The following is a 57,809-nucleotide window of genomic DNA, read 5'->3' as shown; positions in this document are numbered from 1 at the left end:
AAGTACCTCAACAGTCTAGAGCGTGCTTATACGTATTGGCATTTTGGCTTTTGTTTTTTTTTTTTCTAAATGATAAAATCAGATTTATAAATCTAGCAAAAATACGTCTATATGAATCAGAAAATACAATATATAAAAAAAGTTATAAAAATTTCCAGAAAGCCCCAAAATTTATTCCAATATGATTAGCAACATATATCACCATTTAATCAATGGCACAATTTGCCTCTCTGTAGACATATTTCCTCATAAAATTGTAGAAAAGTAGCTATTTTCCAACAATCACGTAGTAATGGGTAGGAATTAGTTTCAGATACTAATGGTTTAGAAAGACAGCGACTCATCTGGCTTTAGATTTCATGCGATAAGCCCATCCCAATTAGCTGGGCGTCGTCCACTTGAATGGCCCAGTAGCTTTGTTCAGGCCCAAAATGAAAAAAAAAAAAAAGGGAAAAGCAATGGGAAGACTCCTGTTGGGTGGATGTCTGGCCAGGACACCACCTCCCAAGATCCTTTCAGTACCACGCGATGCAGCAGGAAGAAAGAAGAAACAAAACAAAAGGAAAAAACAATCAAAATACGTGGATCAGCCACAAAAGGGCTCGCCTCCATGGGGCATGCAAACTTCACTATGAAAGAAAATTTTACAAGAGGAGACCTCACCCTCAACCCTTGTACACCCAATTCTCTCTCACATGAAGTTCCCCTCACAAAAGCTCTCTCTCTCTTGGAGACCCCCTGAACCCCTAAAGAGCCTGGCGACCGCTGTCCAGGAGCCTCCTGCTCCTTCTCTCACAGCGCCTCACGCCTCTCTCTCTCTTCTCCTCTCGGTTCGTACGGCGGCGAGAAACCGAAAAACCACGCACCCTCTTCTGTTCGTTCTCAGGCTTTTTAAAGCCTTAAACATAGGTTAGAGAGTGATTAGGAATCCTAAATCAAGCCAAATCATGTCCCAGACCGTCCGATCAAGACCGGGAGCCACCTGGCCGTTCGATCGCGCTCCGGTCCACGGAATAGTGCCGTGGACCGCGAGAACGCGTGGGAAACGCCCACGCGGTCCACAGCCGCACCGTGGACCACCAGGTCCACGGTGGACCGGGGATGGGCCAGCAGGCCGCTGGGTCGCGCGTCCCGCGCGGGCCTGGGCCTGGGACGCGCGTCCCGCGCGGGCCTGGGTCGCGCGTCCCGCGCGGGCCTGGTCCCGCGTCCCACGCGGGCCTGGGACGCGCGTCCCGCGCGCCGCCGCCTGCGGCCGCGCCCTGCCGCCCACCGCCGGTCGCCGGCGGTCCTCCGCCGTCTCGATTCTCGTGCCGACTTCGAAAGCTCGTATCTCCTCCATCCGAGCTCCGTTTCAGGTGATCTTGGTCTCGTTGGACTCCATTTTTCACCGCGAACCTCGCTGTGGGCTCAATGTGGGCTGAAATCTCGAGGCGTCAAATCCTAACAATCTCCACCTCGACTCGATATTCGGCCTCCTTCAAACTCCGAGAGCTTTCTGGATCTCCTCGCCCCCATGCCCTGGGGCAATCGCCTGCTGATCATGGATGGGCAAACATGGGAGTCGAGCCAGGCTTGCTCGATCCCATCTCCGTCGTATGCTGTGCTCCTCCTGACCTGAGACCTGCTCGGGGCATCATCCTGCGGCAATAGGAATCTTACCTTGCGACGTCGCCTCTCATGCTCCCGAGTCTCCTGTCTCGTGCCCGATCCGCCTCCTGGAGCTCCACCTCGCTCTGGGCTCCACCTGGCTCCCGATGCTCCACCTCGCACTGGGCTCCCTGCCAGGTAATAATGTCCTCTGCTCCCCTTCTTCCCCTCCAGCATAATCCTATCGCCGCGTAGCACCCTCAGATTCCTCCACCAGCTACCGTCCTGTAGCCTCTCGAATCCAGTCTGCTAAGTGAGATAAGATTCGCCTGAAATCGGGTATGTATCGGACCTCCCCCAATCTCCTCACTGCACCGTCATGTGTCCTCCAGCTGACCGTCCCAATGCCTCTGATCGCACAGCTCGATCCATTCGGCAGATATACAGTGCTCTCACTGTTCTCCAGGGAGTCAAACTGCTCCTCTCTGCAACACACATGATAGGGGCATGCAGAATCTAATATCCACTGCTGGGAAGAAGTAGATACCTCGTCAGATATCTCCAGGACATCTCCATCTGAATCACTTGCCGGCCGTCGCTACAGCAGCCACCGTCCGATTTTCAGTGAGGGCAATCTCTGGCTAGATGCCCCAACTCTTCACACCGGTAACACCTGGTTTTGCTCAAGTCCCTCCTGGACTTAGACCGCCCTCGATGCGATCTCCTGTCGCTCCGTCTACCGCCTCCTGCACCTCCAGAAGTCATCAAAGCTGAGCTATCGACACCTGAGCTCGAAGCTGGGTTCTCCCTCCTGAGAACCTCGTTCTGGAGTATCGCCGCGGTGACCTCGTCCATCTTGATAGTGCTCTTCCCCACTAGAAGAGCAGTCACCAAGGACTCGTACGAAGAAGGAAGCGACGCCAGCAAAACCAGCGCCCTGGTCTTCTCCTCAACGTTCTCGCCAACGCTGAGAAGGTCGGTGAGGATCTTTTGGAAGTGGCTCAAATGCTCCTGCACGCTCTGTCCCTCAGTCATCCGCAGTTGGTAAAACTGCCTCCAGAGGAAAAGTGTGTTGGTGAGAGACTTCGCCATGTACAACTCCTCGAGCTTCGACCACAGCACCGTCGGGGAAGTCTCGCTCAGCACATGGATCACCACCTCATCCGCCAGGTACATGCGGATGGTACTCACCGCCTGCATCTGTAGCCGTTTCCAATCCCGCACCTCCATGGTGGTCGGCTTCTCATCGCACAAGAGAGCATCGATCAACCCCTGTTGGATGAGCACGTCCTTCACCCTTGCCTGCCACAAGGAGAAATTGCTCTTACCATCAAACTTGTTGATCTCCATCTTGATTGTTCCTGTTTTCTCCATCTTCAGTCTTGCTCACCACCACTGCAATCTGCGTCCTTGTACCGCCTTGCTCTGATACCACTTGTTGGGTGGATGTCTGGCCAGGACACCACCTCCCAAGATCCTTTCAGTACCACGCGATGCAGCAGGAAGAAAGAAGAAACAAAACAAAAGGAAAAACAATCAAAATACGTGGATCAGCCACAAAAGGGCTCGCCTCCACGGGGCATGCAAACTTCACTATGAAAAGAAAAATTTTACAAGAGGAGACCTCACCCTCAACCCTTGTACACCCAATTCTCTCTCACATGAAGTTCCCCTCACAAAAGCTCTCTCTCTCTTGGAGACCCCCTGAACCCCTAAAGAGCCTGGCGACCGCTGTCCAGGAGCCTCCTGCTCCTTCTCTCACAGTGCCTCACGCCTCTCTCTCTCTCTCCTCTCGGTTCGTACGGCGGCGAGAAACCGAAAAACCACGCACCCTCTTCTGTTCGTTCTCAGGCTTTTTAAAGCCTTAAACATAGGTTAGAGAGTGATTAGGAATCCTAAATCAAGCCAAATCATGTCCCAGACCGTCCGATCAAGACCGGGAGCCACCTGGGCCGTTCGATCGCGCTCCGGTCCACGGAATAGTGCCGTGGACCGCGAGAAACGCGTGGGAAACGCCCACGCGGTCCACAGGCCGCACCGTGGACCACCAGGTCCACGGTGGACCGGGGATGGGCCAGCAGGCCGCTGGGTCGCGCGTCCCGCGCGGGCCTGGGCCTGGGACGCGCGTCCCGCGCGGGCCTGGTCCCGCGTCCCACGCGGGGCCTGGGACGCGCGTCCCGCGCGCCGCCGCCTGCGGCCGCGCCGCTGCCGCCCGCCGCCGGTCGCCGGCGGTCCTCCGCCGTCTCGATTCTCGTGCCGACTTCGAAAGCTCGTATCTCCTCCATCCGAGCTCCGTTTCAGGTGATCTTGGTCTCGTGGACTCCATTTTTCACCGCGAACCTCGCTGTGGGCTCAATGTGGGCTGAATCTCGAGGCGTCAAATCCTAACAATCCCAATGGGAGTCTTCAATTGCTCTTGGTTTTGTTGGAGGGAAGCCGATGCTGAGAGGGATTACAACCTTCCCTCCATTCTATTTAAGCACCCCAACCTTTCCCTTCTCACATTGAAGAGTTTGAAGCATGTTGGAAATCACTGTAGTTTTCATTCTGTTTTCATCTTCTTCCTGGAAATCCATCACCATGCTTACTAGGATCATAGCCAGATCTTGCTAAAAATAAGATGAAAATCTCGTCGAATCCTCCTCTACATCCTCCATAGTTCATAGATGTTGGGATTTCAGTCGACTATTGCCAGAATTTCTTTGAAAAATCGAGCCTCTGATTTTCTTCTATTTTTCAGATTTTGTTTTTGATTTTTTTGGCATTGATCATCATCACCATTGCCTGCTGGTTAGGGAACCTTTGGCTGCATTGCCATGGCCCTCATCGCCAACCATAATCATCATCAGTGAGAAGGCTCTTTTGTTCCAATAAAGAAAAAGGAGAGCTTGAGTCCTTTGTTCCCTTAAAAAAATAGGGGAAGAAAAAGAGAAGAAAAGAAAAAGAAAAAAAAGAAAGAAAAAAAAAAAAAAAAGAGAATTTCTCTCTATTATTATTTTTTTAATTTTCTCTCTCTAAGTCTCTCTCTGTACCATAACTTTTTGAATCTTTGAAAAGATTTTCTCTTAATGAATGATGAAGGGGACTTGATCCAAGGCTGTTAGATGGTAATGCCAGTCTCCACCTTAACCAAGTTGAGCACCGCTAAATTTTACCGTCAATACTTTGTATAGGGTTATTACATCTTAGCATAATTTCTGATTTATGATTGACCCATTGGATGTCCTAGATCGACTAATTGGGATGTTGCGCGCTACCGTTTGACCTACTTTAGAAGTAAGTTGAGATTTAAAATTTTTATTTTAAAGTAATCAGAACAAATATTTGATAAAAATAAAAATTTAAATATTAAGCTTTGAGAAGAATTTTCTGAGTTAATTGAATTTGTCAATTAGTTTTAATTTCAAGATAAATAATGCTTTACTTTTTTCTAGATTTATTAATAAATGTAAAATATTTTCTTTGTTGAATTATTCATGATTTATGAATATGATGCATGATATTTTTAATTATTGAATATGTGCTTTTTAGAATATTAAATAGTTTATGGTCGAATTTAATATAGATTATATTTGATTGATTTTGATATCATATGATTTTATGAATTTTTTGATTTGAAATATGAAATATATTTTTGAGGAAATGCTTTTATTTGAGATGGATTTTGACTAGCAGGTAGACTATTTCGACATTCTGTCAATGGAGATTACATGTAGGTATTTTGATATCCTACTAGTGAAGATTATGTATTAGTATTTCGATATCCTGTCAGTGGGAGATTGTATGTTGGCACTTCAATGCTCTATCAAATGGGGCTATATGTTGGTATTTTGATACCATACTAATAGAGGTTGTGTAGTAGCAATATACTTTGAGTATTCCAAGCTCATTATCTAGCTCGTTCGACCATAGGTACAAGTGTGATTGTTAGTCCTAAAATTATTTTTGATAATAAATCATGATTACTAACAATGTTATTAAGAGTGATTGTAGAATTTTTCATCATGCTCAATGATTGATTTCATTCAAGAAGAAGTCTTCTCCACATGTCTTCTCTATTTACCCCCTTTCTTCCACCCTATCTATCCACCTTGCATGACCCTAACATGTTCATTCTCTGTTCCTCCTCTCGTGACAATGCGAGATATCTTACTAGTGAATATTGTCAGGTATCCCTCTTAAAGTACCATCAGACACACTCTGGTGACACCATTCGTTACAAGAAAATAATGAATTTGCGATCGATTTTGTGACCGAACTTTTTTTGGTAACTTTTAAGATTGATTTATGTTAAAATAAAATATCTACGGCCGATTTCTAATCGATTGCGAATTCGGTTGCAAATTTTTCTCTCTTTACATCATTGGGCATCTTCGAGCATTTTCCTTGAAACACTACCGAACTTCTCCCTGTCCACTGTTGGTTGTTGCTAGTATTTTCTTTCATCGCCCACCTCCATCTCTCTATTTCTCTCTTGCTTTCTCCTACTCTCTCTCCATCTCCAAGACATCTTTCTCCATCTGTATACAGGATTTGACGACCTTTCTCTTTTTCTTGAAAATATAAAGGTTAAGACCTATTATCTTGGAAGAGCATTAGCCTCAAGGGTTTGACATGTTGGATTTATGCATGAGGTAACTGCTAACCCTATTGCTTCATAATATCTAGCTTTCTTGTAATTTATAGGTGGTTAGATATCTAGATTGATGCTTGAATTAGCAGATTGATGGGATCCAGAGGTTGAGCCAATGATTCACAGATTTAGTTTCTTTACTCGGAAGGATCCTAGGTTGTGGTCTGACAAACCGAATTTATCCTACACTACCACAAGATCCAGATGATCTTAAGGTAGTACATTAGGTGATTTGAGCATAAATGTTGAACATTTGGACAATAATAACTCAAGTAGCAATGCTTGAAACAGTTATGTATATGCATGTTAATCAAAGATTGCTTCAACTTGGAATTTGAAGCTCAAACCACTAAGCCCAGTAAGCCCACTAAGCCCAGAAAAAATCAGCCCACTAAGCCCAGTAAAAAAAAAAAAAAAAAAACAGAGCAGGAAGACTCCCGATCGGAGTCTTCCTCTTCCCCCATTTTCGATCAAAAATCGGAGTCCTAGGGCCATTAAAAGACCCTAGGACGAACTCTATAAGAACCCCCCCTCTCCTCTATGGTAGACCCTTCAATCACCGATGATTGCCGGAGATTTTTCTTCGATTTTCTCTTTGAAGCCGCGACTCCTCGACCTGTGTTCGCCGCGATTTCACACCGTGGGGTCACCGAAGGTTGTGGTAAGGTCTTTCTCCTCTCCCTCTCTTCTCTCCCTTCTTTCCGTGCCTGTGGGCACGATTGCCGGCGACGGGTCGTCGGATTTGCTGGAAAAGAAAACCCCTGTTTTCGCCTCCTCTTTTCTCTGATTTTCCGGCACCGACGGTCATCCCCGACCGCCGTTACAGGCCCTCCGAACTCGGGGAAGGCCTCCCTTGCCGCCGGCCACCGTCGGGCAAGGGTGGCTGTGAACGGCCGACGTGGGAATGGGGACCTCTGGTCCCCTGTTCCGGCAAAGAAGGCCACGGAAGGGAAAAGAAAAGAAAAGAAAAAGAAAAGAAAGAAAAAGGAAAAGGAAAAGAAAAAGAAAAGGAAAAGAAAAAAAAAGAGAAAAAGAAGAAGAAGAAGAAAAAGAAAAGAAAAAAAAATATATAGTCAAATAATAATAATAATAATAATAATAATAATAATAATAAAGAAAAGAAGAAAAAGAAAAGAAAAAAAATATAAAATAATAAGAATAAAAATAAATAAAAATAAAAAAAGAGAGTTCTCTCATCTCTCTCTAAAGACTTTCCTCTCTAGAATTGGATTCATTCTCTCTTACTTTCTCTCTCTACTTTCTCTCTCTAAAAAAAAATCTCTCTCCAAAAAATCCTATGAATCCCTTATTAGGCTATCTTCTCCACTCCTATGGGACCTATGGACCTATACTTAGATCGGTTAGAGCCGAAGGGAGAGATTTATTGGATGATCATAAATCGGTCATTTCTTTATATTATGTAATTTTATTAAAAATATAAAATTTATTAATGATTTAATATTTTAAATAGGACTGTTTGATTCTTTTAAGGAAGATTAAAAGGTCCCGGACGATCGAGGTAAGTAGATCTTATGCTCCTTATTTATTTTTAAAATGATCATGTTTTTATGCAAAGAATTGTTATTGATAAAATCATAATTTTCATAAAATAAGATCAGCATATATGATATGAAAAAGCATGTTTTATTATGAGCATTGATTTCATGAATATGTTTATGAAAATAGCATGATTATGAAGCATAAATTTTATTGTTTTTCCATCTATGTATATGTATGCTTTAAGAAAAAGATATAAAAAATTTCAAAGGCTCTCAGATGGCTATGAATGAATTCCTTCGGGAAGGTCGACATCCGGAGCTAGCATCCACATGAAACATGGCCCTGCCAGCGGGTGTAAAGTTGGCACATGAATTAAGAACTCTGTCGATTAAGAAACATGGCCTTGTCATGGGTATAATAGTGACCTTAGCACGAATGTCTGTGAGCAATGTTTTGAAACATGACATGAATACATGATGAAAATGATTTACGATTCATAATTGTGAAATATACATGATTTATGCATGCATGATGAGCTTATAACTTGTTTTATTATATGCTCTATGAAATATTTATTTTTGCAATAATTGTTATTTGCTAAATGATGCATTATCATAGAAAACTTATGCTTGATCCGGTAAGGAAACGGAAGTCTACTTACTGAGCTAGTGTAGCTCATATTCTTTTTATTTTCTCTTTTATGTACAGAGAAATAAGGCTAGGATCGAAGGAAAGAGAATCCAGGCTTGGAGATCAGCAAAGCAAGTTTAAAAATTTTGCTCTAGGAATTCAGTTTATGTTTATGGATTGTAGTCATTATGAATTTTAAGACTTGGATTATTTTATCTCTGGATTTAGATGCTCTGAACCAGTTTTGGTTTAAATAATTAAACTTTATTATTACATTTATTTGAGACACACCTGTTATTATATCTTAAGAAGATGAATTTTGGCTTCGTGTTATCGTGGGTCCATCCCTCGGTAGCATGCCGTGTTATGTCCCGGGTTTGGGGCGTGACATATTATGGTATCAGAGCAATCGGTTTAATCAAGGGTAGAACTTAAAACCTAACAGTGAGTAGTTAGGTTACGCATAGTTAGATTCTGATCTAAATTATTAATTGTACTGTAACTCTATTATAGAATAACGTAATAATGATTGGCATTTGAATAGGAAGCGATGAGCGATAGGGAGGACGAGACTTTGGCAAATACAGCCGCTAGGACAAGAGGAGCAAGAGGAGCAAGACTGACATCACGAGGAGCTGACAATCAACCAGCTGAGCGAGCTCCTGACGCACCGGCCACACAGCGGACATTGCTGGTGTATGTCAAGTGGTGGCTCAGCTTATCAGCAGCAGGCACAGACTGCTCCTCGACCGACATTATCTATGGAGTCATATTACGAGAGATTCAGAAGGCTCAACCCACCTCTATTTGAGGGTGGATCTGATCCTATGGCTGTAGAGACAGATTCGAGAGATGGAAAAGATGTTTGATGCCCTACAATACCCTGAGAATGTGAAAGTCCGATTAGCCATTCCTATGTTAAAAGGAAATGCCGAGTTTTGGTGGACTGCAATAAAAGCTGCCTATGGGAACAACGATGATCAGCTCACTTGGGAAGAATTCAAAGAGATATTTTATGATCAGTACTTTCCGGGGACAATGAGATTGGTAAAAGAAAATGAGTTTCTAGCCTTAAAGCAAAAGGATGATATGACGGTGCTAGAATATGCTAACAAGTTTAATGAGCTAGGCCGCTTCTGCCCCCAACTTATGGAATTCGAAAGGAGTAAAGCTAACAGATTGAACAAGGTCTAAGATATGGAATTCGATCCCGTCTGTCTTCTCATATTTTCAATAATTACAAGGACGTACTGGAACGAGCTTTGAAAGTGAAATCTGAATTGAAAAGAGCAGAATTAGAAAGAGGAGATAAGAAGAGACCTAGATCAGCAGGAAATCTAAAGGATCAGTAGAAAAATTTCAAAAATAATAACTCTGATAAGAAGAAAGAATCTTCATCCTGCTCCTACTGTGGAAAAAATCACAATGGACCTTGTCTCAAGATGATTGGAGCATGCTTCTTATGTGGTGAAAAGGATATATGGCTCGTGATTGCCCAAATAAGAAAAGAGATGACTCTAGATCTAACAAACCAGTTGATCAAAAACAAAAGAAAACGCACGAGTGTTTACTTTAAACCAGCAGGAGGCCAATGCAAATGATCAAGTAGTGACAGGTATTATCCTAGTCAATTCTATTTATGCTCGTGTGTTATTCGATTCTGGCTCTTCACACTCTTTTATATCTCTCAAGTTTGCTACTTCTTTGAATTGTGTGCCTGGAAAATTAAATGAACCATTATATGTTAGCACATCTTTTAAAAATATTGTTGTTGCTGACATTATTTTCAAGAATTGCATAATCCAAATAGAAGAAAAAGAATTAGTAGCAGATTTGATTCAGCTAAATATATATGATTTTGACGTTATTCTTGGGATGAACTGGTTATCTTCGTACCATGCACATATTGATTGTTTTTGAAAAAGAGTGGTATTTCAAATTCCGGATGAACCGCAATTCTTCTTTCAAGGCGAAGTTTATAATACGGAATCCAAACAATCTTTGGGTATTATCTCAATCATGAACGCAAGAAAAGCTTTAAGGAAAGGATGCAAAGCATTTTTGGCCCATGTAATAGACGTCGAGAAGGAAAAGATAAAGCTGGATGATATCCCAATTGTCAAAGAATTTTTTGATATTTTTTCAGATGAACTACTCGGATTGCCCCTAAAGCGTGAAGTTGAATTTAAAATTGATATCACCCCAGGAACCGGATCTATTTTGAAACCTCCTTACCGGATGGCTCCCGTAGAATTACGAGAATTAAAGGATCAACTGCAAGAACTTTTGAATAAAAAGTTTGTCCGGCCAAGTACATCACCCTGGGGAGCTCCTGTGTTATTTGTGGAAAAGAAAGATGGAAGCATGCGATTATGCATTGACTATCGGGAGTTGAACAAGGTAACCATAAAGAACAAATCCTCTTCCACGAATAGATGACTTATTTGATCAACTTCAGGGTGCTCAAGTTTTCTCCAAAATTGACTTACGATCAGGCTATCATCAACTAAGAATTAGAGATGAAGATGTACCTAAGACTGCATTTAGAACCAGGTATGGCCATTATGAATTTTTAGTAATACCTTTTGGACTAACCAATGCACCGGCTGCTTTTATGGATATGATGAACAGGATTTTCAAACCGTATCTGGATCAATTCGTTGTTGTTTTTATCCTAGTGTATTCTAAAAATATAGAGGAACATGAGAGACATTTGAGGATCGTATTTCAGACCTTGAGAAGAGAGAAGCTCTTCGCCAAGCTTAGCAAGTGTGAATTGTGGTTGGATAGTGTTGTCTTCCTCGGTCATGTAATATCCAAGGAAGGAATCTCTGTCGATCCAAAGAAGATAGAAGCCGTGGTAAATTGGCCTCGACCAACTAATGTGACGGAAGTTAGAAGCTTCTTAGGCTTGGCTGGTTATTATAGAAGATTCGTCAAGGGATTTCTCAAATTGCAATTCCTCTGACTCGCTTAACTCAGAAACGAATAAAATTTGAATGGAGCAGTGAATGTGAGCAGAGTTTTCAAGATCTGAAGCAACGATTGATATCTGCCCCAGTTCTTACCCTACCATCTAATGAAGGAGGATTTGTCATTTATAGTGATGCTTCTAAGAAAGGATTAGGTTGTGTGTTGATGCAGAATGATAAGGTCATAGCTTATGCTTCTCGACAACTAAAAGTCTATGAGCAGAATTATCCGACCCATGATTTGGAGTTAGCAGCTATTATTTTTGCCTTAAAAATTTGGCGACACTATTTATATGGAGAATCATGTGAAATCTTTACTGATCATAAAAGCTTGAAATACTTATTTACTCAAAAAGAGCTGAATATGAGGTAAAGAAGGTGGCTTGAACTATTAAAAGATTATGATCTAAATATTAAATATTACCCTGGAAAAGCTAATGTGGTGGCAGATGCACTTAGTAGGAAGTCTTCAGCGAATGTGATGACTCTGCTATCCTTTCAGCAATAAATTCTTAGGGATCTTGAAGATTTACAAATTGAAGTGACTTGTACTGATGTTAAGAATGTGTTAGCAAATTTAATGGTACAACCAGCATTGATCGAACAGATAAAAGCGGCCCAACAAAGTGATATTCATTTATGTCAGATTAAGAAGGACATGGAGAAAGGATTACGAACTGAGTTTAGACTCCATACAGATGGAACTCTTTATTTTGGGAACAGATTATGTATACCAGGTGATCCTGAACTAAAAAGAAAAATTTTGGAAGAAGTCCATAAATCCCGTTTCTCTTTCATCCCGGTAGTACAAAGATGTATAGAGATTTAAAACAACTCTTCTGGTGGAATGGAATGAAGCAGGAGATAGCTCGGTTTGTATCTCAATGCTTGGTATGTCAACAAGTGAAAGCCGAACATCAAAGACCTGCTGGTCTGCTAAGACCATTAGAGATACCAGAATGAAAATGGGAACATATCACGATGGATTTCGTTACTGGACTTCCAAGGACAACAAGAAAAAATGATGCAGTGTGGGTGATTGTTGATCGGCTTACTAAATCAGCTCACTTTCTACCTTTTCGAGTTGGCACTCCGCTTGATAAGTTAGCCCAGATGTATATTGATGGAATTGTATGTCTGCATGGTGTTCCAATAAGTATTGTATCTGATCGAGACTCGCGATTTGTATCTAGATTTTGAAAAAGTTTTCAAGATGCCTTGGGAACAGAATTGAGGCTTAGAACTGCATTCCATCCTCAGACTGATGGCCAATCTGAAAGGATAATTCAAACTCTGGAGGATATGTTAAGAGCTTGTGCTTTTGACTTCGGAGGACATTGGGATAATCAGGTGGCATTGATTGAATTTGCATATAATAACAGTTTTCATTCTAGTATCCAGATGGCACCCTATGAAGCCCTATATGGAAGAAAGTGTAGATCCCCTCTGTATTGGGATGAAGTGGGTGAAAAGAAATTAATTGATCCCGAGTTAGTTCAAGATGCCAGAGACAAAATTTATCTAATCAAGAGAAGACTCAAGGCAGCACATGATAGACAAAAGAGTTGGGCAGATAGAAAAAGAAGAGAATTAGAATTTCAGGTCGGTAATCATGTTTTTCTAAAAGTATCACCTACTAAAGGTGTCATGAGGTTCGGGAGACATGGCAAGCTGAGTCCGCGATATATTGGACCTTTTGAGATTTTAAATCGAGTAGGAGATGTTGCATACGAACTAGCCTTACCACCAGATTTATCCAAAGTGCACAATATCTTTCATGTTTCACTACTGAGGAAGTTTGTACCTGATCCAAACAGTGTGATAAAGTATGAGCCATTGCAAGTTCATGAAGATCTAACCTATGAAGAATTTCCTCTACGAATTATTGACTGAAAAGAGCAAGTTCTAAGACGGCGTACCATTCCATACCTAAAGATTCATTGGAGTAATCATGAAGAGAGAGAGGCTACTTGGGAGCTTGAAGACGATATGAAGACGAGATATCCACACTTATTTAAAAATGAATGTATGTTAAATTTCGAGGACGAAATTTTTTTTAAGGGGGTAGAATGTGAAAGCCCGGCCCACTAGCCCTGATAAAAAAAAAAAAAAAAACAGAGCAGCTTCCTCTTCCCCCGTTTCCGATCAAAATCGGAGTCCTAGGGCCATTAAAAGACCCTAGGACGAACTCTATAAGAACCCCCCCTCTCCTCTATGGGTAGACCCTTCAGTCACCGACGATTGTCGGAGATTTTTCTCCGATTTTTTCGTTTGAAGCCGCGACTCCTCGACCTGTGTTCGCCACGATTTCACGTCGGTGGGGGTCACCGGAGGTTGTGGTAAGGTCTCCCTCTCCCTCTCTTCTCTCCCTTCTTTTCCGTGCCTGTGGGCACGATTGCCGGCGACGGGGTCGTCGGATTTTGCTGGAAAAGAAAACCCCTGTTTTCGCCTCCTCTTTTCTCCGATTTTCCGGCACCGACGGTCATCCCCGACCGCCGGTACAGGCCCTCCGAACTCGGGGAAGGCCTCCTTGCCGCCGGCCACCGTCGGGCAAGGGGTGGCCGTGAACGGCCGACGTGGGGAACGGGGACCTCTAGGTCCCCTGTTCCGGCCAAAGAAGGCCACGGGAGGGAAAAGAAAAAGAAAAAGAAAAGAAAAAGAAAAAGAAAAGAAAAGAAAATATATAGTCAAATAATAATAATAATAATAATAATAATAATAAAAGAAAAGAAAAGAAGAAAAAGAAAAGAAAAAAAATATATAAAATAATAAGAATAAAAATAAAAAAATAAAAAAAAGAGAAAGTTTCTCTCATCTCTCTCTAAAGTCTTTCTCTTTCTAGAATTGGATTCATTCTCTCTCTACTTTCTCTCTCTACTCTCTCTCAAAAAAAAAATCTCTCCAAGAAATCCTATGAATCCCTTATTAGGCGATCTTCTCCACTCCTAGGGGACCTAGGGACCTATGACCTTAGATCAGGTTAGAGCCGAAGGGAGAGATTTATTGGATTGATCATCAAATCGGTCATTTCTTTATATTATGTAATTTTATTAAAAATATAAAATTTATTAATGATTTAATATTTTAAGTAGGACTGTCTGATTCTTTTAAGGAAGATTAAAAGGTCCCGGACGATCGAGGTAAGTAGATCTTATGCTCCTTATTTATTTTTAAATGATCATGTTTTTATGCAAAAAATTGTTATTGATAAAATCATAATTTTTCATAAAATAAGGATCAGCATATATGATATGAAAAAGTATGTTTTATTATGAGCATTGATTTCATGAATATGTCTTATGAAAATAGCATGATTATGAAGCATAAATTTCATTGTTTTTCCATCTATGTATATGTATGCTTTAAGAAAAAGATATAAAGATTTCAAAGGCTCTCAGATGGCTATGAATGAATCCCTTCGGGAAGGTCGACATCCGGAGCTAGCATCCACATGAAACATGGCCCTGCCAGCGGGTATAAAGTTGGCACATGAATTAAGAACTCAGTCGATTAAAAAACATGGCCCTGTCACGGGTATAATAGTGACCTTAGCACGAATGTCTGTGAGCAATGTTTTGAAACATGACATGAATACATGATGAAAATGATTTACGATTCATAATTGTGAAATATACATGATTTATGCATGCATGATGAGCTTATAACTTGTTTTATTATATACTCTATGAAATATTTATTTTTGCAATAATTGTTATTTGCTAAATGATGCATTATCATAGAAAACTTATGCTTGATCCGGTAAGGAAGCGGAAGTCTACTTACTGAGCTAGTGTAGCTCATATTCTTTTTGTTTTCTCTTTTATGTACAGAGAAATAAGGCTAGGATCGAAGGAAAGAGAATCCAGGCTTGGAGATCAGCAAAGCAAGTTTAGAAATTTTGCTCTAGGAATTCAGTTTATGTTTATGGATTGTAGTCATTATGAATTTTAAGACTTGGATTATTTTATCTCTGGATTTAGATGCTCTGAACCAGTTTTGGTTTAAATAATTGAACTTTATTATTACATTTATTTGAGATACACCTGTTATTATATCTTAAGAAGATGAATTTTGGCTTCGTGTTATCGTGGGTCCATCCCTCGGTAGCATGGCCGTGTTATGTCCCGGGTTTGGGGCGTGACAATGGCAACGGCAGCGGCGACGACGACCTGCATCAAGAAGAACCGGAGGCGCCCCGGAGGCCGCGATGGCGCCGGAGGCATGCACCACCACCGTGTGCTCCACGACAACCACCGTCCTAGGTACTCCGGCAAGGTCGGCATGCGCTACTTCCACCGTCCCCGCAACAAGTTCTACTGCCCCGCCGTCAGTGCCGACCGCTTCTGGTCCCTCGGCCCCGACGACATCAAGAATCCCGCCACAGTTTGTGACGACAACTCTGCCCCCTTGACCGGTGTCACCCCGTTCAACTACGAAATTCTCGGGCGGAACGCGCTCATCGGTTGTCCCCGTTATTAAATCCCTGTTGTTGAAGAAATTCTCCCTCGAGCCCCCTTTGAGGCGATGGGAACCCTCAGTGACAGTTCGACAGCTGGAGAATTCGCAGGCCGTTGTTTTCCCCTCATACTCCCCTTGGTCCGTGGCATCCTCTCGAGGTTGGCCTCCGAGGCAGAGGCCCCGACAGGAGAACCCCTTGAAGGGGCTCGGAAGACTGAAGGCGGCGGGGAGCCGGTGGGGATGGCGAAGATTGGTGCGAAGAGTGCTTGGAGTCAAAAAGGACGCCAATGGGGGTGGCTAAACTCTCAGGCAGAAGAAGGGCGCCAACTCTCAGGCGAAGTGAAGCCCTTGGAGAGAAGGAGGGGGCTTAAATAAGCGATGGGGCCTGGCGCAGTTATGGTGGCGGATATCCCTAAGTCCACCAGTGCCCGCCACGTGTCCCACTCACTGCGGCGTAGGGCTGACCGTTGGTGGGACCATTATGGTGTGGCGCTTGGGACTACGCTCCGGTGGAAATTCGAAAGGACCCTTCGGATCGCCCCGGTTGGAAAAAGGCTCCGGCACGCGCGCATTAAATGCCAAAATATTTGAGGACGATTGGGCACAGGATTCAAGGGGACAACTTCGGCTGTGAAATTTCTTTGTACTTCCTCCATTCGAAACTCGAACTCGGAAGTAGGGGGACTGGTGTTGGGTACAAAATACCCCCTCAGCCGAAGTTCGCGTCAAGAGTGACCCTTTGGGGATTCTGCCAACTTCCGACCTTCGGCAACATCTTTCCGAACCTCTCTGGCGGTCGAGCCTCCGCAGCATTCCCGAGTTCTGCCGATGGATAAACCCCCACCAGCGTCGACCAGATTCTTCACAACAGACGGACTCCTACGGGAGCCGGACTTCGCCGACTTCGACTGCGGGAAGACTTAGTCCGGACTCCTACGGGAGCCAGACTTCGCCCCCGACTTCTACTGCAGGTGGACTTCGTCCGGACTCCTACGGGAGCCGGACTTCGTCCCCGACTTCTACTGCAGGTGGACTTCATCCGGACTCCTACGGGAGCCGGACTTCGTCCCCGACTTCTACTGCAGGCAGGCTTCGTCCAGACTCCTACGAGAGCCGGACTTCGTCCCCAACTTCAATTGCAGGTGGACTTCGTCCGGACTCCTATGGGAGCCGGACTTCGTCCCCGACTTCAATTGCAGGCAGACTTCATCCGGACTCCTACGGGAGCCGGACTTCGTCCCCGACTTCTACTGCAGACAGACCTCGTCCGGACTCCTACGGGAGCCGGACTTCATCCCCGACTTCTACTGCAGGTGAACTTCGTCCGGACTCCTACGGGAGCCGGATTTCGTCCCCGACTTCTACTGTAGGTGAACTTCGTCCGGACTCCTACGGGAGCCGGACTTCGTTTCCGACTTCAATTGTAGATGGCCCTCGCCTATAGTACTAACGCTCAAGGCACCCAACGGTGGACGGGCCCGCCAGCAACATCCGAGTTCCTTCCAGATGGATAGCCACCTCTCCCCGTCAGGCGCTTCAACCGAGCTTCAGCCGACAGGCCTGGACTCCCTGACAGGCCACAGTAACGGCCACGACTCTGCTCCACCTCCTGCGACGGATTCTGCGCGGCTCCCACTCCCCGCAACAGGCTCCACGTGGCAGGCCGCAGTAATGGCACGAATCTGCTCCACTCCCTGCGGCGGATGCTGCGCAGCTCCACCACTCTCTGGCGAGTCGCGACAACGGACGCCGCTCCACTCCCTGCAACTGATTCCACGTGGCGAGCCATGGTGACAGCCACGACTCCACCCCATTACTCTTCATGATAAATTCCTCCTGGCCCCGTGCGGCCCACGACTAGCGGTTACAAACAATCGCTATCAATCCGTTGCTCCCCCCGTCTATAAAAAGGGGCCCCAGATACGTTATTCTCTAAGCTCTAATTTCTATTCCAAAACTCTCTAAAATTTTCGTTGAGCACTCCATTCTTGTTGAGGCAGAGAACTGACTTGAGCGTCGGAGGGTCTTGTCGGAGCAACCCCAACTCCGGTTTAGACTTCTTTTGCAGGTCCCGCGGCGACCGCGACTCCCTCGACTCCAGCTTCTCCGACGCAGGCGGATTTTTGTACCAACACCAACGTAGTAATGGATGGGCACTGGTATGGGCCTTGTATCGAGACGGCGAACCATGATGCACATATTTTATTTTGAGAACAAGGCCACTGCATATAATGAAGAACAAAATCTATCAGAATCATTTGTAAGTCGTAGAAAGTAAAAATAACTGTTGATAAATAAGAGCATTTTGCGAACAGGAATGACCCATAAATCCATAGTAAATATCTTTTGTATCAAATGTTGTTTTTGCATTTTACAAATTTCTTTGCCTGGAATTTCATTTCTTGAATCTTCTAGTTTTTTGTTTTCTAGACTAATCATCTTTGTTTGATGAAGAATAGCTTTGCTAACAAAACTAATCATATTTAAGGGAATACAAGTTGAAATGCCAGAAGGTCTCTAAGATTCTTTGCCAAATTATTTACTATAAATTATCAATGTTTGTTTTTCCTGTCCTGGATCACCATAGATCGAAAAATGATGAGATAACCATGCAGCTGATTTAAATGTGTGAATATCTATTTCTTCTTGGTGCAAGCCAAAAATATTTCCTGACATAGTGCAATGCATCTGAACAAAATTTAGCATGTGTCCTTGAGAAGATCAAAGCATGGGGAACTTCCAACGCGAAAGAAAAAAAAAAGTTGGAAGAAACAAATAGAAATGTAGATTGCATGGATGCATGAGGAAAAATAAATAAAGTTCGATAGTAACAACTAAAGCACATGACAAATTGATATTGTTCTGTTCTATGCATCTTTGCAATAACTATCACAGAGCAAAACCTGCCTCCAAACAGAGATAGAGAAGCATTGAGGTTTCCACACATTTGTGGTGTGATGTCCAGTGGTGAACAAAAATGTTATAAGGTTCATCTAAGGACATCTACAATATTTAAAGGAACTCAGATATTCAGAAAACAAACATATGAACCAATTTTTTGTCACATAAATTATCAAACCTTATATTTTGAACTAGCTTCCTAAATCCTGAGACTTGGTTTTGCTTATCATGGATGTAAAGTTTACGCATGCTCTTTCAATCAGATGCATGTGTTCTAGAACAAATAGTGGATCTACTGATTCGTCTACTTCTCATGATCAATCTGGTTCGTCTTTGTGTGTTTTGAAATATGAGGTATTTTGTGGATCTTTCGGTTTATGTAGCAAAATGAATTATGATGTCTTCCTCCGATGATTCAGAATGGGAATCAATATTGAGAATATTTTCTTCTCACCAAGTCGATGGAGATTAACTTTGAATCTACTTGGTATTATAAGTTACACATGAAGTTTCCTTCCATAGATCTTTAGAAATTACGGAGGTAAAGGAACCCCCCTCCCTTTCTCTTTCTAAGTTCGAGCCAAAAAAGCTAGTTCATATTATCTTTCATCCATACAATGTAACCCATGGCTTGTATCTCTACCGAAGTTTAGAAGAATGGGTACCCTGCAACCTCTCTCTCTCTCTCTTGCTGATCTCTTCCCCATCTTGCAAGCCCTGGAGCTAAAAGTACATTTTAGTTGATGATGTCTTTGCAGTCTTGAGGTCATGGGTTCAAACAGAGCTTACCTGTTAAGAGAATAACCTCACAATCTTTTGGTTTTTACATTTTGATCCCTTAATGAAGTCATGGTTTTTTTTCTCTATTTCATATTTGAAGATTTCTGGATGGAGCTTCTAGCATCGACAACCATTTCCATTCCACTTCATTTGAAAAGAATATACCTGTAAGTTTTCTTATCAGTTAAGGTCCATGCCATTTTTAAATAGCATGTTTTACTAACAGATTCATTCTTTGCACTTCACCAGGTACTCTTAGGCCTGTTGAATGTATGGAATATTTCTTTCTTGGGATATCCTGTGAGAGTATGTAATATGTTACATTTTCTGTTGTTATTTGAACTGCCGAGCACTATCTTTATGTTTAATTTGAAAAATATGAGCAGCCTCTAATAAAGGACTCCTCTCATCTCCATTAGGCCATATTGCCTTACTCTCAGACACTCAAGAAATTTGCTCCACATACACAACACATATTTAAATTTTGTTTTCAGTTTAACGTGAATATCGAGATCTTTTTCTCCTGTTTGATTATAATTCATGAAGTGAAACAATTAAATGCTAAAGGTTAGCATGGAGAGTAATGGAAAAGGTGTAACCATTGATGGTATTCCCCTTCCCTTTGAGACTGGTGAAATAGATTTTGGAGAACCTGGAACAAATGGTCAGCATAGCTTCTACCAGCTAATCCATCAGGTAATTATGCTTCTGGACACATGTAGTTAAACAATTTGATTAGAGTTAGACAATTTTTCAAGTTCATCAACTGTTTTGAGGAACTCCAAATATCTTTTTTATCATGGATGTTTTATTATCTTACTTACCAGAGAGTTCTGTTTACCTTGTTTATCATCATGCTTGTCTTCCATGCATGATTTGTAGTGTCTTTGCTGGATGGTTTAAATGCTAGAAGTATAAATCTAATGTTTGGTTCTCTTCAGGATTATCAGTTAGATTGTTTTTGGAGGTTTGATTTCTCCTTCTTTTGAAAATTACATAACTTCTTGTTCATTACCTATAAACTAGAGTGTTGATAATATTCATTTTTCATTTTAATTCTTTGCAGTATCATATGAAATATGTGGAGCTACCAAGTTGCAATCTTTTTAATTAAAAATTTGATGGTCATCTTGGAACTTCAAATCTTAAAAGTTCCCGCTAAGCCTCCACAGTTTTATCTTAAGATGGTAGCAACAGAATTGAAAGGTTGAGATTGGAACGAACATGGACTTTGGAAGCTTTAGGAAATAAAATTTGAAAATGATTGTTTATTTTGTTTTTCCCAAAAAATATGAGAAATAGAGAAATGTGGTAAAATCTTCTCGTGCTTCCTTTTTTTTTTTTAATCAGTGTTGCATTGCCGAAGTAAAACAATACTACATATAATAAAAGCAATATTACACTATTATAAAGTTATACTATACTATTATAAAGCAATACTACATTGTTGTTGTTGGGTTCCAGCCACATAGCGAAAAGTAATTTTTAAAAATTTTAAAAACATACAAATCAATAGTTTTATCAAATAAACTATCGAACCGGAATCCAAACCCTAGAATCATCTTGTCGATATCTATCAAAGCAAAATCAAGCATACAAAGAGATAGAATTTTATATTTAGACCAATATGAAAAAGTGGCATGTTGGTGTTCTCCACGAGTCTCCAAAGTAAAAGTCCTCCAATGGTGATCTACACGAAAGTTGACCAAGGTCCTTCCCAACCAGTGCGCTGTCGCAGCCTTGTCTTCTCAAGAACACTACTGGCTTCGAACTTGCATCACGATCGCACCAAAATCCAGTTGCTTTCGTTTCACCACCAGAACGACACCAAGAAGACACTCTTTAGATGTCACACAACTTAAGATTTAATTTTTGGCTCCAACACATAAAAAAATCAAATCCTAGGGCACTCTAGCAACACTTACTGAAAATTTCACCACCCTTGTAGCAACTTTTACCACTCAAAATTCTCGCTTTTTTTTTCAAATTTTTTCAGAATTTTTTTTATAATTTCCATATCCCTTCTCTCTGGTTCACCCAAACTCAATCAGAAGCCATTTCGGACATTCTCTATAAATAGAGGACCAGGGGATGTCACATGGGATGAAGGGGCACCAACTTTTGGCGCACCAACTTCCCACATGCCAAATAAATTCATCGAGTGAATTTTTAGTGATCTAATTACTTAGAGCAGAAGGACTCTGTCTTCTGCATGCCATAAAAAATTCAATGAATTTTGGCATTAAATCATAGGACAACTGATCGAAAATTTAAGATAACGCGTATTAATTAAGAGCCTTTATTAAGGACTCTCCACTTCACCCGCCAATTTAAGGTGGGTGGAATTTATTTTTTGCCGTGTCTTCTAGTGGATGTGGAGAACTCCTCCACTTGAAACTAGTTCAAGTTGGATAAAAATTCAATTTAAATTGACCCAATCCCATTAGGTCAAAGCCAACTAGTCTAGGTTAGCTCAAAGTGCTAACCTAGGTTAATACCTAGGTAAGCTCATATTGATCTAAACCAATTTGGAAACTTGGGTTAATATAATATGCTAGTATATTACATTAACCCATAGAATTTATATTAAATAATTAAATTAGACCAAGGCTAAATTCCAAAGTATGTGATCCATTGGGTTCCAAATCTAGTCAGCAGTAGATCCAACTTTCGATGTCACCATAATTCGATGTGATTAGATCATCCGAACAGTCCCAATCAACTTAGATTCTTTCAAATTGATTTCAAAATCAAATTCTTTCAATTTTATCAAGCCCACAAGTTAAGATTGACGTCTAGCAACGTGTTATGACCATCTGGAAGATTTGAAATTTTGATGAAAAATTATCAAAATAACCTTTGGTGGTAAGCTCCTATGTAATTCAATCTTTCAGTCAAACAATATCTCTGATGAGCTGTGGGCATAGAAATATGTCAAATTTAATTACTTATCTTTATGTATTTCGATTTGAAGGCGATGATTCAGTTAATAATATATTAGAAATTTTTTCTAATTATCATCCTGCTTTGATCAAAGATTTCTGAATCATCGACCTATGAGATCACATATTATTGATCTCTTATTGATCACTCACAACCTCCATGCACACTTCACCATATCCAGAACACCCTACACAAGGATCAAAGAACCAAACTAAGTAGTGAATCAAAACATGGATCCATGTACACAAGGTACCATGGTGACCTCAGGTCAAAGGATCACTTACACAACTCCCACTAGAGAATTATCAGTTGACATATAAATAAGACTCCATCTGATATTCTTTCGTAGGTCAATTCAGTGAACTCATTCTCTAATGAGCATCCATATTCTTGTATTAGTGTCCTCACACAAGTGGTTGTGAGATCAATCATCCTCATTTTTGAACATACATAGGACATACCAGTCTTACTGGTATCATTGATTCTCGACTCAATGTACCAACGATTAGAAATATTTTAAATTAAGGCTATCAAGGATTTAGATCTCACTGGCATGATCTCATCACGGCCCTAAAACCATAGTCTAGACCTATGAGGTTCATTATAATCTTAAAATTAATAAGATGCAGCATATAATGAATCAAAAATATCTATTTTATTAATAATATTAATGTTAATTACATGAGTTTGGAAGATAAATTACAATAAACACCCTATCGCATCCCATATGCGATTGGTTTGTAGGGCATTATTCTTTCAATTTTCTACTTACATTAAAGCCAATCGCCCTATATTTGATACCCATACTATCAAGATGGCTGTCAAACTGCTAATTGACAAGGCCTTAGTGAACGGGTCCATTATTGTTTTTGGTGTCAACTCTTTCATGATCACATCGCATCTTTCGGCTATCTCCCAAATGAAGTGGAACCGTCTTAGGATGTGCTTGGATTTATGATGAAATCTTGATTCTTTGGCTTGAGCAACTGTCTCAATATTGTCACAATAAAGAGGCACTGGTTGTTCAATCTCCGAAATCAACCCAACTTAGTGATGAATTTCTTCATCCAGACAGCCTCCTTAGCAGCCTCACTTGCAGTAATATACTCAACCTCAGTGATCGAGTCAGCAACAGTTTGTTGTTTGGAATTTTTTCAACTTACTGCATCATCATACAAGGTGAATACATTACCAGATATGGATTTGCTTTTATCTGGATCAAATTAAAAACTAGAATCGGTTATAACCTTTCTGTTTTAAATCAGATCCATCATATATCAGAAAAATATCTTTAGTCCTTCTCAAGTACTTGAGTATGTTTTTCACAGCTTTTCAATGATCTTCCTCGGGATCAGTCTGAAATCTGTTACAATGCCCAAGGCATAAGCAACATTAGGCCTGGTACATAACATAGCATACATAATTGATCCTACTGCCGAAATATAAAGAATAGAACTTATTCTATTTCTCTCTTCAAGTGTCTTAGGAGACATCTTCTTAGAGAGTTGTATGCCATGACCTTTGAGCAAGTAACCTCTTTTACTTTCTCCATGTTGAACCTCTTCAACACAAGGTCAATGCACCTCAATGGGACAAGCCTAGCATCCTTTTCGATCTATCCTTATAGATCTTTATACCAAGTATATAGGACACTTCACTCAAGTCTTTCATGAAAATTTTTGTGATAGCCAAGTTGTGACCGATTGCAACATCGGGATATCATTCTAAATAAGCAGTATGTCATCCACATACAAGACTAGGAAGATAATACTACTCCCACTAGTCTTTTTGTACACACAAGATTCATTCATATTTTTGATGAAGTCAAACGATTTGACTGTCTCATCAAAACAGATGTTCCAGCTCCTCGATGCTTGTTTTAATCCATAAATAGATCTATTCAGCTTGCATACCTGATTTGCTCTCTCATTTGAGACAAATCCCTCTGACTGAGTCATATAGACTTCTTTCTTAAGGTTTTCATTGAGGAAGGCAATCTTGACGTCCATCTGCTAGATCTCATAGTCATGGTATGCTGTAATAGCAAGCATTATCCGAATAAACTTGAGCATGGCTATTGGCAAAAAGGTTTCTTTATAATCAACATCTTATTTTTATCTGAAACTTTTGCCACTAGCCTGGCCTTATAATTCTTTACCTGGCCATCTGCTCCAATCTTCTTTTTGAAGACTCATTTGCAGCCTATTGGGGTCACACCCTCAGGCGCATCAACCAAAGTCCACACTTGGTTGGTATACATGGAGTCCATTTTGAATTTCATGACATTTAGCCACTTGTCAGAGTCACTACTGATGACAGCTTTCGAATAGGTCATAGGATCATCATTCTCAATGATGTGGGTTATATTGTCATTCTCGATGACAAACCATACCTGAGTAGTATACTACGCACTCTACTCGACCTTCGGAGAGGTGTGTGTAGTGGCTGTGTCTGAACAATGGGTACATCTGGTTGAGAACTATTTGATAAATCCTGGATAGTGAACTTCCTCAAGTTCAACAGATCTCCCACTGCCTCCTTGGATAAACTCTTTCTCTAAGAAAATGGCCTGCCTACCAACAAACACCTTTTGTTGAGTAGGATTATAGAAGTAGTATCCTATACTCTCCTTGGGATAACCTACAAATCTGCACATTTCTGATATAGCATCTAGTTTATGTCCATCAACATTTTTCACATAAGCTGGACAACTCCAAATCTTAAGATGCTTAAGATTAAGTCTTTTCACTTTTCATATTTCGTATGAAGTGCTAGAAACAGATTTCGAAGGTACTTTATTTAAAATATATGCTGCAGTCTCTAAGGCGTATCCTAAAAAAATGATAGAAGATCCGTGAAACATATCATGGACCGCACCATATCTAATAAGGTGCAATTCCTCCTTTCCGCAATTCCATTTAATTATGGAGTATAAGGAGGTGTCCATTGAGAGAGTATTTCTTTTTGTTTCAAATAATCGAAGAACTCACTAGATAAGTATTCTCTTCCTCGATCCGATCGAAGAGTTTTAATACTTTTATCAGTTTGTTTCTCGTCATTTTTGGATACTCTTTAAATTTGTCAAAGGCTTCAGATTTGTATTTCATTAAATATATATATCCAAATCTTGACCTATCATCAGTAAACGTGATGAAGTAAGAGTATCCACCTTTGATTTGAGTCGACATTGGACCACACACATCAGTATGTACAAGGTTCAAAATGTCACTCGCTCGATCTCCATGTTCAGTAAATGGAGTCTTGGTCATTTTACCCATGAGGCAAGATTCACAAGTTTCATATGATTTATAATCATAAGGACCAAAGAAATCATCTTTGTATAACTTGTTAATTCTTGACTCATTTATATGGTCAAATCGACAGTGCCAGAGGTATGTGACATTCACATCCTCTTTCTTTCTTTTTTTCATATTTTCAACATGAAGCACATTATTATTAAGTGAAAGAAACATAAGACCATTATCAATAAAAGCACTTTCATAATATTCGTTAGAAAAGTATATAGAACAACTATTGTTCTTTGCAATTATTTCAAAATCTTGTTCCAATAACAACATTACAAAAATAATGTTTCTAACAATATTTAGAATATAATAACGGATCTTCAGTTTCAAAACTCTGTCCGAAGGCAACTTCAAAATCCTGGTTCTTATGGCTTCGGCCTGATGGACTCTCCACTAGTGCTGAACAGCTTGAAGTCACCTTTATTCAGATTCCTTATTTTCTGTAGACCTTACAACGATTTGCAAAGGCGTGAACCATAGGCGGTCCAATATCTAAGAATCTGAGAATGAAGTACTTAATGATAAATTAATTTGTGTTATATACAAATATTTAGCAATATTTGCCTGTTTCACGGTTGCAAGGTACTTCTTGCGATTTTTCTTCCAATAGCCTTCCTTGCTATAGTGATAATAAGTACCTTTAGCGAAGACCTTCTTCACCTTCTTCTTGGAGATGCTAACCTTAAAGTTCAACTTTTTTTTAGAATCTTTCTTTGCCTTCTTCTTGCTGATCTTATCAACATGAAGAATCTTAGCCTTTTCATCCTTGAAATGGCTCTCTGCTGTTTTCAACATATTCAGCAGTTTAGGTAGGCTAGTGTTCAGTTTATTCATATGATAATTAATAACAAACTGAGAAAAGGAGTCATAGAGAGATTGTAGGATCAAATCCTAGCTCAGTTCACCATTTATGGCAAAACCCAGCTGTCCCAAACGAGTGCTCAAATCAATCATCTTTAAGACATGCGTTTGCATGGAAAAGCCTTCAGTCATACTAGCATGGAACAATTGCTTCGATATCTCATATCGAGCAGTTCGACTTTGCTCCCCATATAACTCCTTAAGATTAAGGAGAATAGAGGGAACGTCCATATTCTCATGCTGCCTCTGGAGCTCGTTGCTCATGGAGGCAAGCATGATACATTTGACAGTCACACTGTCATCTTTTCACATCTTGTGTGTGGTCTTTTTCTCTTCAGAAGCATCTTTCCCAAGAGAATCTGGAGCAGGTGTATCCAGAATGTAGGAGACTTTCTCCTGAATGAGAACAATTCTCAAGTTCCTTAACCAGTCGATATAGTTAGGTCCAGTCAATTTGTTTACGTCTAGGATACCTCTAAGTGATAGTGAGGATGCCATGAGTGTAGTTAATCTACAATGACAAGAACACAATATAAGCGGATAACTCATGAAGACATTCACAACTAGATTAGGACTTTTATCTAATTGTGTCTCCCACTATTTTATCGAACTTCATGCCCCTCAAATATGAAAATCGAAAAACATACTAATATCTCTCAGTGGGATTGAGATCCCTATTCCTCACAAACACTTTGTAATAGCACAACAAGCATTCATGAGTTTAAGAGTAGATAATTCTTTATCAATTGTACCTTTACAATTCTCAACATCTTTTATTCTAGCCTCAAGATCACATAGTCTTATGGATAGCACAATAAATTATAGTGTTCTAGTTAAGTCGACCCTTCAATCCCATATGGTTATATTTAAACAATGCTATCTTTGTAGATAGCACAACAAAGCAACACCATTCAATATGCCATAAGCATCAATATGCACTTGATCAACATCATACCAATTTCTATTAGTAAACTTTGTGGATAGCACAATAAGCTCACTAAGATTTTGACATACTCTATCGATCAAGTTTGAAGGAAGGCTCTTGTAATGTCTAATCAATCTAAGTCTGAAAATCAACAAGATCAAGTTGGCCAGGTAAGTAGGTGGGAGGCTCCTCGTAACTTTTCTAGACACCAACAGAGTTGGCCAGGCCAGCATACGACCTAATTAAAAAATCACCTTTCATACTTTTCTCGACACCAATTGATCTTAAGAATTCGATTTTTGATTTAAAAGTGAATCCTGATATTACAACATAATATAATTTTTACGAAGGACTTTAAACAGGTCTCAGCACATTCTAACTATAAGCGCATAAAATGTATACTATAAATTATGCAATTTGACATGCTTCATCTATTCAAAATAGCAATCAAACAATCATGCCAAAAACATATAAGGGTGCAATTGAGATCAAAATATATGACAAGCATATCGAAAAATATAGCAAACCCTAATTATATTAGGCATGCATTACACCCTTGACAATGCATCAATTTAAGCATCATACAACCATGATAATATAAATTTCAAAATTATCATAAATTTATAATTTAATAACTAAAATTTAACATCATGACATATATAAAGTCAAAAATAATTTTTGAGTTTATGGATTAATGCTAAAAACAATGCAAATTTTTTGGCAAGATATGCACAAGAACAATTCTATGCAGTAGCTTTGCACTTGTTTGATCGAATCAGATAAGGATGGCTCTGATACCATTTTTGGGTTTCAGCCATATAGCGAAAAGTAATTTTTAAAAATTTTAAAAACATACAAATCAATAATTTTATCAAATAAAATTATCGAGCTGGAATCCAAATCCTAGAATCACCTTGTCAATATCTATCAAAGTAAAATCAAGCATGCAAAGAGATAGAATTTTATACTTAGACCAATATGAAAAAGCGGCACGTTGGTGTTCTCTACGAGACTCCAAAGTAGAAGTCCTCCAGCGGTGATCCACACAAAAATTGATCAAGGTTCTTCCCAATCGGTGCGCTGCTGCAGCCTGGTCTTCTTAAGAATACTGCCAGCTTCGAACTTGCATCACGATCGCATCAAAGTCCAGTTGCTTTCACTCTCACCACCAGAACAACACCAAGAAGACACTCTTCAGATTCATACAACCTAAGATTTAATTTTTGGCTCCAACACATGCAAAAATCAAATCTTAAGGCATTCCAGCAACACTTGCTGAAAATCTTACCACCTTTGTAGCAACTTTTGCCACTCAAATTTTTTTTTCTCAAAATTTTTTCAAATTTTTTTTATGATTTTCATGTTCCTTCTCTCTGGTTCACTCAAAAATCTCAGCCAGAAGCCATCTAGAGCGTTCCCTATAAATAGAGGACCAAGGGACGTCACATGGGATGAAGGGGCGCCAACCTTTGGCGCTCCAACTTTGCACGCGTCAAATAAATTCATCAAGTAAATTTTTAATGATCCAATCACTTGGAGAAGGACTCTTTGTCTTCTGCGTGCCATAAAAAATTCAATAAATTTTGGCATTAAATCATCAGAGAACTAATCGGAAATTTAAAGTAACGCGTATTAGTTAAGAGCCTTCATTAAGGACTCTCCACTTTACTCGCCAATTTAAGGTGGGCGGCATTTATTTTTTGTCGTTGCTTTTGGTGGACGTGGAGGACTCCACTTGAAACTGGTTCAAGTTGGACAAGAATCCAATTTAAATTGACCTAATCCATTAGATCAATGCCAACTGATCTAGGTTAGCTCAAACACTTTGATCTAAACCAATTTGGGAACCTGGGTTAATACAATGTGCTAGCATATCAAATTAACCCATAGAATTTACATTAAACTCTAATTAAATTAGACCAAGGTCAAATCTCAAATGTGTGATCCATTGGATTCCAAATCTAGCCAGCAGTGGATCCAAACTTTCGATGTAACTCTAATTTGATGAGATTAGGTCACCCGAAGGGTCTCAATCAACTTGGACTCTTTCAAATTGATTTCAGAATCAAATTTTTTCAATTTTTTCAAACCCACAAGTTAAGATTGACGTCTAGCAACGTGTCATGACTATCCGAAAGATTTAAAATTTTGGTGAAAATTATCAAAATACCCTTCGGTGGTAAGTTTCTATGTAATTCAATCCTTCAGTCAAACAACATCCCAGATGAGCTGTGGGCATGAAAATATATCAAACCCAATCATTTATCTTTATGTATCTCGATCTGAAGGCGATGATTCAGTTGATGATATATTAGAAATTTTTTTCTAATTATCATCCTGCTTTGGCCAAAGGCTTCCGAATCATCGATCTATGAGATCACATAGGATATTTGCTCTCCTTATTAGGAATGACTGATCCCTTATTGATCACTTACAACCTTCATGTATACTTCACCATATCCATAACATCTCACACAAGGATCAAAGAACCAAGTTAGGTAGTGAATCAAAATATAGATCTATGTACACAAGATACCATGGTGATCTCAGGTCAAAGGATCACTTATACAACTCCCACTAGAGAATTATCTGTTGACATATAAATAAAACTCCATCCGATATTCTCTCGTAGGTCATTTCAGTGAACTCATTCTCTAATGAGCATCTATATCCTTGTATTAGTGTCCCTACACAAATGGTTGTGAGATCAATCACTCTCATTTTTGAGCATACACAGGACATGTCAGTCTTACCGATATCATTGATCCTCGACTCAATGTACCAAGGACTAGGAATGTTTTAAGTTAGGACTATCAAGGATTTAGGTCTCACTAGTGTGATCTTTTCACGGTCCTAAAACCATTGTCCAGACCTATGGGGTTTATTATAATCTTAAAATTAATAAGATGCAGCATATAATGAATCAAAAATATCTATTTTATTAATAATATTAATATCAATTACATGAGTTTGGAAGATAAATTATAATAAAAATCCTATCGCATCCCATATGCGATTGGCTTGTAGAGTATTATTCTTTCAGTTGTAAAATAATACTACAATAAAGTAATACTATACTATAATAATATAATATTATCTTATTGTAAAGGAATACTGTATTAATATAATACAATAAAGCAACACTGTATTATCATAAAAAATACTACATTAATATAATGTAATATTATCTTATTGTAAAAGAATACTATATTAATATAATATAATAAAGCGATACTGCATTATTATAAAAGAATACTACACTAATATAATGTAATATTGCCTTACTGTAAAGAAATACTGTACTATAATAATGTAATATTGCAGTATTTTAAAAGGTATAAGGGTATAAAGATAATTTCAGCCAAAATAGATAGTTGCTTTAAATTTATGTTTGGAATGGATAGGTACTTTTATATAAAATTCATTTGGGAAGCTGCTTTTAAGTTGAAAATAGAGTTGGAGACTTATCTATAGTTCTCTGTATTTTGAATTGCAGTAATGTGAATCTTGTATTTTCCATATTGCTCAAATGAATTCAGAATCTAGCAATTTTGATCACATCTAATATAACTCATGGACATCTGACTGCTATTTTGATGTATATATTGCAACAATTACATATATAGTTGTGAGGGATTCCTATGGGTTTCAACATGTAAATTGGGTGGATTTTGAAGCTATTTGGGCAATAAGAAACAAAATGCATAGGGACATTTCAGCAATTCAAAATGCAAGGAGGTATTTGTAAGTTAGTGCAAAATACAAGAGGATTTTTATTTTTAACCTCAAACCTTTTAGAGAATCTAGTTGTTTATCACTCTGTGTTATTACCATGGTTATTTTTTTGCATTACGTTCATGATGCAATCAAGTTGGCTAATCATTATGCTTTTTTTCCATTGGAGTCATTGCTGACTTTAATTGACCCCTTTAAAGTCTGATATTAATAAAACAAATCCTAAATCCAATCCAACTTGGCCTGTAAAGGTGGTAGTTTCTATTCATGTTAACACAATGTAAATACATTGACATTTCCAAGATAGATTCCAACATACCTTGCTGCCTACTTGATGTACTTGCTACTAGCAGAATAATGCTAAGGCTTATGCTTGGATCTAATAGGCTAGTATTTGGGATATCTATTGATAGCTTAGTGCATTAGACTCTTGCCATTTTAGGATTTAGGGAGGGCTAGATGTACATAGCTTTATTTTATCTTTTCTGGTGAAGAGGCTGTTTTCATATTTAAAGCTTTTAATCTCCTGGTCATCATGGAGCGGAATTATTATTACACCAAGATTTGCCCTTTTTAGTGTTATTGAACCTAAATTGTAAGGACATACTAAAGGGTCTTGGATGGATCACAGCATCCAACAATCCCTGGTCATGCATTCATCCATTCTCTTTTAGAGGATATATATCTTTATGCACCATGTCCATCTCCGTTGTGCAGAGAAGTATGGCAATTCAAGCAGATGAAACCCAAACTTCACCTTATCAGAAGACTATAGCCTGCAATTTGAGCTAGGCCTGCGCCTCAAATCTTGACACAGTTCTCTATTCAAAAATGTTTGTCGGCAAGTTGAATCTAGATCTTATCCACTGAGCTAGATGCCACTAGACAAAAAAGAATTCAGTCACAAAAATCAATTCCAATCCGACCAAACCTAAATTTTGACATACATGTCTGATAACAATTAAATGAATCAATTTTTTCATTCAAATCTTAAAGCTGTGACCATTTCAGATATTGTCCAAGCTCTTGTCTGCAGCAGCCTTATCTGCATGAGGCTTGGGTGCATTTTGTGTGGTGCATGAGGAGCAGAGATTCCGATAATGATTTTAGGGATCAACTATCATAGCAACCATTATAGACGTACAATTCCGACTATCCATTATATCTGTAACTAGCAGTGGCTGGTGGATAAGCTATTATTTAGGTCTGGATTGTATTTTTGCATGGAAGAATGATTCCTCTTCTTCGTAACATCAATCATTGGATTGCACAATAGCCACTTCGAGATCTGTGCAGGCAGATGGAAGAAGGAGATTCGAGTGTGAAATTTGTGAAAAGCACAATCCAAAGGTTAGCATCGCAAAAGAAGATCAATCATTCATCCCCTACTTCTCTTAATATAATCTTATATTAAATGGTGAAGATCTTCTCATGTCAAGGCTTGCACGAAGCTTCCAATCACAGCCATCTATGATGGGCATGATTGCTGCGATTGGATAAGGTGCTGTGTATACACCTGCAGTGGATCTTTTCCAACCATGGCTCCCGCACCAGTCGCAAATGGTCATGAATGGAAGATATGCCCTCTCCAGTTCAATTTGAGATTGGAGAAGATCTGGATCTTATAAAAAAGTGGAAGATTAAGGTTTTTTTTAGTTCTTACCTCTTGGACCATCTGCTTTCAGATGGTGGGCGGTAAGGATTGGTGCATAGGCTCCTTAGTGCTGTATACAATGTCATTAATGGAGCTGTTTTCTAAAACCCAATGAAAATAAGATGGTGAACGAACTAGAACGCACCACTCTTTCATTCTCAAAAATGTTAAAACTCTCTTGGGCACTCTCAAGGAACTGGTCGAACATTCCATTCAAATATTCAGGTAGTGCTTGCTCCTTTGCTTGCTCTGGAGTTGCATGTAATATGGATTCACTCGTAAATACGCGAACTATGATGCTTTTGCAAACACGATGTTCCTGCAAACAGAGACTTACATATGATCTTTCCATATTTGTTTCATTTTGAACAAAAGAAATCCGGTTTTGATTCTTTACTTTAAGATAATCATATTATTGAAAACAACTTGTGTTTTTCATCTCCAGTGTCGCAGTCAACTCTTCAAATTCAAATATGTTTCTCCGGTTCGTGCGATGCTACTGCTTGACCGTGGGATACTTGAAAAGCTAGTCCAGCAGTTCGAACTTATCATGGTCATGAGGGGGATGTTAATGCTGTCAAATTTTTTCCTGATGGACAAAGATTTGGGACTGGCTCTGATGATGGCACGTGCCAGTTATTTGACATGGGGACAGGGCATCAACTTCAGGTTTATGGTCAACAGCATGATTGTAATGATAATGATGTCCCCATTGTACATCCATTGCCTTCTTAATATCAGGTAGACTCATTTTTGCTGGATACTCCAATGGGGATTGTTATGTGTGGGACACACTGGTAGCTGAGGTATGCATTTCTTTTTTATTTGGAAAAACAAATTCCTATGCAACTCTAAACAATCTTCAATGAAAAATATAGTGGAAAATGGAAATATTATATGAAGTCAACAATTTGTTTTAGGAAATAATCTTGGCAAAGTTTATAATCCACAGTTATATATTATCTCTTTTTTTTTTTTCCAGAGTAAAATAGGTATAGCATATGCTGAAATTGTACCTAGAACTTATATTTATTATTGTATTTATTATTTCATTATATGAGTGAGACATGCTAGAGATATTAATGAAATAGTTTACAGAGACTAGTTTACCATGAAATTTTCTCAAGCTCCAATCTCCTTCTTATGGTATTTCTGTATTGATGCCCACACATGATTTTGGCACAAAATAATATTCTTGGGCTTTGGATGATGTCAGGGAGAAAATTCTAGCTTTAAGATCAATCATACAAATCCCATTGTAAAAATTATTGATAGTGCATGCATGTTGCTTGTAGAAATAAGTTCTATAATGTACTTGGATTTGATTCATTTCTTTCTCCAAGACCAAACGTGTCCTATAACCCTCATGTCAAATAGACATTAGATTGTATGCATTTTAGCTTTTTTCAAGTAAAAAATACTAGTTATCAGGATCATTTTATTTTGAATTTAAAGGCTACATTTTGTTCATGAGATATGGTTGCCATCTTGAAGCTTAGATCATTATGTTTTTACATCCAGAGATGATTTTATTTAATTATCTAAGAAATCTATGATCGTTCAAGATCTAGAACTTCGTCAGCTGAAATTATTGTATGACAAGGATTGCAATCTTAGAAGTGGGGTAGGAAGAAAAGGTGGTTAACCTTGAAAATGTAATTGGTGTACTTATCAGACAGCCGTCCACAGAAAGCATAAAATTTTGAAGAAACAGAGGATCATTATTTTTTTGTGGTGGATGGAGATGCATTTAGTCATCACTGTTAATGGTCTTGCTCGCTTGAGAATAATTGATTTACCAGTTTGGGTTATTCGATGAGACATTCAGGGAAGGGGATAATAGAAGTCACTATATTTTCTATAAGAAGGCCCTTGGTTTTAAGAGAATTTGGAGGTGCGTTGGTGCTTCTCTATGTTTTATAATCATGTGAAATTCTCTTAAAACTTTCAGTTAAGGCTTTTGATGACCTTTTCCTTATTTCCGTCATGAGAAATGCCCGTTCTTTTGATTTTCACTAAAATTTTACTGTTCAAAAATTTAAGTTCTCTCTATTTCTTCTTATTTGCATGTACAATGAGCCACATACAACATTACCAATTATTGTAAGTGCCATTTTTAAATCATTGATTGTCCGAAGTGAAATAGATATAATAATTTTATTGAAGCATGAATTATGCTATTTGATCCCGCTACTCCTTCATTGTAAACATATATTCTGGTGTCAAAAAAAATCTATCGTTGGCACTTGATACTGTCTCAGATTTATAATACATCTTCTGTTACTGTTGTTCTATTATGTAATTAATGTTGTTGATTACCTAATTTCATGAATTGCTGTAGTATAAAGTTAGTACTTTAATTTTGAAATTTCTAGTCATTTAAGCTTCATCCTGGTTTTTGGTGGCCATTGTGACGGTCAATAGCGGTCTGTGGCTTTAATTTGCTAATGAATCAAAAATGGGCTTCCTTCTTTTTCCCTCTCATCTCATAATAAATGGTGTGATCTATATGGAGATTTAGTTTGTGTAGCCTAAAGAAATGAATTAAAAGAAACATGCAAAAGTAGCTTATAGGGACTTAAGTAATATCGCCTACTACATACGCAAGAAAAATTTTACTTCCAAATCAATTTTGATGTTACCTTGGCACAAGAAAAGAGTGTTGCTTGACAAATTAATTTCTTTCCTCATCGGATTGTTCATACATTAAGTTGATGTCCGGTCCAAGGTTCAAAACTTTGGTTTAGTTTTGCTGCTTTAGGCTCTAGCATGGATAGTTTTGGCTGAAAATTATAAAGAAATCCAAACAACAATTCGTATTAGGAAAAATAAAAAAATTAAAGAAAAATCAAGAAAAATCAGTTTAAAGTATTTTTATTGATTAGGATCATTGAATATATTGTTTCAGAATTCATATTGAAATAAATAAATAAATAAATAAAGTTGTAGTCATAAGCAACCCATATAGACAATGATTTTGGTTGCAAAAATTAATTTAGCTAGAATTTCAAAACTCACCCAACTTGGAATTGAGTTTCGATGAAAGTACACATTCTGATTTTGGAGTTTCGGATAGAACTTCAGCCATAGTCCAATCTTTGTAGTTAGTGAGACCATGGCTTTGGTTTGTTCATCCTCCCTTCTTCTTGCTTTGGTTGTTTTTTTATCATTTTGCTAAATTTTATGGAAAAAGGGTGTTGGATCATCTATATTTTTCTTTTTTCTTAGGTAGTCCTAAATTTGGGTACTCTGCAAAACCCTCATGAGGGCTGTATGAGCTGCTAGGTTTGTCATCTGATAGAGTGCCTTATGCACAGGAAGTTGGGACAAAGCCTAAAGGTACCTTCTTATCCAGTCTGTTAATCAATAATAAGATTTCACCATTGGAACTTTTAGAAGATATTTTAAGAGTTTGTTGAAGCTGTTAAATGGCATCATTTATACTTTGGAATCATATCAAGGGAGGCCTTTATAGTAGCTGTTATGGTTAGGGTGCACTATGACTAGAAATGAAGTTTCTTATACTTCCACTATGGGTCATATCATTTCTTTATTTACTCTCTCGAAATGAAATTTATTTTGTCTCTTTTCTTGCTGTTTTCTCTGCAAGTTTGTTTCTGACAGTTTAAAAAAGAATCTCAACCAATTTCGAATTTGAACTACAAAATGGAGTCCAGGCATCTAGATTCTGTGTCAGTCACACCTGCTGGATGTTCTATTTTCCTTGTTAACAACTGAGTCTCTCTCTCTCTCTCTCTCTCTCTCTTTTTGGTTCTCCCTATTAGCCCTTCAATGTAAGGGTGGTTTATCATCAATTTGAGCCTTTTAGTTACAAGATGTGTGTAATCAGTCTAGCTAGCTTGAAATGTCTGGATATGAATTTGAGATTGGTGCTTAGAGGTTAGCTAGATTAAAGGGGCATGACTTGGTTCCCACATCTGCTAGGATTATCTTGTTCTAGCCATTTTATTCTATCACCCTATTGCTTTCTTGATCTCAAAAATTCTTTCCTGATAAGACATAGTAAGGAGTAAACTATGTACCAATCGTTTTTTTCCTTCATGTGCCTGCCTTTTTCTATCTACATCCTTCATATTTTCAGACAATATCAACGTCTTCAGAGCTTGATTATCACACTCAAGTTTCAAGTTGCAAGCTCAATTTCAGCTGATTGATTAAACCTCTGTTTGGTCAGTTTTTAACAGTTTCAAGCTTTAGTTCATGCAAAAAATGTAAACATTTAACGCCACCCCTTTCTCTTATGAGATCAATCTTTCCAGTTGTACAAGGATGTAGGTTCAAATTCCACAAAACTCATCCTTTATTATTTTGGCAGATTTGGGCCTTTGGAGGACGCAGGAGGGTGATCCATTCGTTGCATTGATAGCACTTGTTGTGGAATATCAGTTTTGTGCCCAACTCGGACCATTGTTGTGCAAATACCAGTTAGCTCTTGTACAGTGGATTCTGTGGTGTCTTGCCCCTTAAAGCTACAAGTCCTGCTTCCATGAAGCTCAAGCATCTTGAGATATCAATTTTGGTTTGAGGCAATTGCGTGGGGCAGAGAAAAGGTTGCAGAAAAACAATCAGGACTGCCGTGCAACATTTCAATGATTTGTTGTCATCTGTATTATTAGATCCCTATAACTCCTTTTTCTTCATATTTTTTGCAAAAAGTAATATCTTCTGTTAGTATTTTTAGGCTATAGAACGTTATTGTATCTACTATACTGTGATTGGTCTGTACAAGTTGATCTGGAATCTTGACTTAATATTTCGTTTGTTATTCGAACCTGGGAGGGGGTTTGAACTTGCAGGGAAAATAATAACCTAACAGATACCAGTTAATTAAATGTTGCAAAATGTTTTCATAGGTTATGTCAATCAGATCTGCATGAAAAGCAAGTAAAACAACCGGGAAGCAACAAATTTTCGTTTTCCTTTGTCAGTTTCTGGTCTCTTGCGCTTGTGACATGATCTATTTTTATTTTTTATTTTTTGATGAAAGTGACTTCCTTAGAAACTCCCAAATACTTTTAATTTCGTATATTCCATTATCCGCATTGGGGGAATGTTTGTAACGTATATTCAATTTATTTTCCTTTGAAATGACAATTTGGGCCATCCAGATAAATAATCCAAACCATTTTTTATTCTTTGGAAGGTAAGATATGCCTATAAAAGAGATTTAAAATTTTAAATGCTTCGTAGATTTATTACTTATATATCATTTATTCGCCTCCCTGTCCCATGTATCGACTATTCCTTCTGAGGGGAAAGGGAGGGCTGTACGCCCACACGGTTTCAGTAGGATATGTATATCCCAACTTATATTTAGCAAATTTGCTTGGGCTTCCCAAATGAACGATCCAACCATTATTAAATGTTCTGAACTTGTGAGGCATTATAACTTGGTCAAGGTCTCAGATGACAAAAACAAATGGTCAAATTTAGTAAACAACTTAGTAAGTTCCTCAAGAGTCTCTAGAGTTTTGTTGTTTTTCTAATGCCAAAATACATTGAGAAAGGTAATTCTTCATGGAAATTGATCTTCTAGTGAGGTTAGTTTTAATTGGAATGATAAATAAGCAAGGACATAGGTTGCAAATGAAAGGAAAATCAATGCAGGATAAACACTCAAGAGCTAACATTCATACCTCTTTCAGGTAAATTGAAGAAAAACGGATTTTCTGATTCAATCTTTGGCTTTCAGATGCCACTCGGTTTCTTACTGGCTGCAATTGCGCCTTCTTCTTGAAGCCTATGAGTTGACTCTGGAAGAGTATATCTTCATGCCATGACCACATGGAAGTATAGCATTGAGATTGGAGAACAATAAGTTGTTAGGTCATGATACTAAGAGAACTAAACCATGATGTAGACTATGGCAGATTTCCAGTGCCAAGTCTCAATATAACCTTGGCAGGACTTTTAGAAATCAGAGACTGGTGGAAGTAGAAATCTACAGAGTTAATCTTAGCCTCTGTTTTCCCTAAAATGCAAATGATTGTGTTAGGTTCATTTTACCTGTGAAGTTGGAATAGAAAGTTCTGTACTTCTCTTTTTATCTTAGACCTTATATGACATTCGTGATGAATAAATTAAACCCTGCACTTGTTATTAGATATTATGCTATAATTTCTATGCAAATGAAGCATCTACTTTTATATATGGAAGAAAGGATGCGAAGTTTCAGCTGCCATGGTTACAAGAACAAAGATTTCACCACCTTACCGACAGACTCAAGATTCAAGTAGACAAATACCTAGCTGTGGGAAAAAGAAAGACATAAATATCACCATTACATCTTTAAAACTTTAAAAGACTTTGAACTGAAGTGATTTGGAGTGGTAGCACAGGTTCTTGAAACCCATATCTTCCTTCCTTTCCAGCTTCTCGACCATGTGTGCAATACCAACACCACCTGCAGTGACATTAGATTATTAGAGATTAGAGGCCATGCATTAGAAACATTTCCTTGACAAAAGAATTGACAATATTTACCTAAACTAATTGCACTCACAAAGATGGTCAAAGCCAGAATGAAGATGATCAGCGATGCTCGGCCTAGGAGTACCATCAACCTTCTAACAGGCAGCCACAGTTGCCAGAAAAACAAAGCATGCAGCTGCAGCAATAAAACAGTCAAGAGTTGTTAAGATTCCAAAAGTTGCAGGAGCTAATATTATAGCTCTCTGGGGGTAAAATTGATGACAATGTTGCTTACCATATGGGACAGTGAAGCAGTCAAGAAGATAATATTGTATGACGGACATCGGTGATGGAAATGTCATTGCAAATGTTGATGTTGCACTTGCAACCTACAACACATATGACAACATTAATAACACTATACGTGGGAACTAAGAAATCTTTGAGTCCAAAAAAAGAAAAAATACAATTGCTTAGACCAAAAAATAGAGAGCCATCATTAAAAGCCTCTGAAATTTTTCAAAGCAGTAGTTCATTTTGTCAGCATCAAAATGACTTAAAAAGTATGCATGAAATGTATGCATTCCATTTCAAACACAGAGAGCAACTTGTGCAATCTTGACCAATTGTTTAGTAACTATCCACAAATATATACACTACAACCGACTGACCGTGATGTCCAAAATCTTTAGTTTTCAGCTTTTGCCACCAAGGGCCATGAATTGTATATATTATCATGGAATTTTTTTGTTGTTCATAAAATTAATGGATGCTTTCCATTCATAGAAGTCTACAAGCTTCAGATGGCTTTCATATTCCAATTCTATAGATCTTCTATTGACCAGTTTTGTTATATTTTAACCTTTTTTTTTTAAAGTTATGTTTTAACTTAAAAATCTATTCTCTCATTATGCAGAATTCAAACATTTCCGCACCTTTAACTGGTGGAAGAGAGAGCAAAACCTGAGGAGGAACTCCCATTTCAAGAAACAATGGTCCCAGGATGAACCCCCCTCCAAGTCCAAGCAGTCCTCCAACTATCCGAGCTAACAGTCCACAGAAATAGTAGAGCAGCTGATGCATTTTCCATTTCATATCTTGCTTTCCCATAGAGGCAACTGTTCTCGTTCCTTTGCAGAGGTTGATGGCTTTATAAAGTGTGACAGAAAGAGCAATTGGCACCTGCATAACACAAAATATCAGTCAAGTTTCTTCCACCAATATGCCATTTTCTGAGCTCAATAATTGTTTTCCTACGACAACTTGACAGGGTTCCCTTCTGATCCACATTAGGCCAAAGATTGAAGCATTATCAGTTACATCGTAGGATTCGTATTTTGTCTTTTTATTTTTTTTTTAAATTTTGATGGAAAGCATTTGTATTTTGTCAGTTGGCCAGATAAGCTATCAAGTGGTGATATAATTGATCTATCCACATATCAAGAAGATCAAAAAGATCACTTAGACACTGGATGGCTAACCAGGAAGTGGATAGATTCAAATTCAACCATTTGTAACCACCTGCTAGCCAGCTAACTGGTGCTTAAAATTATCCACCATTTTGTTGAAATTTCAGGACTTGGTAGATTAGGGAAAAGCTGAAAAAGTGAAGTGTGAGAAGAGAGAGCACGTTCAAATTTATTTCAGCCTCTCCATGAAATAAAGTTAAGCAACGTAAATGGCTTTTTGGGACTTTGACCAAAGAGCTTTAATCCACACTTTATAATGGCTGTTTTGCTGGTTAAACTGATAACTTGCCTTTAACCAGTAGAAAACTAGCAACCAAACACAACAAATAACAATTAAAGCCATTGTGTTGTCGACCTAAATTCAAAGGATGTTGGCACTGGTTTCAAATTGTACTTGTTATGAATCTAGAAACTGGATCAGATGGTATGCTTTTGAGATTTAACACAAGTCATTGGAACATTTCTACGTTAAAAAAAAAAAAACAATAATTTGATATGAGAATTATTCTAGTATGCTGATGGATAAGAGATGGATACAATAGGAACTCAAAATGATTAAGACCATAATTCTGTGGCTTGCGTAGGCTATTATCAGGAGTTTGAGTCACATTAGTGTATTAAAATAAGCAGCATGCCTTTCTGGTAGCTAGATCACAGAAATTTGGTTGTGAGATAAGATATGTGTATAAAAAAAAGTGAAATTTAAAGAAATCAAGTCTTTGCAAAGGTATTAGTTTAGTGTGAAGGTAAAGCTGAGCTTATGTGAAGTAATTAGAGACAAAATGATCAAAAAATGACGTGGCAAAGAAGCAAACAACATATAGATGACGGCCAAGGGATATTTATTCTTCCATCGAATAGTTTGATTATCAAAATAAAGCTGAAATGAGAGATCAAAGAATATATTAGTTGATGTTAGATTGAGAGTGGTGAGCATGAAAATATTATCACTGATTCAAATGGTGGTAAACTGACATGCTCACATAGTGATAAATCTGTTTCTCTTCTATGTATTTCCATAATGACTACTCTTTTTATGTGTCTTTGGAATTTTTCTAGTCCGTTTCTATGTTATACTTTTTCGAGACTGTCTGAACTTTTGTATATATTCATCATTTAGTTCCAGATTTGTATATTGAATACACAATGTTATAGATTACTCATTTCAAAACATGAAGTTGAATTGATACAAACACCAGTTTAGCAGTGTCCTCTAGTTTTTTTTTTTTTTTCAAAGACCAGTTATAAGTGTGGGAGCATCATTTATTTTAGTATTAAACTATCCAATATTCCTATTATTTATTGTTAATTAGAAAATAGACATGAGATCTAATGCATTAAATGAACATTTAGTTAACCAGTGATTTAAGGTTCCAATGACTCCTGTAGGATAAATGTTGGAGTATTTCTATCGATTGGTCATGTCATACAGGGCTATGTCAGACATTAAATTACTTTGATTTGAATTATCCAAGGGATAATTTTATACTTTTTAAGATGTACAATTAAACCTATTTCTTCATTCAATAGATGCCTAAAGAAGTGAATGTGATACCCAAATAATGATAGATATACCAAAAGCAGGTCCAATTACACCTATTCCTTATCCTACATAGAATGTAACAATATAGGGATCCACATTCAACATATATCTGTTTGCATATACTCAAATGACCCCTTCTCATAATAATAGTGTAAATAATGCTTTTTCCATCTGGTCTTTGACCAAAATAATCCTCGTGTATCTGAGAGTATAAGAAGAAGAAAAAAAAACTATTAAGGAGATTATACCTATAAAGCATTTAGAATCCAGTATTCTATCGAACAGGTTGTGGCATATGTTTGTATATGTATTCCAGAGGAAAGAAAATCAAGATATATGAAAAGTTAGATAGCATATAGTGTACAATCATCAAGACAACAGTAAGAAAGGACACGATATTGAGGACGTGAAAGTTAACTATTATCAATATATTTTTTTTAATATATATTTTTTTAAATCTAGACAAGTAATATATCACCTTAACTATCTGCACTGCAAGAAATACCACCCACACAAATAGCAGCGGCATAAACTCTTTCCAATAGATGTTTTCTTTGATTGAAACTTATAAGGCAGAGTTCATCAAAATTTTGATAAGAGCAAATGAGTTAACCACAGCACTTAACTCTTCTTTTCTCAAAAGAAAAGGGAAAAAAAAACTTACCTCATCATCTGGCGACAATGTGACCTATGCATTGGCGGCAGGAGCACCTGGGAGTGGTTTGTATTCTAGTTCTGAACTCTGAAATTCAAAAGAAAGATAATACTAGTTTTTTCCTATAAGTAAAAACTACAAATAGATTAACAAGAGAAAAAAGATCCATGTATATCCAGGTTCACTATCTCAATACCGTGCACTAATTCAGTACTTATACGGTATTGTCTGGTCAATATACATCCATACCGATACGGCAAACTTTGGCATGCATGAATGACGCTGTGCATATAGTAATGCAGATGTAATCGTCGTGAAAGAGAAGAGGATTTCTTAATCTTTTTACTGCTTATTTATAGAGTATAAGTAGATTTTAGTTTTAAATCGCTTCAACTATTGATGTAAATCTTTTGTCATACTTGCCATTTGACTGAGAAGCAAGCAGCCTGGCAGCTTCTTGAAATATAATTAATTATTAATTATTAATAATTAATTAACAATTGATTAATAATTGATAATTATAATTGTTAATCAAATAATAATAATTAATTATTAATCAAATAATAATATTTATTACTAAATAATATTTTTATTAATCATTAATAATATTTTTTATTGATGAAGTAATAATATTTAATTATTAATTATCCAGTCCAATGTAGTTTCAAATTATTTTAAAAATTATTTTTTTAAATATTTAAAAATTTATTTTAAAAATAATATTTTCTCATTATTTTCTCATTTTAAACATTAATATTTTCTTAATGTTTAAAATAATTTAAATATTTTAATTTAACTAAGAGGGCCGGGTTAATTTAAATATTTTCTGGGGGCGCGCGCAGGGGGGCGGTGGGGGGTGGAGAAAGCGGAATAGTCGAATAAGAGAGCCGGGTTAATTCCTCTAAATCCCTATGGCAGTGCTGGATTTTTGCAGGCGACGACGGCGGTGGCTCCTCCTCCTCGCTGCCGCCGGAATCTCCGGCTATGTTGGCTACAGGATCTATCATCTCCCGTCCGTCTCCATGAGCCGCGAGAAGCTTGCCACGCTCTTCAGAGCCCTGATCTCCCTCGCCGAGGCGGCGTCCTCCAACGCCGATACCATCAATGTTGTCTCCACTGATGTGAACTGGTTCATCCGATCCGATTCCGAGGAGATCCCCGCAACCTTGAGGCAAATCCTCAGATCGGAGGAGTTCCGAGGCTCCGTTTCCCGGGTTTCCGAGGCGTTCGCCGTCGGGATAATCCAAGGGTTCAAGGCTGAGAGAACTGAGAGGAGCACTTAATTGCACTGAATTTTGCTGTAGGTAGAGGATCTAGAGACGATCATGCAATGTTGGTATAGGATCTGAATTGAAGCGAAATTTGATACATATGCAAAGAGTACAGATGCAAAGAGGCTTAAATGTAAGCTTTGTTTTACGTTTGAATACTTTGTTAATATAGGGACATATTCCTTCCATGACAACAGACATGCCAGAGAGAAAAACAAGGAACAATGTCATTAGAAATAACACATTCAATCATCGTATTTTAGCTTATAATTGTTTTTTTCTATTTGAAATAATTGTGTATGATTCATGAATAAATAAGCTTTTTTTTTAAAAAAAAAATCTGTTTGGTCAAATGATTCTTGCTTAATTTGTTGGTGGAATTTAGAGAATCATTTGTCCAAGGGAAAAATAGAGAAGATCTGGAGAATGTTGTTACCATACCTTTTGAACAAAGGAGAGGTACCAACTGCTGGGGCAGAGTCATGAATGGTAGTTAACATGAGCTCTGCTGTGGATACTGATAACAAATTCTAAAGCCCTAAGTGCACCATATGGGCATCTGTGAGGCCGCGAGTCAAATCATGCCATTTATCTCTCCTAGTTATCCTCTAACTAAGAGCAAAGCAACCTACTTAATGTGCTCTCATCGTCAAAAAGTGCCAATGGATAGAACAATGATCTCATGACAATAAAATGCAAGACAATTTTCTTCCATCCTCCTAGAGCACCAAGCAAAGAAGAATGTAGCAAAGTGCAAGCAGTGTTTCTCAGCTTAAAGCGTAACAAAAAGAAACTATGGATGCAATCATGAATGCATTGTGAAGAGATATAATATATAAGAGATGTTATGGAAAAATTTATCTATAACTCTAGGCGGCAGGGAAATTCTTGGGTGCTTCTTGATGTATGTTATCTTTCTAAAATCAAGTCATGGGGTAGTTGTTAGAAAACCTTTTAGTCAAGTGACCTCTGTTGCACCACCAGAGGAGTTTCAACTTTCAATACCGGTCTCCTCATGGAAGGATAAATAGGCATGTCTTCCATTTGGTCCATATCTTTCAAATCTTTCTCGTGTCTGTTGGAAATTGTATCCTAAAATCAATCATTTGACGATTGTGCTAATTATAAATATATATAAATTAATTGATAATAAAAATTATTTGATCTTTTTCGTCATAAAGTTACATCTTCGAATGAACTCCTATATTGTGATGAAGTTCTTAGGATTACTTTGATCGATAAAAAAAGATTTATCATGCAATCCTTAAACTGGTTCGTGACCAAACGATATGCTATTACTAGGATGATAGCGATATCAAGTGTAAGTCATTGTATACCATATGCGTTAGTTGTCCTCGTAACCAAATGGTGTGGAGACACTGGTATGACGTGCAGGTGAGATGTAGAAGTACATCGTCATGGAACATGACCAACTGCAAAATACTTTGCTGTCAAGAGTAGCTCACGAAAGGTATGGGTATAAGTGTCCCTCCGATCTGAGATCACCATAGTGATTTGCAAGCAACTCACTGTACTTTGATGCCGGACTACCTGAATTTCTAATTGCATGACGGAAAATTTTTGGATGCAGTCAAGTACTTGTCAAATCGATGCATGAGTCAAGATGGGATTGACTCCTTCGAATAAGTAGGAGTTAATGTATCAATATATTTCAATTTAGCAAAATCTAGGCCCGAGTAATCTATGTCATGGATCTAAAAGATTGAAATACAATGTAGATGGCTAATCCAGAGTTGACAATTAAACCCTAAGTCATTTTTGAGCATTAGGATCAAAAGGATGAATTATATGGTAATCATATGCCAGTAGATTCTTGAATATTGCTTCGCCATCATTCGATCTATCTAGACATCGGATCTCATTGCTAGATGGTTATATCGATTAGTTCAAAAATTTATTCTTATGCTATTAGCTTAGGTTTGAACCTACGGGATCACACTTAAAATAAGTTTCTGACTGATGATGTGGCTGATCAATGATTGAGAATCGTTCAAGGGTTTAATCGTCAATTCAATTGATGGTTAACCTTATACGAAAGTTGCAACGAATTTATTTGCTAAGTGTTAGTGAATTAATGGAGGATTAATTAGCAATTAGATTGTTGATTAGCTCAATTTGATTGAGCAAAGAGGATTATATAAAATCTAATTGAATTTGATTCAATTAGGTTTGATCCGATTAGGTTATTAGATGACCTAATCGCTAAGGGAGAATTGTCTATGATTCGATCAGAATTTTGGTTCAATCAATTTCTAATTGAATTAGGATTTGATAAAGGATTTATGAACCTAATTAGATTGGATTTCATCTATTTATTTGGGCTAAACCAAATATGATTTGGTTTGAATCAAATAAGGAATCCTAGAGTCCATGTAATGATGGACTCTTCCCATGCACCATCCAAATATTGGATGCCACTTCTAATCATGCCAAAAAGCATTTTGCGTGAAGTTTTCTTCATGCAAAAAGGTTTTCTGCCCTCCTTTTCTCACATCCAAAGATAGATAAAATCTGGTCTTTAAAGGTTGATTCAAATTTGATTTGAATGGGCTACCATATATGGATAAGGTTTGACCTTATCCATAAACCTTGCCACCCACTTCTCTTAATTCCCTTGCTTTTGTGCGATTAAAGGAGGAATATTTTTGGTGTGGAGAATCAGATGAGATCTGATTTACCATAAGAAAGAAAGATAGTTTTGGGCATCGCAATATTCTTTGGGATGGGATTGTGAGAGGGGGCGACAACTTATGTAGAGTCCAACATCTCTTGGACTCTTCTAACCCAACCTCTTGTGGGCACCAAATAAAAGGGACTTCTTCCTTTTTGTACGGGTAAGAGACATCAGAAATAGCTCTCCATGGTGAGGAGGTTACGGCGTGATATCATGGAGGAAAAAAGAAAGAGGAGAGCCCTCTTCTCTTGGGGTGAGCGAAACATAAAAATCCAAGGGTTTGTCTCTAAGGGTTTGGGAAGAGAGAAAAAGAAGAGAGAAGAACGTCTCCTCTCCATATTTTTTCCTCATCCTCATCTCCTCCAGATGTTCTTCTTTAAATTCTGGAAAGGTTCGAAAAATTTGAAGAAAGAATCCAGATTAACGAACAAGATGGTCTTCGCGCGAGCTAGCACTCCTGAGAAGACCGATCAGATCGAAACTTCGAGTGAACTATTCGTAGAGATCGGACATATATGCGGCTGCGAGCAACCGGCGAGGATCTTCTTTATCATATCTCTCAATCGCGGCGATCATCGATCTCTGCTCAGGTATCGACTTCTAAACTCAAATTAGAAGTAAATTTGATCTACTGTTCACATGTATGCATGCACATTTTATCTTCTAATTTGTTCAGATTTTATATATAACATATCATGTTATAGATCATAGAGTAGATTAATTTATTGATCTGATCATATGCATGTTAGATTAATATGATTAATCTAGTTGACTTTCCGTTGTGAATTATTTCAAAATATTTTGAAATACATACATGAAATCGCCTTCGTTTTTTTAATAGTGGTATCAGAGCCTAGGTTCATTATGACATGCTATATATGCATATTAAATTTAAAATTTAATTTTGTTTAGATCTAATATGTGATATTTTAAATCTGAATTTAATTAATGATAGATCGCACAAACTGAAATAAGGTTGTCCTGATATAAGATTTATCCCTTACAGTGAACAGATTGTCTTAGTTTATGCTGATCTTTGATAAAATCTGATTTTATATGTTGCATGTGATGTTTATGATCTGATTTAGATGTGATCAAACCTGATATAATTTATATTGGATCTAAATTTAAGCATATGTGATTAGATTAGATGATCCGATTAGCAAGTCTTTGGATTGGATTGATTATCAGGCTGTTCGATCATAGGAGCAAGAAGGGTTTAAAGGCCCTCTCTTTCAATTCAATGGAGTGCTCTTGTGGTATATAAGGATGCCATGTGATTAAATCCCAAGAAGAATACAAAAAAAAAACTTATTTTTCTACAAAACTCTAAATCTTGAAATCCTAGATTTATTATATGTGAAAGTTGTATGAAAAGTAAAACATCTAATCTATATGATTAAAATTATTTTAATCATGAGAAAATAAAATTTGTAATCGTAAAAAGTTTAGATATGATCTAAAAGGATGTTTATGACTGATTTTATTTTAGGATTATGTAAGATTTTTTAGATCTGAAACTCTTTGAAATGTCCTCGCAAAATTACTGAGTCGATCCAGTTTTGAATTGAGTTGACCTAGTCCCCTTGCGTAGCTGGCTCAGTGTTGATTGAGCTGACTCAGTTTCAGAACGGAAAGGCTTTGCATAAAATTTATTGTAAATTATTTGCAAAATGAAAAACTGAAATTGTTTAAAACCTAAACCTAAACCCATGTTGAACCTACACTTACTTGAGAATTAAGTTGAACTAATTAGATCTAGAATTGTGAATTAAAGATCTAATGTCATTCGCATAAAACATAAATTGATGGATTTATGGGTTAGCTTGATCAGGTCATCTTAATTGGATTAGATCTAATATTAGAATGAAAGAGTTAGTGGATCAAGTAGAGAAATTGATTAAATTTAATCAAATATTGAATTAGATTAAATCAGAATTTTTCTAGAATCAATACACTAGTTATAGATGATGAGATCCATGTTTTTGATTAGACCAAATGAATCTTGATTGTGGCTCAGTAGTTGAACCCGAATCATTAGGCTGGTCAAATCGAAACTAATTGACCACTTGGTGTCTAAGGTAAGTTTGGTATTTCGATCGGTGGTTTTTAATTGGGAGCGGCTTATCTGGCTATTTTGATGGTGTCTAAGACAAGCTTAGCATACCCTCCCATCGATCTCACTTACCTGACTAATTTGATGGATTATGTCTTGATTAGACCGCTAAGTGATTTGAGTTGACCTATGCCATTAAGATTGATTAGTGTGCTTGATCTAAGTGCCATTTCAACCAGCATAATCCTAATCCAATTTAATGACTTGATGAAATCAGTGGGAGGACTGTAGTTTACTGATGGATCTCTTCTCTTCTCTTAGTTCATAAATTAATTTTTTTAAATTATTAGGTCTTTAAAAAATGAGATAGTTATGGTGATAACTAAATCATAGCCTCTCATTAAGTTGGATGATAATGGATCCATTAGTATGATGATCATTAAAGACCCAAAGGCCTGGTGCTCATCTGCTATTGGAATTATCATTCATAATATGAATTATCATATCATTCATAATATGATAATTTGTGAAAAGCACAATCCAAAGGTTAGCATCGTAAAAGAAGATCAATCATTCATCTCCTACTTCTTCTCTTTATATAATCTTATATTAAATGGTGAAGATCTTCTCCTGTCAAGGCTTGCACGAAGCTTCCAATCACAGCCATCTATGATAAGCATGATTGCTGCGTTGGATAAGGTGCTGTGTATATACCTGCAGTGAATCTTTTCCAACCATGGCTCTCACGCCAATCACAAATGGTCATGAATGGAAGACATGCCCTCTCCGATTCAATTTGAGATTGGAGAAGATCTGGATCTTATACAAAAGTGGATGATTAAGGTTTTTTTTTGGTTCTTACCTCTTGGACCATCTGCTTTCTAATGGTGGGCGGTAAGGATTGGTGCATGGGCTCCTTAGTGCTGTATACAATGATCATTAATGGAGCTGTTTTCTAAAACCCAATGAAAACAAGACGGTGAACGAACTAGAACACACCACCCTTTCATTCTCAAATGTTAAAACTCTGTTGAGCATTCTCAAGGAATTGGTCGAACATTCCATTCAAATATTCAGGTAGTGCTTGCTCCTTCGCTTGCTCTGGAGTTGCATATAATATGGATTCGCTCGTAAATGCACGAACTATGATGCTTTTGCGAGCACGATGTTTCTGCAAACAGAGACTTACATATGATCTTTCCATATTTGTTTCATTTTGAATAAAAGAAACCCGATTTTGATTCTTTACTTTAAGATAATCATATTATTGAAAACAACTTGTGTTTTTCGTCTCCAGTGTCTCAGTCAACTCTTCAAATTCAAATATGTTTCTCTGGTTCGTGCGATGCTATTGCTAGACTGTGGGATACTTGAAAAGCTAGTCCAACAGTTCGAACTTATCATGGTCATGAGGGGGATGTTAATGCTATCAAATTTTTCCCTGATGGACAAAGATTTGGGACTGGCTCAGATGATGGCATGTGCTGATTATTTGACATGGGACAGGGCATCAACTTCAGGTTTATGGTCAGCAGCATGACTGTAATGATAATGATGTCCCATTGTCACATCCATTGCCTTCTTAATATCAAGTAGACTCCTTTTTGCTGGATACTTCAATGGGGATTGTTATGTGTGGGACACACTGGTAGCTGAGGTTTGCATTTCTTTTTTATTTGAAAAAACAAATTCATATGCAACTCTAAACAATCTTCAGTGAAAAATATAATGGAAAATGGAAATATTATATGAAGTCAACAATTTGTTTTAGGAAATAATCCTGGCAAAGTTTAAAATCCACAGTTATATATTATCTCTTTTTTTTTTTCAGAGTAAAATAGGTATAGCATATGCTGAAATTGTACCTAGAACTTATATTTATGATTGTATTTATTATTTCATTATATGAGTGAGACATGCTAGAGATATTAATGAAATAGTTTACAGAGACTAGTTTACCTTGAAATTTCCTCAAGCTCCAATCTCCTTCTTATGGTATTTCTGTATTGATGCCCACACGTGATCTTTGGCACAAAATAATATTCTTGGGCTTTGGATGATGTCAGAGAGAAAATTCTAGCTTTTAGATCAATCATACAAATCCCACTGTAAAAATTATTGATAGTGCATGCATGTTGCTTGTAGAAATAAGTTCTATAATGTACTTGGACTTGATTCATTTCTTTCTCCAAGACCAAACGTGTCCTATAACCCTCATGTCAAATAGACATTAGATTGTATGCATTTTAGCTTTTTCCAGGTAAAAAATACTAGTTATCAGGATCATTTTATTTTGAATTTAAAGGCTACATTTTGTTCATGAGATATGGTTGCCATCTTGAAGCTTAGATCATTATGTTTTTACATCCAGAGATGATTTTATTTAATTATCTCAGAAGTCTATGATCGTTCAAGATCTAGAACTTCGTCAGTTGAAATTATTGTATGACAAGGATTGCAATCTTAGAAGTGGGGTAGGAAGAAAAGGTAGTTAACCTTGAAAATGTAATTGGTGTGCTTATCAGACAGCTGTTCACAGAAAGCATAAAATTTTGAAGAAACAGAGGATCATTATTTTTTTGTGGTGGATGGAGATGCATTTAGTCATCACTGTTAATGGGCTTGCTCGATTGAGAATAATTGATTTACCAGTTTGGGTTGTTCGATGAGATATTCAGGGAAGGGGATGATACAAGTCACTATATTTTCTATAAGAAGGCCCTTGGTTTTAAGAGAATTTGGAGGTGCTTTGGTGCTTCTCTATGTTTTATAATCATGTGAAGTTCTCTTAAAACTTTCAGTTAAGGCTTCTGATGACCTTTTTTTTATTTCCGTCATGAGAAATGCCCGTTCTTTTGATTTTCACTAAAATTTTACTGTTCAAAAATATAAGTTCTCTCTATTTCTTCTTATTTGCATGTACAATGAGCCACATACAACATTACCAATTATTGTAAGTGCCATTTTTAAATCATTGATTGTCCGAAGTGAAATAGATATAATAATTTTATTGAAGCATGAATTATGCTGTTTGATCCCGCTACTCCTTCATTGTAAACATATATTCTGGTGTCAAAAAAAATCTATCGTTGGCACTTTATACTGTCTCAGATTTATAATACATCTTCTGTTACTGCTGTTCTATTATGTAATTAATGTTGTTGATTACCTAATTTCATGAATTGCTGTAGTATAAAGTTAGTATTTTAATTTTGAAAATTTCTAGTCATTTAAGCGTCATCCTGGTCTTTGGTGGCCATTGTGACAGTCAATAGCGGTCTGTGGCTTTAATTTGCTAATGAATCAAAAATGGGCTTCCTTCTTTTTCCCTCTCATCTCATGATAAATGGTGTGATCTATATGGAGATTTAGTTTGTGTAGCCTAAAGAAATGAATTAAAAGAAACATGCAAAAGTAGCTTATAGGGACTTAAGTAATATCACCTACTACATACGCAAGAAAAATTTTACTTCCAAATCAATTTTGATGTTACCTTGGCACAAGAAAAGAGTATTACTTGACAAATTAATTTCTTTCCTCATCAGATTGTTCATACATTAAGTTGATGTCCAGTCCAAGGTTCAAAACTTTGGTTTAATTTTGCTGCTTTAGGCACTAGCATGGATAGTTTTGGCTGAAAATTATAAAGAAATCCAAACAACAATTCTTATTAGGAAAAATAAAAAAATTAAAAAAAATCAGGAAAAATCAGTTTAAAGTATATTTTATTGATTAGGATCATTGAATATATTGTTTCAGAATTCATATTGAAATAAATAAATAAATAAATAAAGTTGTAGTCATAAGCAGCCCGTATAGACAATGACTTTGGTTGCAAAAAATAATTTAGCCAGAATTCCAAAACTCACCTAACTTGGAATTGAGTTTCGGTGAAAGTACACATTCTAATTTTGGAGTTTTGGATCGAACTTCAGTCATAATCCAATCTTTGTAGTTAGTGAGACCATGGCTTTGGTTTGTTCATCCTCCCTTCTTCTTGCTTTGGTTATTTTATTTTATCATTTTGCTAAATTTTATGGAAAAAGGGTGTTGGATCATCTATATTTTTCTTTTTTCTTAGGTAGTCCTAAATTTGGGTACTCTGCAAAACCCTCATGAGGGCTGTATGAGCTGCCTAGGTTTGTCATCTGATGGGAGTGCCTTATGCACAGTAAACTGGGACAAAAGCCTAAAGGTACCTTTTTATCCAGAAATAGCTTTTTGTGCATGTAAGAGACATCAGAAATAGCTCTCCACGGTGAGGAGGTTGGGGCATGATATCATGGCGTGAAAAAGAAAGAGGAGAGCCCTCTCCTCTTGGGGTAAGCGAAACATAGAAATCTTGGGGTCTGTCCCTAAGGGTTTGGGAAGAGAGAAAAAGAAGAGAGAAGAGCGTCTCCTCTCCATACGTTTTCCACATCCTCATCTTCTCCAGACGTCCTTCTTCAACATCTGAAAAGGTTTAAGAGATTTGAAAAAAAATCCAGATCTGCCAACAAGATGGTCTTCGCGCGAGCTAGCACTCCCTAGGAGACCGATCAGATCGGAACTTCGAGTGGATTATCCGTACAGACCGAACACATGTACGGCTGCGAGCAATTAGCGAGGATCCTCTTTACCACATCTCTCAGTAGCGGCGATCATCGACCGCTCTCAGATATCGAGTTTTAAACTCAGATTAGAAGTAGATTTGATCTATTACTCACATCTATGCATGCTGATTTTATCTTCTAATTTTTTTCGATTTTATATGCAACATATCATGTCATAGATCCTAAAGTAAGTTGATTTATTGATTTGATCATATGCATGTTAGATTAATATGATTAATCTAGTCGACTTTCCGCTACGATTTATTTCAAAAATTTTTTAAATACATGTATGAAATCGTCTATGTTTTCCAACTGTGTCTTCACACGCTTATAATGATACCTCCTAATATATACCAAAGACAAGAAGCCAAAGTGAAAGCAAGCATGACATGCATGCGCCCATGGTTCTAAACAGCTCCCTTTCAGGCTTAAAAAAACTTTTCAATCTGCCCTTGAAGATAAGGTGAGGAACTTCCACCTTGAGCTGATGATCTAAACCCCATGCTTATAGTGCAAAACAATGCTGCTTTCGCCTTTCTTTCATGTCTTTTTATTGATAATGACCATATGAATGCAGTTTGTAGTGCTGCTGGTGTGCTGCCTTTATCTCTCCAATATGGTTTTCCAATTGTCCAGAAGTATGGTGTTTCATGCTTATTTATGTTTCTTGATTTAATTATTTGGATTAGTAGGTCAAATGCAATATATAGCTATCACTTTAGATAAGTTGTGTTTAAGCTCGTGCTTGTTTCACACGATGTGCATCAAGTTTGTCGTACCATACTGAACCAGGCGGTATAGGGCATGTTATATGGTACTGGCACATGATATTGGGGTGTACAGACACTCGATATGCCGAACCAGCTCTTTACCAACATCGTAACGGATTGGCACCGATATGGAGCCCCGTATCGAGGGATGGCAAACCTTGATGCACATATTTTATTTTGAGAACAAGGTCACTGCAAATAATGAAGAACAAAATCTATTTGGAATCATTTGTAAGTCGTAGAAAGTAAAAATAACTGTTGATACATAAGAGCATTTTGCGAATAGGAATGACCCATAAATCCATAGTAAATATCTTTTGTATCAAATGTTGTTTTTGCATTCTTGAAAATTTCTTGGCCCGGAATTTCATTTCTTGAATCTTCTAGTTTTTTGTTTTCTAGACCAACCATCTTTGCTTGATAAAAATAGCTTTGCTAACAAAACTAATCATCTTTAAGGGAATACAAGTTCAAATGCCAGAAGGTCTATAAGATTCTTTGCCAAATTATCTACTATGGATTATCAATGTTTTTCCTGTCCTGGATCACCATAGATTGAAAAATGATGAGATAACCATGCAGCTGATTTAAATGTGTGAATATCTGTTTCTTCTTGGTGCAAGCCAAAAATATTTCCTGACATAGTGCCTTGAGAAGATCATAGTATGGGGAACTTCCAATGCCAAAGAAAAAAAAGTTGGAAGAAACGAATAGAAATGTAGATTGCATGGATGCATGAGGAAAAATAAATAAAGTTCAATAGTAACAACTAAAGCACAGGACAAATTGATGTTGTTCTGTTCTGTGCATTTTTGCGATAACTATCAAGAGCAAAACCTGCCTCCAAACAGAGATAGAGAAGCATTGAGGTTTGTCACACATTTGTGGTGTGATGTCAAGTGGCGAACAAAAATATTACAAGGTTCAGCTAAGGACATCTACAATATTAAAGGAACTCAGATATTCAGAAAACAAACATATGAACCAATTTTTTGTCACATAAATCATCAAACCTTATACTTGAACTAGCTTCCTAAATCCTAAGACTTGGTTTTGCTTATCATGGATGTAACGTTTAGCACATGCTCTTTCAATCAGATGCGTGTGTTCTAGAACCAAATAAAGGATCTACTGATTTGTCTACTTCTCGTGATCAATCTGGTTCATCTTTGTGTGTTCTGAAATTTGAGGTATTTTGTGGATCTTCCGGTTTATGTAGCAAATGAATTATGATGTCTTCCTCTGATGATTCAGAATGGGAATCAATATTAAGAATATTTTCTTCTCACCAAGCAGATGGAGATCAACTTTGAATCTACTTGTATTATAAGTAACGCATGAAGTTTCCTTCCATAGATCTTTAGAAATTACGGAGGTAAAGGAACCCCCTCCCTTTCTCTTTCTAAGTTCGAGCCAAAAAGGCTAGTTCAGAATATCTTTCATCCATACAATGTAAAACCCATGGCTTGTATCTCTACCTAAGTTTAGAAGGATGGGTACCCTGTATCCTCTCTCTCTCTCTTGCTGATCTCTTCCCCATCTTGCAAGCCCTGGAGCTAAAAGCACATTTTAGTTGATGTCTTTGCAGTCTTGAGGTCATGGGATTCAAACAGAGCTTACCTGTTAAGAGAAATAACCTCACAATCTTTTGGTTTTTACATTTTGATCCCTTAACGAAGTCATGGTTTTTTCTCTATGTCATATTTGAGATTTCTGAATGGAGCTTCTGGCATCGACAACCATTTCCATTCAATTTCATTTGAAAAGAATGTAAGTTTTCTTATCAGTTAAGGTCCACGCCATCTTTAAATAGCATGTTTACTAACAGATTCATTCTTTGTACTTCACCAGGTACTCCTAGGTTTGTTGGGTGTATGGAATATTTCTTTCTTGGGATATCCTGCCAGAGTATGTGATATGTTACATTTTCTGTTGTTATTTGAACTGTCGAACACTATCTTTATGTTTAATTTGAAAAAAAAGAGCAGCCTTTAATAAAGGACTCCTCTCATCTCCATTCAGGCCATATTGTCATATTCTCAGGCACTCAAGAAATTTGCTCCACATATACAACAGGTATTTAAATTTTGTTTTCCTTTAACATGAAGATCAAGATCTTTTTCTCCTGTTTGATTATAATTCATGAAGTGAAACAATTAAATGCTAAAGGTTAGCATGGAGAGTAATGGAAAAGGTGTATCCATTGATGGTATTCCCCTTCCCTTTGAGACTGGTGAAATAGATTTTGGAGAACTTGGAACAAATGGTCAGCACAGCTTCTACCAGCTAATCCATCGGGTAATTATGCTTCTGGACATATGTAGGTAGTTAATGGGCATAAGCTTAAGCATATAAAATCAGAACATATTTGATTAGAGTTAGACAATTTTTAAGTTCATCAACTGTTTTGCGGAACTCCAAATATTTTTTTTAATCATCGATATTATATTATCTTACTTACCAGAGAGTTTCGTTTATCTTGTTTATCATCACGCTTGTCTTCCATGCATGATTTGTAGTGTCTTTGTTAGATGGTTTAAGTCCTAGAAAACAAATCTAATGTTTGGTTCTCTTCAGTATTATTAGTTAGATTGTTTTTGGAGGTTTGATTTCTCATTCTATTGAAAATTACCTAACTTCTCGTTCATTACCCATAAACTAGTGTTGATAATATTCATTTTTCTTTTTAATTCTTTGCACCGTATCATATGGAATATGTGGAGCTACCAAGTGGCAATCTTTTTAATTAAAAATTTGATAGTCATCTTGGAACTTCAAATCTTAAAGTTTCCTGCTAAGCCTCCTCCACAGTTTTATCTTAATATGGTAGCAACAGAATTGAAAGGTTGAGATTGGAACGAACATGGACTTTGGAAGCTTTGGGAAATAAAATTTGGAAATGATTGTTTATTTTGTTTTTCCCAAAAAATATGAGAAATAGAGAAATGTGGTAAAATCTTCTCGGGCTTCCTTTTTTTTTTGTCAGTGTTGCATTGCCTGAAGTATGTCACCTTGAATTTTTCAGCATGTAACTTCTGGTTGATGCCTCTATGCTGGTTCATAATGTCCCCATGATAAGATCAGTGATGTTAACTATTGCAGTTCACTTATTTCATTATTTTGCATTCAGTTTGCTAAGTAGGCCTGCTGTATAATGTTCTGATGTTCTCCCAGGGTGATCCCTTATTAGAATCTTGTTGCAAACATGAGGGAGATTAATTCCTGTTTAACTTGTAATGCACTCGAAATTGAAATTCAAGCACAAAAAAAAAGAGAAGAAAAACAAAAACAAAAAAAAAGCAAGAAAGAAAAAAGAGGTCCTGCTTATGAAATAGGAATCTAGGAATCCTGTTAGATCCCTCCACCTATTTCTGTCTAGGTGAGATAAGATGAGAAAGGGCAAAAGATGTTAGCTTATTGTTCTTAATGGGAGAAAGACGAG

At 37.6% G+C, this 57,809-nt stretch overlaps 1 protein-coding gene and 2 pseudogenes across 3 annotated transcripts; 2 read left to right on the top strand and 1 right to left on the bottom strand.

The window, feature by feature from the left end:
• Positions 1-19,075: 19,075 nt before the first annotated feature.
• LOC140853203 (uncharacterized) lies at positions 19,076-37,678 on the top strand. Of its 3 annotated transcripts, none has more exons than XM_073247296.1 (3): positions 19,076-20,157; positions 33,330-33,625; positions 37,221-37,678. In XM_073247296.1, the coding sequence occupies exons 1-3, from the start codon at positions 20,020-20,022 to the stop codon at positions 37,249-37,251; spliced, it is 465 nt and encodes a 154-aa protein (XP_073103397.1). In that variant the 5' UTR covers positions 19,076-20,019; the 3' UTR covers positions 37,252-37,678. The 3 variants fall into 3 exon arrangements, 1 of the variants encoding a protein (XP_073103397.1); XR_012136165.1 differs by lacking the exons at positions 19,076-20,157; positions 37,221-37,678 and adding exons at positions 31,900-32,580; positions 32,670-33,109 and having other exon boundaries at positions 33,330-35,069; XR_012136164.1 differs by lacking the exons at positions 19,076-20,157; positions 37,221-37,678 and adding an exon at positions 31,900-32,580 and having other exon boundaries at positions 33,330-35,069.
• Positions 37,679-39,057: 1,379 nt separating this feature from the next.
• On the bottom strand, positions 39,058-43,446 carry LOC140853402 (sulfite exporter TauE/SafE family protein 3-like; annotated as a pseudogene).
• Positions 43,447-43,894: 448 nt separating this feature from the next.
• On the top strand, positions 43,895-56,228 carry LOC140853200 (guanine nucleotide-binding protein subunit beta-like; annotated as a pseudogene).
• The last annotated feature ends 1,581 nt before the right edge of the window (positions 56,229-57,809 follow it).

The sequence above is a fragment of the Elaeis guineensis genome, chromosome 13 (genome assembly GCF_000442705.2).
Source record: "Elaeis guineensis isolate ETL-2024a chromosome 13, EG11, whole genome shotgun sequence".
Taxonomy (NCBI): domain Eukaryota; kingdom Viridiplantae; phylum Streptophyta; class Magnoliopsida; order Arecales; family Arecaceae; genus Elaeis; species Elaeis guineensis.
The sequence above is the reverse complement of the archived record's forward strand: the minus strand, read 5'-3'. Positions and strand labels throughout refer to the sequence as shown.

Coding starts and splice junctions, on each gene's coding strand:
- LOC140853203 (XM_073247296.1), top strand. CDS start 20,020: ATGCTAAAGGTTAGCATGGAGAGTAATGGAAAAGGTGTAACCATTGAT. Junction 20,158..33,329: donor TCTACCAGCTAATCCATCAG/GTAATTATGCTT, acceptor TTTCATCTCCAG/TGTCGCAGTCAACTCTTCAA. Junction 33,626..37,220: donor CATTGCCTTCTTAATATCAG/GTAGACTCATTT, acceptor TTATTTTGGCAG/ATTTGGGCCTTTGGAGGACG.